This window comes from Quercus robur, chromosome 6, assembly GCF_932294415.1.
Source record: "Quercus robur chromosome 6, dhQueRobu3.1, whole genome shotgun sequence".
Classification (NCBI taxonomy): Eukaryota; Viridiplantae; Streptophyta; class Magnoliopsida; order Fagales; family Fagaceae; genus Quercus; species Quercus robur.
In genome coordinates, this window is record NC_065539.1 from 23,093,916 (window position 1) to 23,166,004 (window position 72,089).

At 35.5% G+C, this 72,089-nt stretch overlaps 1 protein-coding gene across 1 annotated transcript; it reads left to right on the forward strand.

Annotated features, from left to right (window-relative positions):
- The first annotated feature begins 15,555 nt into the window (after positions 1 to 15,555).
- On the forward strand, positions 15,556 to 23,002 carry LOC126733305 (WAT1-related protein At5g64700-like). Its single transcript, XM_050436542.1, has 7 exons — positions 15,556 to 15,795; positions 15,902 to 15,964; positions 16,146 to 16,262; positions 21,087 to 21,339; positions 21,590 to 21,748; positions 22,002 to 22,153; positions 22,599 to 23,002. The coding sequence occupies exons 1-7, from the start codon at positions 15,623 to 15,625 to the stop codon at positions 22,768 to 22,770; spliced, it is 1,089 nt and encodes a 362-aa protein (XP_050292499.1). The 5' UTR covers positions 15,556 to 15,622; the 3' UTR covers positions 22,771 to 23,002.
- The last annotated feature ends 49,087 nt before the right edge of the window (positions 23,003 to 72,089 follow it).

The window sequence follows — 72,089 nt, forward strand, 5'->3', positions numbered from 1 at the left end:
CCCTAGAAGCTCAGAAAATAAAATCCATCCCTTTATGTTCTATCCCACAACCTGATATTCTTATCTGGCCAAAAGAAAATTCAGGTGTTTACTTAGTGAAATCTGGCTACAAAGCTCTATGTGATGAAGATTCGCAGAACTTGGTCCTTCCTCAAGAGGCAGTAGCACAAAAAAGCAGCACAAAAAACCTTCTGGAATGGGATATGGAAGTTGAAAGTACCAAGTAAAATAAAGAACTTCTTTTGGAAATCTGTTTCAAATTCTTTACCTACAAAATCCAACATTGTCAATAGGAAAATTTTGCAATACTCGATGTGTCATATATGCTCATCAGCACCTGAGAACGTGGTTCATGCTCTCTAGGGTTGTGAAAGAATAAAACATATTTGGTCTCAAGATTTTGGTTGGGTGGATTGAATAGCAGCAATTGATATTCCTTTCAAGGACCTAGTTGAAAAAATTCATGAGAAACCTCAGACTTTGGCACTCTTTGCTATCACGGCCTGGGCAATTTGGCACCATAGAAACAAGTCTCGATTGTGGGAATACTCGATGCCACTAGATAGAATTGCTACTTATGCAAAAGACTATATCCAAAATTTGAAGAGCCTGGAATATAGAATGGACATAGAGTAGAGTTAGAAAAAATGGAGTCCTCCACCACTAAATTCTTACAAAACCAACTTTGATGGGGCTATGTTCAATGAGTCGAGTGAAGCGAGGATTGGTGTTGTTATCAGAAACTGTAAGGGAGAAATCATGGCGGCTCTTTCAAAAAAAATTCAAGAACCACAATCTGTTGTGGCCTTAGAGACGCTAGCTACTAGAAGGGTAGCCTTCTTTGCCCGTGAATGTGGTATTCAACAATCTTATTTCGAGGGAGATTATGAGTTTGTGATAAATTCTCTAAGACATGAAGAGTTGCTCCATTCCTGTGTTGGTAATCTTTTAAAAGATAGACTATCTTATGCAAGCTCTCTTCAGAGCTTTTCCTTCTCTCATGTCGGTAGACAAGGCAACTCCGTTGCCAATGCCTTAGCCCAAAGAGTAAGGCTTTTTTTTCCTATTGTAGTCTGGATGAAGTTTGTTTCTCCAGACATAAACTCTTTTATTTTTTCGGATATTTTGTCTTTTGAGTAATAAAGCTTAAACATATTCCTTCTCAAAAAAAAAAAAAAAAAAAAAAAAAAAAAAAAAGAAAAAGAAAAAGAAAAAGAAAAGAGGCTTCAAAAGACATTTTCATAATTTGATGGTTTTGGGGGATTTATGTTATTTTGATGGTTTTGGGTGGTATTTCAATCATATTTCATGTTTTGAAGGTATTTTGGTCATTTTTGTTGGTTAGGGGGTATTTCAAAATTTTTAAGGATATTTGATCATTTTGGATATTTTTGGGGTATTTATGTCATTTTAGATATTTGCTTGGTATTTTAGCTATTTTAGAGGTTTTCAAGATACTATTTTTGTTATTTTAAAAGTTCCACAAAGAGTTTTGTCATTTTGAAGATTTTAGGGGGATATTTTAAAGGTTTTGAGAGTATTTTTGTTGTGTTGGAGAATTAGTTAGGGGCATTTCTATCTTCCCCTACTTCCTTTTTATTTTATTTTATTTTATTTTATAAATTATATAATTTTGATTTTCGTATTTAACCATTTTGGAGTTTTATTTTGATCATTTTGAAGACTTCAAATATTGATATTTTCGTCATTTAAAAGGATTTGAGAAGAGGTGGTTTTGAATTTGTGAGGGGAGAGGGGTTTCTATTCTCTTGAAGGAGACAATGCTTTACACTTCTTTATTGGTGTAAAAAAAATTTGGGATGTTAATGATTTTGGTTTGATTAAGTTTTTCAGCCACCTCAAACACTAAAAAATGAGGAAAATATTTTATAGCAAAAAAAATGGAAAGGTGAATTTCACAATTCTATTTTATTTATTACTTTTCCTTAAGAAGCTGAACAAGTAAAATTAGAGGCAGAGCTTCTTCCCTCTCCTTCCCTACCCCTACCCTTCCCTTTACGACTTTTTTAATTAATTGTTTTTTAAGGTGCAACTAAGGTTGGCTTATACAATTTGAGACTTAAGAAAAAAAAAATTAAATGAGTCTTTTTATATTTAAATAATATTTAGTTTATTAACCATTGATTTAGTCAATGTATTATATTATATATTTTTATATAAAATTCATTATTTTTACTATTTAATATGACTAATACACTTGAGTGATGCTAAAGATACAAAAAACGTTTACTACATAAGTCATACAAACTAACGTGTCACAAAAAAAGAAATTTAATTCAAACATTCATTATATTGTTTAAGTGATAATAATTATATTCACGACATATTTGTTTGCAGGTTCTTTGTAGTACAACTTATAGTAGTTTTAGTAATTTTCATTTGCTTAATGGTGATTTGGTTGGATTTATATTAATATTTTTTTAGGATGTTAAAACTAATACAAATTTGTGGGGTCCAATAATTTGTGGCCTTGGCCCATTTTTACATTGGGGCCCAAGGCCCGAGCCAAGGAAGGTTATAGCCGAGGATAGGTAGCAAAAGTCCAAATAGTCTTGAGACGCAGCCGAGGATGATTCTGTCCTCGACATATCCGAGGTATCCCTAGAAGGAAGGGCAAAAACGGTATAGGAACAGTTTGGGAAAAAATCTAAAAATATCTAGGTCAATAAAGAAGGGTACGCTGGATAGTATAACGACCAAGGACAAAGAGAAAGCTGCCCTTACTGCCATTCAATACTCTGCACCTGACAGAGCCATACTCTTCAGCTTTTACAACCACCCCCAACCATTCTAGGTATGGGCTGATGGGACAAGTATCTGTCTTGGAAAATCAAACCCACACGTGGACGTTGGATAAGAGATACAGGCTAGTATAAAAGGAAAAGTAAGCATCCAGAGGAAGTGGCTGGGAAAAATGGCCAAAAACCAGAGCCTCCCAGCCCGCCTCCAGGAGAACGACTCCTAGGGCGAACACGATTTAATTATGTATGAACACCACGAAAAAGCCATCGTCTGGTGACCAAGGCCTAGCCTTTCAAACCCACGCTCTATAAATGATATTGTTTGGGCCTTTTTACGTGCGAACCCAGTATCGTTTTGGGTTGTTACAAATCGTGTCCTTACAATTGGCGCCGTCTGTGGGGAGGCTTGTGTCCTAGCACAGGTGATGGGTTGAGATAATCACTCACATCATTTCCAACAGCCGGGTGTAGTGTTTTAGCGTAGAGTCCCACTAGGGGCTACGTTTCTTCACTAGGGGCTGCGCTTCGTAGCGTCAGCAGCGCAGATGGTTCTAGGGGTTTGGCCGAGGAGCTAATCCCCCTAAACCAAGGTCCCACGCCATAGTTGGCGCCGTCCTTACAACTACTTATCAAAATCAAGTTTTGGACAGAACCAAGGTATTGCATGGTCCTCGGACTCAAACCTATGGGGAAACTAATTACTTAGAAATCAAGTTTTGGATAGAACCAAGGTATTGCATGGTCCTCGGACTCAAGGGGAAACCAACTACTTAGATATCAAGTTTTGGACAGAACCTAGGTATTGCATGGTCCTCGGACTCAAACCTGTGGGGAAACCAACTGCTTAGATATCAAGTTTTGGACAGAACCAAAGTATTGCATAGTCCTCGGACTCAAACCTATGGGGAAACCAACTACTTAGATATTAAGTTTTGGACAGAACCAAGGTATTGCATGGTCCTCAGACTCAAACCTATGGGGAAACCAACTACTTAAATATCAAGTTTTGGACAGAACCAAGGTATTGCATGGTCCTCGGACTCAAACCTATGGGGAAACTAACTACTTAAATATCAAGTTTTGGACAGAACCAAGGTATTGCATGGTCCTCGGACTCAAACCTATGGGGAAACCAACTACTTAGAGAAGTCAGCTACTTAGGAAGAATTCTAAGTCGCTCAGTTCTCAGACCAAATACCAGCAAAGGTTAAGGCTATGAAAGTTATTGGGAAGATGGCAAAACGCCTTATTACTCAGCAACCTACAGGGACTGTACATTTTTGGGTTATATGTCCTCGGATGATTACTTCCTACATGGCATCGAGCATTCAGCCATCACCTCGTTCAAATTTGGGGTATACAACCCCTTTTTTTAGGTTGGTCTTATTATACACGATACCTCTAATAAGTTCATAATAACATCTTTTTTCTTAGTAAGGGATTTCGGCCCTAAGTATTGTTTTCTCAGGTCGGCGTCATTGTGCCAGACAACTCTAATAAGCTCATCATAACATCTTTTTCTTTTCTTCTTAGTAAGGATTTGTATCATTTGTTCAAATCGGCATTATTATGCCGGATAGTTTCAATAAGCACAGAGCAAGATCTTTTTATTAACTGGGATCTCGGCCCTAAGCATCGTTCACAGTATTTAAAAAAAAAAAAAAAAAGGTCACAGGATAGTACGTCTATCCACGGCATAACCATTTCAAAAAGAAGAGATAGAATATACGAAATAAAGAAGTGACGACCTTTATTAATATAAAGAGGTATTACAGCGTACAACGAAGGACTTAAACAAGCCTATATAGAAAACAAGTTACAAAAACAATAAAAAAAAACAAACAAACAGCCAGAAATCTTTTTGAGCTCTGCTCCCAAGTCTTTCCAAATTCTGCCCCAGTAGCATCCATATTGAGAGGAGGACCTTCCTTGGTGGGAGACGAGAAGAAGAGGAAGAAGGAAAAGCACCAGGATGGATCTGGTGATGGGAAAGAAGAAGAAGGAGAGGCAAAAGGAGGCACCAGTGAAGGAAGAGAGGAAGAAGCAGGGATACTTTGTCCCTGCGTCAGTCCAGACTCCTAACACGTTGGTGCCATGTTAGCTATGCTCATAAGAGAGCGGCTGGTACTGATAATGGGTGACCCCAGCTCAGTCGCGCCAAAAGCTTGACGCGACGAGTCCCTGCTTCGGATTTTGGCTGAAAGGAGGATAAGAAGTATCTTGAGTCTCTGCCATCCCTGTCCTGATCGAGCCATTGTGAGTTTCACAAGAACGTAGCATTTCTGGGAAGGGTATGGTCTCTTCATTCCCGCTCCTATCTTGGACGTATCACAATTCAAGGTGTAAGCGAGCGGATAAGGGAAACTCTGGGGGAGGCTAAGGGTTTTCAGACTTTAAAAGGATTGAAAGGTCTCTGTGTGAGGGAGGTAACCTCTTGCTTTCCTTCTTATATGAAGGGCAAAACGGGAGGTATTTAATCTGTCCAAATTTCCAAGAAAATTTGTAAACGAGAATATGCCCACTTCACTTCCCAACACCGTCAATAACCGTCGAATTTAAATGGTCTCGTAAAGGGAAATCATTAAAGGCGCATTTCGGATAATGAAGTGGCAGGAACGCATCATGAATGAATTCAAAGGAATGTCTCGTAGCCCGGTATGTTTCCTGGATAGATGAATAGACACCCACATTGATGAAGGGCAGATCTAAGCAGATCGCAATAAAGGCGTGGCATTACCAAAACTTTCCTCTCCAACCAAGAGGTCGGACAGCAGGATTTTGAGGGGCTATTGTGGGGTCCAATAATTTGTGGCCTTGGCCCATTTTTACATTGGGGCCCAAGGCCCGAGCCAAGGAAGGTTATAGTCGAGGATAGTTAGCAAAAGTCCAAATAGTCTTGAGACGTAGCCGATGATGATTTTGTCCTCGGCATATCCGAGGTATCCCTGGAAGGAAGGGCAAAAACGGTATAGGAACAGTTTGGGAAAAAATCTAAAAATATCTAGGTCAATAAAGAAGGATACGCTGGATAGTATAACGACCAAGGACAAAAGGAAAGCTGCCCTTACTGACATTCAATACTCTTGTAAGGTTGAATTTATTCAACCATCTAATTGGCTTTATTCCGTGCCAAATTTGCTTGTAATTCAGCATTTAGTAACCCTGTATTTAGGTGGGTTTGTTGTAAAGGTAGTGAGTGAGATAGAGTGAAGATTGCTCAAGAGTGTGCAAGAAAACAGAGTGTCACGGCTGGGACTCGCGGGTGGACTCGCGGCTGCAAGCCGCCAGAAGCTGCACACGTGCCAAGCATGCTGGAAGATGAACAGTTATGCTAGCTGGAGCACTACAGGACAAAACAGGACAACTGGCCATACGGTTAACTCACGACTGGATCTTGCGACTTGGTCAAGCCGCGAGGTCAAGCCGCGAGCCACCCCTGTTTTGCCAAAACCTGACGTTTCACATTCCTCTCTACTCCAGTATAAATACCCCTTTAACCCACGATTGAAAGAGGGCTTCCAGAGAGAATTTTGAGAGAGAAACCCTAAAGAAAAACCAGATTGTTTCATCCACAATCTATACCTTAGAATCTCTTCAAATTCCCTTACTCTCTTCCTCTCCATTGTCAAATCCTTGAGAGGCATTATACCAAACCTGGTTCTCACCATCATCATCTCTGTGAGACAGTCGTTTGGAGTTCTGGGAAGCAGTTAGGAAGGAGCCAATCTTCATTGGTTGATGCTACGGTCTAGTAGCGGAATCCGGGAAGCTAGAAAAGAAAAAGGTTCGGCGCAACCTCGTTGGAGCAAGAAGCTTGGAGGGCTTAGGTGCACTGGGTAGATTAGGCTTGGAGGGTCTATTGCTGTCCTTGTATCCCAACTGTATTTTCTAGTGGATTGATTACCGCTTGAAGGGCGGCGGAGAGGTTTTTCGCCGAGGACTTCGGTTTCCTCTTCGATAACACATCGCGTGTTGTCAGTGTGTTTGCATCTTCCTTCCTCTCTATCTCTGCCTTTACATTATCTGCTGTGGTTTTATTTTGTTATGGCTTAGATAGTTTATAACCAATTTCATAGTATAGCATGTGTTAAGTTTCCGCACACTAGTTGTTTGACATATTGCTTGTGTTGGTTAAGTTAATTTTTTGGGGGTCTAAACGTTCAAAAGTGTTTTTGTACACGTTTTTGAACTTTCAATTGGTATCAGAGCGGGTACACTGCTGTTTGGTTTCATTACCATTGTGTGATCCTTGACTCCCTTTTAAGATGGATAGGTCTCAATCCCTAAATGCACCTCCATATTTTGATGGTAGTAATTATGCTTTTTGGAAGGTCTGTATGAGAGCTTTTCTGTGTTCTATTGATGAATCCGTTTGGGATGCTGTTGAGATTGGTTGGACCAAACCTGAGGTAGCCAAATCCACATGGGATAAGGCAGCACTTGCTGCATCTAATGCTAACAGTAAAGCACTCAATGCTATTTTCTGTGGTGTGTCTCCAGATGAATTTCACAGGATTTCACACATTACCATTGCCAAAGAAGCATGGGAGATTCTGGAAACCACTTATGAAGGCACAAAGAAAGTGAAAGACACCAAGTTACAAATGCTGACCACTCGGTTTGAGGAGCTTAAAATGAGTGAGGATGAGTCTTTTGACTCTTTCTATGGGATGCTAAATGAGGTGGTTGTCAGTAAGTTTAACTTGGGGGAGAAAACGGAGGACTCAAAGATTGTAAGGAAGATCCTTCGATCATTGCCAGAAAGTTTTCGTGCTAAAGTGACAGCCATTGAAGAGAGCAAGGATCTTGACGACATCAAAGTACAGGAGCTGGTTGGTTCTCTGCAGACTTATGAGATGTCGCTGCCCAATCAACGGAAGAGTAAATCCCTTGCTCTAAAGACCATTAATGAGAAGGTGGAAGATCAAGACTCATCGGGAGAAGATGTGGTTGACAAAGATGTAGCCTACCTTGTCAAAAATTTCAGAAAGTTTTTGAAATTCAAAAATAATGGCAAATTTGATGATAAAAGAAAATTCGAAAATTCTGGAAGGGAGAAGAGGGATTTTAAAAAGAAAGATGGAAAAGAATCCCAATCCACACAAGGTGTCACTTGTTTTGAATGTAACGGGCATGGACACTTTAAGAAGGAATGTCCAAATTATTTGAAATCGAAAGGCAAAGTGTATGCCACGACCTTGAGTGACTCAGACTCGTCTGACTCAGAGTCTGAAGAGAGCTGTGATGGAGAGGGGAACTATTCAGCTTTTATGACTATTGCTCATGTTGAGTCGTCGGATGAGTTGAATTTGCTTGTACGAGACCTTGGAGAACATAGTGATGATGAATCACTAGGAATTGTTGAAGAATCAGAAGCTGAAGAAGAAGAAAGCACAGCAAATCTTCAAGAGAATTATAACTCACTCTTGGAGAAGTCGGGTGAATACACAAGGGTGGCCAAGGCTGCTGTGAGAAAAATGAAGAAGGTTGAGGAGGACTACAAAAGTCTCCTAATTCGATATAGGGAGGCCAAATGTGAGATAGAAACACTGAATGGTGAATTGTCCGAAGCTTACACAAAAGTGAGATTTCTTGAGAATGAGGTTGTGCAAGCAAATGCTAAAATAGAGAGGGTCACCACCAAGAAGCTAGATGATGTTATATCATCTCAAAAGAGCTTTTCAGACAAATCCGGACTGGGATATACCGGAGGAAGTAGTTCATCTGGAAATGTCACTAAAGAAGTGAAGTTTGTAAAGGCCAAAGATCCAGTTGTAGATGACCTTACTGGTGTGAAGCTCGAGGTGGAGAAAAAGAAGAATGTGGTGGACCAACGGATGCTGAATCATCGTAATCAGTCTGTGGGCAGGTCTGAATCTCGTGCCAAGTCACGTCCATGACCACAAAGAGGTCCTAGAGGAACGTATGTGTGCCATTATTGCGGACTTCAAGGGCACACTCGACCAAATTGCCAAAAGCTGAGAGCAAAGAACATTACAACTCCTCAAAGGTCAGGAGGACCCAGAAATGATAGAAGAATTTAGGCAGGTGATCAATCTAGAGGTCAAAATGGAGATCCCGGAATGATGAACGTGATGAAGATGATTGGTGCATTCACCAACTGCTTGGAAAGCCTCTCACGAAGGTTTGAAAGCCCTAACTCCCGTACCCAATCCTATAAGGAAATCACCCCAAACGCAAGTGACGTGCGGGTGAATAAGGGTACTCATGCATAAGCATTACAACATGTCCATGCATTAATACTTCCTATGCTTTGTGACTATGTGTGTTTGGGAAGCTTGCTGTTTTTTATGTTGGTTGTTTGCTTGTCTTCTTGTGAATATTTCTTAATTCTGTTTTATCAATCTTTTTGTTTCTTGTGTCAAAAATCCAAAAATCACATAAAAATTAGAAAATCAAAAGGCTTGATTGACTTTGTTGAGTTTTGTCTCAAAACTTGTTTTGCCTTGTACCTTTGTGCTAATGGCTTTGTGCATTTTCGAGCATTGCTTGTTTTCATGCACTCATATCACTGTGGGATAAATCTTGAAATCTATGTGATTGTTGTAAATAGATCTTCAAACTTGTCATGAATGATTAGTGAATGGTTATGTTGATCTTGAGACATGCATAGACTTGTGTCTATATATCTTCCCACTTTTTAATTTTTGTTTTGCTAAAAAGAGCTCACCAAATGTAAATCTCCAAATGAAAAGAGATATTGAGCTGCAAAAGCCTGTCGCACATTCTAGTATTTGACTAGGAAAAAGGGTAAGCGACCTTATATTAAAAGTGATTGTTCATTCAAAAAGGCCAAAGGCCTGTTCTTCAAAGAGAAATGTTATATATCCCTCTCACAATGAGAGATGATTGCCTCAAAAGATCAAAAAGATCAAATGTTATGATTGAAAGTGGAGTCAAATGAAAAGCTCCAAGTTTTGTTATCAAGATGTGTGGGAGGTCATATATACATATTTCTATAATTGAGATGGGTCACATGATCTAGTGCTAATTGTGTATGCCTTGGTTGAATTGATCATTGAAGCTTCACATTAGACAAAGGACTATCTCATTGTTGATATCCACACACAACACACAAGTTTATGTTCAATAAATGCCATATTCATTTGTGTGATTGTACTTGATAAAATATGTTTTCACATGCTCAATCTTTGTTAATTCAAGCACAAAAAGATTTTTGAGTGTTTTAGGTGTTTTTGGAAAGTATTTTGTTTGAAAAATCTGAAAATTTCAAAAATACAGTATTGCCCTGTTTTGGCGGCTCAGTCGCGGGTATGTCAAGTCGCGAGCCTCAGTCGCATCTTCGCTGGTCATTTTTGGCGACTTGTTCGCGAGTGGAAGGTCCAGTCGCGAGGTTCACTCAGAGATTTTCGCGGCTCAGCTTGCGACTCACTCGCGGGTAGATCTTCCAGTCGCGAAAAACACTTAGAAAAATTTTCCAAATTTTTTTCTTGAGTGCTTTGGCGGCTTGAGCTGGCGACTGTGTGGCGACTTAATCAAGTATCGAAAATCGCGTGTTTTGCAGAAACAGGAGCAGTTTTTAAACTTTTTCAGTTTTTCCCTCGAACTTTTGTGACTGTTCATCTTCTCTCTAAACTTTCTCCCTCCCAAACGCTCCGTGCTCCCATTTCCAATCTCCATTGTTGCATTCTTGTAGCTTAAAATCGTCAAGTTACAGGTATGGGTTTTCAGTTTTACACTCTTTTCTACTTGATTTTGTGTTTTTCTCTTTGATTTTTCGCATATGGTTGTGTTTTTTAAAATGGGTTTTTGTTTCGGTTTCTGCTCCTTGTTCTGGCTTTGCTTGTAGATGCTGTTGCTATAGTTTGTGTTGATGATAGTCATATTCTTATTGCTCTTCATCTTTTGCTTAGCTAAGTTTTTTTTTATTTCAATCTGAACTTTGAGCTGTTGAGTTGTTTCTATTGGTTCATTTTAAGGTTGTGAGCTTTACCGTGCTAAATTTGCATGTTTTAGTGTGTTAATCTGTGGGAAGCTTCTGTTAGGCTCAATATACTGTTTGTGTGTCATATCATTTTTCCATTATCTGTCTCAATGTCATTTATCTACCTTTAGGATAGTTTCACCATGTTGCTCATGTGTTTCCTATCCTAGACTTGGTTTATCCATGTGTTTGAACTAAGTAGCTTGTTGTTTAAGTTTTTAAAGTTCATTTGTATGGTTGATATCTCTTTGTTAATTACATGGTACTGACTGGTTATGCACATATATTGCTCTATGTTGTTGTGGCCTTTTCTGATTGTTCACAGATGGCTCCCTCACCTTAGAAGAAGAAATCTACTGCAAAGAAGGCTGACAAAAGATTAAAGATGGATTCTAAACTGTTTAGGTCAGTTCACCACTTTGAGAGATACAAGGATAACTTCTTGAATGCAGGAATCATTCAAGAGAGATTCGTAGATTTGGAGGACTTAAGGTAAACTTTTATTCCCAGCTATTTTGAAGGAAGAGGATGGGAAAAACTTCTGAGTGGATTCCCTGTTGTGTGTGAACCCTTAATTAGGGAATTTTACTCAAATGCTGTGATAAAGGATAATGAATTGAGTTGCTGGGTGAGGGGTAAAGAATTTGTCTTGGATGCTCATGTCATAGATGATGCATTAGGGCTTGAAGGATTAGATGATGAAGAATTTATCAATTACAAGGATAGGAGTGTTTCTATTGAAACAGTTCAACAAAAGATAGGTGGGCAGAGAGAAGGGAAATGTTTGAATACCACTGCCTTTTCAGTGGACATGAGGTGCCTTACAATAATTATGATGTTTAATCTCTATCCCATTAAGAAATTGACTACAATCAATTGTGCTAGAGCAGTCTTTCTGATGGATCTCAAAGAAAAGAACTTCATAGACATAAGTTCCCACATTTATGACATCATTGTGGATGAGACTAGAACAACCTCTAGGCCTAAATTGATCTTTCCCAGTTTGCTAATGAGGATTTTTAGAAGTAAGGGTGTTCCAATCCCTCAAGACATCAGTCCCATGTCCACACCCTCTGCAATCAACAAGCTTACCTGCAAAAGGATAAGTGTTAGGCTTCCAGGAGAAGAAGATGAAGGTGATGAAGGAGAGGCTGTCCCAATGGAGACTGAAGCAGAGGCAGCAGGGCTTGCATCAACCTCAACACCTAGGAGGAGTGGCAAAAGACACAGAGCTTCAACTTCTGCAGACACACCTCCAGATGCTTTCCAGATCATTCTGGAAAGGCTTGATGGGATCAGGGCAGTCCAAACTGAGCACTCTGACAGGATGAGAGCCATGCAAGACCAGATTGATGTCTTGGCTGCCAAACTTGACAGCTTCACAACTCAGCATGACCAGTGACCCTTTGGCCATTCCTGTCAAAAAGGGGGAGAAGTTCATTGATGATTGAGAAGCAGAAAAGCAGCTCTTAAGGGGGAGTAATTAGTTGAGGGGGAGTAATGTGTTTATATATGTTTATGATTTGGGTATTTTAGTGTTTCTATGGTTTTGATACACTGTGTTTTGGTGTATAGCTGTTCCTAACTCTTATCTTATACTCTTGGTTTAAACTTTAATATATGTTGATGATGTTTATTCAGGAAGTTACTGTTTTGTACCCATATGCTTTTGTAAGCTTTTAGGGTTAATGTTTTATGCATAGTTTGTAGGCTTTATGGTATGTACCTTGCTTAAGTGCAGCCTTTATGCTATGTTGAAATCAGTACTTTAATCTAAATGTTTTGCATTTTGGTTTTTGTACTGTCACTCTTGTGCCCTTGTAGGATTGTTCCTAGATGCATATGCCTTGTGTGCTATGCATTGGTTGAGTGTTGAGCATACAAGTGTCTTGCCTTGTGCTTGTTAACTTGTATGTCTTTGTGTTCATTCCAAGTGAGAATGAGCACTGTGATCACTACCTTGTGGTGTTCACTTGGTTGATCAAGCCATGGTTTGTATCTTACTCCATCTTTGCTTGATCACATTCTGCCTGTTTCATATGCATTTATAATTTTCTGCTTACAATGATCATAGTGTATTGTTGTGTTTCAGGAGTATTATGTTCATATGATTCAAGTGCTTCACAGCTTCTAGAGTTAGGTGTGAGTGAGTTTTTGTTCAACTGTTCCCAACTCACATGTTAAGTCTAGAGTCTGTTTTAGGGTTTTGTCACGGAATAGCCAAAGGGGGAGATTGTAAGGTTGAATTTATTCAACCATCTAATTGGCTTTATTCCGTGCCAAATTTGCTTGTAATTCAGCATTTAGTAACCATGTATTTAGGTGGGTTTGTTGTAAGGGTAGTGAGTGAGATAGAGTGAAGATTGCTCAAGAGTGTGCAAGAAAATAGAGTGTCGCGGCTGGGACTCGCGGGTGGACTCGCGGCTGCAAGCCGTCAGAAGCTGCACACGTGCCAAGCATGCTGGAAGATGAACAGTCATGCTAGCTGGAGCACTACAGGACAAAACAGGACAACTGGCCATACGGTTAACTCGCGACTGGATCTCGCGACTTGGTCAAGCCGCGAGGTCAAGCCGCGAGCCACCCCTGTTTTGCCAAAACCTGACGTTTCACATTCCTCTCTACTCCAGTATAAATACCCCTTTAACCCACGATTGAAAGAGGGCTTCCAGAGAGAATTTTGAGAGAGAAACCCTAAAGAAAAACCAGATTGTTTCATCCACAATCTATACCTTAGAATCTCTTCAAATTCCCTTACTCTCTTCCTCTCTATTGTCAAATCCTTGAGAGGCATTATACCAAACCTGGTTCTCACCATCATCATCTCTGTGAGACAGTCGTTTGGAGTTCTGGGAAGCAGTTAGGAAGGAGCCAATCTTCATTGGTTGATGCTACGGTCTAGTAGCGGAATCCGGGAAGCTAGAAAAGAAAAAGGTTCGGCGCAACCTCGTTGGAGCAAGAAGCTTGGAGGGCTTAGGTGCACTGGGTAGATTAGGCTTGGAGGGTCTATTGCTGTCCTTGTATCCCAACTGTATTTTCTAGTGGATTGATTACCGCTTGGAGGGCGGCGGAGAGGTTTTTTGCCGAGGACTTCGGTTTCCTCTTCGATAACACATCGCGTGTTGTCAGTGTGTTTGCATCTTCCTTCCTCTCTATCTCTGCCTTTACATTATCTGCTGTGGTTTTATTTTGTTATGGCTTAGATAGTTTATAACCAATTTCATAGTATAGCATGTGTTAAGTTTCCGCACACTAGTTGTTTGACATATTGCTTGTGTTGGTTAAGTTAATTTTTTGGGGGTCTAAACGTTCAAAAGTGTTTTTATACACGTTTTTGAACTTTCAACTCTGCACCTGACAGAGCCATACTCTTCAGCTTTTACAACCACCCCCAACCACTCTAGGTATGGGCTGATGGGACAAGTATCCGTCCTGGAAAATCAAACCCACACGTGGACGTTGGATAATGGATACAGGCTAGTATAAAAGGAAAAGTAAGCATCAAGAGGAAGTGGCTGGGAAAAATGGCCAAAAACCAGAGCCTCCTAGCCCGCCTCCAGGAGAACGACTCCTAGGGCGAACACGATTTAATTATGTATGAACACCACGAAAAAGCCACCGTCTGATGACCAAGGCTTAGCCTTTCAAACCCACGCTCTATAAATGATATTGTTTGGGCCTTTTTACGTGCGAACCCAGTATCGTTTTGGGTCGTTACAAATCATGTCCTTACAAAATTTATTACAAAAAATTTACAAACTGATATGAAAAATTAATGCGATCTTGTGGCAATCTAACAAGATAATAAATAAGTATTTGAATTATTTTTTGTGGTCAATGACAAACAATTTGTAAAATTCATGTAATAAAATTTATAATATTTTTAGCATCACTCAAATTTTTTTTTTTTTTTTTTTTTTTGACATTCTTACAAGTGGAGGAAAAATAATACAACTCACATTTAAAAAAAAATTCACTTATTGCTCCCATTTTGGGGGCTTTTCTCTAGTAGGGCCCAAGGTGCAACCATGCAGTGTAATGGAATACTATCTTTGACGCAAAAGGAAAGTAAAAGCACCAAACAAGCATATTCCAGAAATTGGCTGTTTTTTACTATTTCTTTTCTTCTATTCCCTCCCCCTCTTTTTTGTTGAGAAAAAATGACTGTTTTTTTTTAATTTTTCTTTACTTATACTTTCATTGACCTCCTAATTATCGGAAAGTGAGGGTTTAAGAAGCTAGCTAATCAAATACCATCTCGATATTTTCTCAAAAAAAAAAAAAAAAATTACCATCTCGATATTATGATTTGAATCTTGAGAAAAATCTTTAAAAGATGTGTCAAAGAATGAGTTAATTTAATTTAGAAATGGTATGCTTAATTAAAAGATTTCCTCATAAAAAAAAATTCTCTTGTTTTAACAGCTATATCGTATACAATTTTTGGTTTGATATATAGGAGGTAGCTAGGTACGTACTCATTTACATGATGCCCCATTTGTCTTTTGTATACTTGTCTGGAAATTTGGACAAAATGGACAACAGTGGGAAAGAATATCAATGTAGAGGATCCAAAGCCTTACAAGAGAAAATACCCATGTTGATCTTAAGGGACAACTAACTTTTGGAACTTCTGCATGAGTGGTGAATAGTTACACCACTAACACCTTTTGGTGGCCCCTTAGTATTAAAGCAACTTGGTATCTTCACCACACAATACACACGTCATAATATAGGAGACATGTTCTTTTCATTGAGCGTTCCCTTGAATATTGTCCACTAATAATGTTGATTTTAAATTATTTATATATATAAGCCATTTAGCTAGTTTTTACCTTACTACTACTTGAACAAGTGTGACTCTAGCTAGGTTTTAGGGTTCACTTCGCCAAAAATGAAGGAAAAAAAGCCTTTTTTGATTGTGATTCTTATACAAGCAATATATTGTGGCATGTTCTTGCTGTCCAAGGCTGCATTAGATGGTGGTATGAACAATTTCGTGTTTGTTTTTTATAGACAAGCTGCAGCAACTATTTTCTTAGCTCCTCTCGCCGTATTCTTTGAACGGTATTAATAACAACAATAATATTACCCTTTTTTTTGCTTTTCTCCCTAAGTTTATTTGGTGATGAAAATGGTGAATGAATCTTGGTTATTTTATATTGGGCTCTAGGAAAAAGGCGCTGCCCCTATCATTGGTGACCTTCTGCAAGATCTTTCTTCTTTCTCTATTTGGGTATGTCCTATTTAATTTAATTTATTTCATTTTGCTTCAAAATTTTGCTTTTCATTATTTTGCAGTCACCTACTAAGAATGAAAACCATTATTACATAACCACATATTGGTGGATAACCATGACTAAAACCTTAAAGAAAAGCTTTCATGCGTGGTCTTGTTCTATTTTTTCCAATTTCAGGATCGTTTTAAGCCTGGATATCTATGGCATAGCTATTGTTTATACATCAGCAACATTGGCTGCAGCAATTACAAACTGCCTTCCAGTCATAACTTTTTTCTTGGCAGTATTACTCAGGTAGCGTTCTATTGTAACTTATTTTATAATTCATGTTTCTTTTTCTCCAAAACTATAATATGGCAACTTGTAGTTTAGTGGTATCATCTACTGCTTCTCATGAAAACAATCAAAATTTGATTCTTCTCACCTTCGTTCTTGTAACCATTAAATTATAAAACAAAAAATATATATAACACGGTATGTGGGCTGACAAATCTCATAAACGTACAAATATATTACAAGTTTGGAGTATAAGCTAGCTCTGAAGTCTGTGTAGTAGTTCTAAATGTATGGAAGTTTTGTTCTGTTTTTGTTTTTGTTCTAAGGGTACTTTGTGGGAAGGCACAAGATGATACGGCTACAAACCGTATTAGCTAGAGGGAAAAGATTTCTTCATGGAAATGGAAAGTGTTGGATTTGGATGGACAGTTTTAAAAATATAATAAAATAATTCAACGATTCATAATAAAGTAAGAAACTCACGATCATATGAATTTTAAAAATAAACACATGATGTGCATAATAATAAAATTACTTATAGCTATTACTGATATGTGGCTTGGTTGGTGTACAAATATCTTACTCTTCTTAAAGGCGTATTTTCTCACTAACATGTGAGAATATTCAACATACATCTAAACGATGCAGCGGTTTCACTAGCTTATCTCTCCAATGATACAAGTACAACAGTCAAACACATCTTCCCACAACATAACAATGCCCACTCTATAAAGCAAAAGCTCCACCAAAGAAACATATATTTTCTCACAACATAACAATGCCCACTCTACATGTATCTCAATAATTCTAATCTATATATTCTTCACGGTTGGCATGGTTCCTTTATCTAGAGTTAAAATATTTGTGAGTTACATGAAAACTTAATCACAAAATAATGGACAACAATTTACAAGATATTTCGTAACAATTATTTGTCTTAATGGGCTATATTATATTTCATAATAAATTTTATAGTCATTATGAAAATAGCCAAGAGCCTTGTGGATTAATTGACATAGTGTTTTAGGGTTCAAATCTCCGCTCATGAATCTTATTTAGTAAAACAGTAACCTCTACTCTAGAGTCAATAGTGATCTTAAATTTGAATTATTAAGAATTATTACTCACGCATAAAGGTCTAGATATTGACATTAACTTTTTTAAGCTGGCATGCTTCAACCCTAAGTTTAATCTTGGTTTCATGAATGCTCCAAAGCATAATCTCAAATTCTTATACAGCTCCATTGCGACACTCGTATAGGTAAAGTTTTCGTGGGTGGTTTTGTTATTCTAACATTCCACTCGTACAAGTTACAAACTAGTTTTGCATTGATTGGTTGAGTTAGATATGCCTTGAAAGTGTCCGTAAAAATCTCATGGTGACAATTGGTTGAGTTGTCTCTTGATGTTTGATGGAATTTTCTTGTGTCTTCTCAATTCTTAGAGAAATGACATAATAATCTAACCAACTTGTATATATCTCATTTATATGTCAATTTATAAAGTATATATGTGGATAGTACAATCAAGGCTCCAAACATAATGAATTTCCCAAATGAAAAAGGGGAATAGATAGGTATAATTTATCGTCTAATTAGATTTGTAGAGTGTTATGAAGCTCGATTAGTAGCCAAAGGTTATATAGTAAAGACTAAAGAGTTGACTATGAAGAAATATTTGCATCTATATCAAGAATGAGTTTTGTTTGGGCTCTCATCCTTATCGCATCTTCTAAAAAATGGTCTCTTTATCAAATAGATGTAAAAAATTGCATTTTTTAATGGTAATACTTAGGAGGAAGTTTACATGCATCGTCCCCTAGGATACTCTCATAAGCTCAATCAAGTTTGTAAACTTTGCCTTGCCTTTTGCAGTCTTAAACAAGCACCACATGCTTGGTTTGAGAAGTTCTGACAAACTTTGAATCGTGTTTGTTATTTAGAGAGATTCCTTGTTTAATTTTTCAAATTCCTCTCCTTATTTATGTTGATGATATGATTATCATCAGAAAAGATATTTAGGGTATTCAACCCTTGAAACATCTTTATACTTAATTTACAATGAAAAGTTTGAGATTTCTCTGATATTTCCTGGGTATTAAAGTTTCTAGTTCACCTAAAAGGCTACGAATTTTTGTAATCCAGGTATAACAATGACATCATTAGCCATGCACGTTTAGATCGCGGTAAAATGTCAAGCTCTGGCTAACAACTGGTGTTCCATTGTTGAATCCTACTTTTATTATTAAATTAGAGCCAATAAAAATTTATTATCTAGAATTTGTCGTGAAAATATTGTGAATATAACACTTCATTTTAACTAAACTTAAGAAATTCAAGACATAATAGAAAAATGTTTCTTTATGTATAATGCTTGACATATGAATGAGATATATACAAAAAAAGAAAACAAAAAGAAGAAATAAAAGACAAAAAAGAATGATATCCGAAGTAGAAGTATTATTACTTCATTGTTCTCTTACAAAAATGGGTACAGTTGTATGGACACGGCTTGTATCCAGTATATATATATGTGTATTAGATATGTTGAGATACAGATATGTGTCCAAAATTAAACATATATTTACATCCTAATTTGTTCAATGTAACTTATGCATTGTACATAAGCTCCTCCCTAATTATATAAATCAAAATTGTCTTATAATATAAGACAAAATAAAAGACAAGAAGAAATCTCTAAAACAATACTAACTATTTACCTAATTCTTCCTCCTGTCTTTCTACTAACTTTTAGAGCATGCATTTAATAGGTGAGGAAGCTACATTTCTCTTAGAGCAAGACCTAAGTACAGTACTAGAGGTTGTTCCTTAGATTCACCATTTAAGATTCTGCCATATGAATTTTTTCTCATGAGATGGAAATGTATTTTTTAGTTAAGTAGTCACATGACTAAATCTTAAGAGACGAACCTAAGATACTGCACTTAAAGTACTGTACCTAAATTTTATCATTTCTCTTAACCCCACTTGGATTAATTGCTCATTGTGGCACACAAGAAAAACATCATGTGTGGGTCCCTTGAATTTTTGGAATATCTAGTGAGATGAATACCCCCACATAATTGAACTTTGGAATTGCAACCCAAATTAGGCAGTCTCTGTCCAAACTAGCAAAATTCTAAAACGTTAAGGGCACCTCCACAAAATTGCAAGAGCGACAAAATTTATATTTATAGCAAAGATCTTCTATTTACAGGCGTATCATATCTAATAAGACATAGATAGAAAGTTCGTATATGCCACAACAGAGAAGCAAGGCCATATGTTATTCTATGATTTTATTTTGTGATGTGTATCTTCTATTTTTTTTTTAAAAAAAAAAAAAAATGAATTTGATGCATATCTTCTTGGATTATAATGGAGCTTATTTTTTACATTGCAACCAAAATTAGGTGTGATGTCTCGACCAACCCCATTTTTGTCTATATTCCTCCTTGTATTATATCAATTAATAAGATGAATGCTTGGAGCGCAAATGGGCGAGAAAACCACCCTATACAAATACAATATGACATAAATCAACTTGTCACAAATCTCTGTCCACTTCCGCTGATCATAGTCGAACATGGCTTTTGCATTTCAATTTTGTTTTTGGATGAACACATTTAACGAACAGAAGAGGCCGGCTGCTTGATGCATGTAGAAGGAACTTTAGATGGTAAAAACAGCAAAAATAAAGCCAGATTTAGTGTATAATGCTAACAACCTTGTTGCTTAATTGACATTTCTTTAGTATTTCTAAGGAAGATGTCCTATATTCAAATCCCTCTATTAACAATTGAATTATCATAAAAATGAAAAACACGCTGAAATGGTTGTCATTTTTGAAATGATAATTAAAACAAAGGTTAATATACTCTTTAACAATTTAAGCCCCGCCATCCTCCTTGGTAGGGTACCAATATATTCTTTCACTTGCCAACTGTCAAATGGCAAAATTTACACCCTAATTTTTATGCATGTGATGCGCTAAGTTATCCACTTATCTTAACTAACACCATTAATACACACACAGAAACTCCAAAATACTTTAGAGGAATATATATATATATATATATATATATTTGTGAACTAGTTAAGAGGATTTTTTTTTTTTTTTTTTGAGAGAAAAAAAGAAAGTGATTAAGTAAGAGAGTTTCAACCTATGGCGTTCGCTCTTGATAATAGCTCTATCATCAGACCAAAACACCAATCGGTTTTTGGTGTATATGGAGATTAAATCTCAAATCTCTTATTCAACCATCAAAAACTTTACTAGTTGAGCTAACTGGAATTCACAGTTTAGAGGAATTAAACACACGAGTATACAAAAAATATCTCCCAACCTTTATAATTTCCCACAATTAAAGTTCAAAGAAACCAAGATCTCTTGACGTAAGATACTTAGATACTCAAAGATCACTTGAAAAATTGTCATTCACAATTCTACAACACACATTGCTCAATTACAAAAGATTACATTGTTTTCTGTTACACAACGCATACTCTCTATTTTTCCAATACAATTTGCTATTGACACCCCCAATTTATACTAAGTAAGACAACATAGTATATTGGAGGATGCTTTTCATATTAGTAACAATGAGAATCTTATTTCTTATCCACAATAAGAATTTAAATCTGATTCATTAGCTATTTTATTAGTCAAGTTAGTTACTCCAAGTCCAAGGCAAGCTTATGTTGTTTGCTTAGTATGTAGTAGAAGTCCACTTTAAATACACAGAAGAATCATTTAATGCAGAGCTTATGTTCTTTGATTAGTATATAGGAGTCCATTTCAAATATATAGATAATTCATTTAATGTGGAAAGCTATGATATAGGATGGAGGTGTTGGAGTTGAGGACAATTGCGGGGGTTGCAAAGCTTGCAGGTATACTATTCTGCATAGCCGGTGCAGCGACCCTTGCTTTTTACAAGGGACCCCATTTGAAATTCTTGGGCCAACATCACCTCTTCGGTCACCCTAAACTTGAAGATCACCTTGTTCATCTTCCGTCGAACAAAGCGTGGATAAAGGGCTGCTTCCTCTTCCTTATTTCCAGCACCTTTTGGGGTCTATGGCTTGTTTTGCAGGTATGTAAATTCTTTGCTTCTTGTTTGAGGTGTAAATTTGCCTAGTTAGAATTTTATCGTGAAGCAAGAGCAATGTTTTTCATGTAACCGATTCACATGATCTCGATGGGTAATATATGTCATACATGAAAGATGTTTAAGTTGTGGAAGACTCCTAGCATTGACAGTGTGTGATTGCGTAGATATATAAATTTCTATACACACACACACCCCCCAAGTAGTAGACTTATTCTTTTTTTCTGGGATGCAGGCACCAGTTATGAAGAGCTACCCTCCAAAGCTTCTCTTCACTACTCTTCAGTGTTTTTTGAGCTCCATTCAGTCATTTGCCATTGCCATTGCTTTTGAAAGAGACCCTTATCAATGGAAGCTGGGTTGGAATGTCAGACTCCTAGCCGTAGCTTACTGTGTAAATCTCCACTACTACTTTTTTCAATCATTTCCCTATTTTGAGACCAAAGAGATTAAGGAAAACGAAACGGATGCGCGGAATAATAACATAGTTATTCTGCGATTTCAAACAACCATTAGCTCTATAAAACTTTCTATATATACTTTCATATCAGATAAATTAACTGAATTAATTGTAATTAATTTCAAATCATTTCACTAATTTATACATAATAAAGCTAACAAAACTAGTTGAATTTATTTTCTGGCAGGGAATTGTGGTGACTGGCTTGACATACTACTTGCAAGCATGGGTTATTGAGAAGAAAGGACCAGTTTTCCTTGCCATGTCTACACCATTGGCTCTGATCATGACAATGTTCTCTTCCGCAATTCTCTTAGGCGAGATCATTAGCTTGGGAAGGTAATCAATTCTTTACATAAACCAAATCCTTGTCACAAAAATTGATGTCTAAGTGGGCAAATTAAGATCAGGTGCAATGTCCTGCTGTGTGCAATTGCTTTCAATTGCTGAGATTGAGAGTTAAAAAAGCAAATTTCATTTTTGAGTTTTGAATAAAAATGGTTAGAAATAGTGGTTGATAACTTGATATCTCTTCAACAATATAATAAATAGATATTTTAATTATTTTTTAAAATCTATATTAATTTTTTATATATTTCAATAGTAAAATTTATAAAATCTCCAACATATTACTTAAAAAAATATATATATATATATATATATATATAATATCTCCAACATTTAATACTTATTTAATAATTTCTATTAACAGTGAATGACACTATTCATTTTATTATTACTTTCAGTTTCCATAGTTATATACGTTATCTTCTTGTTTTTGTAGCCTTCTAGGTGGCCTCTTGTTGGTTGGAGGGCTATACAGTGTTTTGTGGGGGAAAAGTAGAGAACAGAAAGTAAATGGTGGGAGTAGTTTAACAGTTGAAGAAGGAGACAAAGAAAGTTCAGAACTAAAGGAAGAAGTGGCCTCTAAAAATCCACCACCTCTATTTGTGTAACTTATTGCCCAAGTCTTATAGTTTAGTTTAGTTTATGTTTTTTTAGGGGGTTCTTGGCAACGCAAAGTTGGTCAAGTTCCCATAGGTTTTTATCAAGATTGTTTCTATGTTTGTAAAATTGTAACGTTTTTTCGTCTTCTTTCTTTTTTTATTTTTTGAGCTATATGTGTTTGTAATGCTGAATTAAAGCCTAAAGAATAAATATAATATGTACTTATGGTTTTTAGGAAAATTATATAATGCTTTAGGAGTATCATAGATATATATTATTCTTTCTCGCATGAATAGTTAGTTTCATCATATATGATAACTTTAATAGTCTGTTTGGATTGAGGAGAAGTGAGGGGAATAGAGTAGAGTAAATTGGGTCTAAAATTAGTCTATTTTCAACCAACTCTATTATACTCTCCTCTACTCCCCCTCCTTCTCCCTCAATCCAAACGGGTCCTCAGATGTCATTATCATGTATTTCAATTAGTTCCTTTCTATATTATATACTCTGTTGATGCTCGTTTTGGAAGCCCAATAGCAAGAAGAAGCCCATCAATATGGGCAGAGTACAGTTAGTGGATTAATAGAAAAAAACCATTAAGCCCGAATGACATAAACAATGGATTATAGGCCCATAAAGTAAATAAATGAGCATTGAGGAAAGCAAATGGGCCTAAAGTAGCCTAGAGAGAGAAGTAGTAAACCCATGGGTATTATGAGATGTAGAAAAGTGAGAATGAGCCACAGTAAGCCCAAGGTAATGAAGCAAGAAAAGGGATTAGTGGAAAACCCATGAGCCCCAAGGATGAAGAACAAGATAATTGGGTTAGGGAAGCCCAAAAGAGTTAGTAAAAGCCCATGGGAATACAGAGTTAGAAAATGGGCTAAGGATGCCCAAGGAAAGTAAATGAGCCAAGGATGCTCAAGAAGAAAGAAATGGGACAAAGAAGCCCACGAGCAATGTAATGGGTTAAGAAAGCTCAAAGTAGCATGAATATAAATCCAATGACCACATTGATTCATTAAGAGAAGAATAGGCAGCAGGCTCAAAGAGACCCAACAAGCACAGGTCAAACAACACCACAGCAAGAATGACAAAGTGGTATGGTAGGAATGACAACAAGACTATAGAAGGAGCAAAGAATGGGCTAAAAGGGAAAAACCCAAGATCAAGAAAGGCCCAGCCCTTGAAAGGAGCAAGCCAATAAAGAATGAAAGATCAGAAAACAGTTCACTCCATAAGAGGTCAAGGATAAGCGGTAAAATGCACAAATGAGCCTTCAGACCATGGCAAACGCATGAGCAGCAGACAAGCTTTCAACGTACACAGGAAGTGGAGCACACGTAAGGCCCAAACACTACCAACATATACCCAGCCAATACAGGAGTGGTGGGTCATAGGCCAGAGGTAAGGGAGGGTATGGTCTGGTGGTGGGGAGAAGAGAAAGCATATCTTGGAGTTCTTGCTCATATTCTTTTGGGGGTAATGTCCTGCTGGGATGACATACCACCCAAAAGAAGGAAAGATAAGTTGGAACCATAGGTGCATACCATGAGGGATAGTAAGAGAGAATGTTACAGTGAGCAAGCAAACAAAATAGCCTTCTTTGTTTGGTAATGGGGAGTGGCACAGCTAGCACAGATAAGTGGTGGTAGTTGGACAACTGACAAACCAGTGGGTGGTCGAGAGGAACACCCTAAACCAAACAAAAGTGGTTAAAGGCTAAAATGGTGAAAAACAATCACCGCAGACAGTATATAAAGGGTCCTTGTTGCGGACAGTAACAAAACCATAACCATAACAACCTCTAGAGGAGAATCATTGCACTACCATCACCATAATACCACATGAGCAAGCATTGAGAAAAAGAAAGAAAGGAGTGGGAAAGAATCAAAGTAACAAAAAAAAAAGAGAAAAGAGAAAGAAAAGAAATAAGGAGTGTAGAATGGCAGGCATGCACCAATAGATCAATCCCTTCTCTCCCTATAAAAGCCTACCCTTCGTTGAAGATAAAGAACTCGTTTGGGCACAAGCCATTTAGGCCCGTTCCCTCAAAGTGGATAATTTATACGGCAAGATTATCCTGTGAGGTTATCCACGTTAAGGAAGTTGTTAGGACATATGTGATTCAATGTTAGGAACATATGTCACTATTTTATGTAATTGATTAATCTTTTGACAAAACGCACTTTACTTGTAATTTGGTAGATCTAGGATGTGTTTAATACTTCAAGGAATAAGGTTTCAAGTTCAAGTGTTAAACTCATGCAAGTCTATCCAAGAATCAAGTAAGAAAGTTCTGGATTTTAAAACTCGACAGCTAGCATCTATCGAGGTTTAAAAGCTGTTGAAGCTCGTGGCTCTACAGCTAACTCGATAGATGGTTATCTATCGAGGTTTATGAAACTTAGTTTTGCAAAGCTGTTTTTCATCCAATCCGTGAGTATGTGTTTAGGCTTTCTTTTCTCACAACCCTAAACATATACAAGGATTATTTTGAGGGCTGTCAAAGGTTATACAAGTTGCACAAGTGTGAAGCAAAGTTTTGTTCATGCAAATTATGACCGAAGACAAAATTTTCCCTAGTTCATCTTTCTCTTGAAGAAGTTTCCATGTTTGTACACCGTAGGGTTTTGTGACTAAGGAGCTTCTTGATATTCATTGTGTGATGAACTGAAGAACTTTGCAACCAACATCTTTCTTAAGTTGGTGATTAAGTCGCGTACTGGGATTTGCACATCTATTAGTTAGTCACGTACTGGGAGTCGTGTATTGAAAGGAGAGATTGTCACTACAGAACAAGTCCAATTGGGTATTGGGTAAGGGTTCAACTGTAGGTTGGTATAAGGTACTAGGATTCCTTTATTTGTAACCGCTTGTTTTGATAATAGTGGATTCTCAGGAGTACTGACCTTAAAATCATCCGATGGGGTTTTTGCTATGTAGGTTTTCCCCATTCATAAACAAATCACTGTGTTAATTTAATTTCCGCTTCATTTAGTTTAATTGGTGATTTGTTTGTGCTACTACGCATTTTACATGTTAAATTGATTAATTAATAAACTTGGCTAATTAAACAATTAATTCATCACAAGGGCTCCATACTTTCTTGGCCTATCAGAATTGGTTCTCTCCTTGGCCTTAGCCTCGTAACACAATTGAACACGGCAAAATGATCTTTTACTTCTTTGATTTTATCACTTATTGCTATTGTTTCTTCTCTTGTCTTTGCAATTTCACCTATAACATGCCCTTTTTACCTGTTTTTAATTAAGAATCTCTTACTTATTTTGCCTAACAGTAATGTGCTTCCGTTATCATTATTTTATTACATTTATTTGCCATAATTCTTTTGTGGCAACTTTGCTTGCCATGGACATGTGACTAAAGTTTCGGCAAATGGGACATAGTTTGTGCACAAGTCGGACCAAGGTGAGTTGCAATTGGACCAGTCCCAATTCTCCGATCCAAAACACTCGAGCCCAGTGCAGTAAGAGGCAGTCCAGCCCAAAATCACAAAAGGCCCACCACACACTCCAACAACTCTCTCTAATACCACCAAAACTTCTAACATTTTCCAATACAAATACAACTTTCAAAGTAATCAAAACACAACTTATATGATAATAAGACAAACTTTTACAATACTTAACAAACAGTTAATAAATTTTTTTTCCAAGACAACACTCATATGAATAGGACAATCTCTTAGGCTTCTAAAGCTACAAAGACATTGGTTGTTGGCATGACATTGGTTGTAAACACAATATTAACTATCACGATCACCTAATATATCCATGACATTGATCCTTACAACATTGACTCTTAACACTTTCCTTTTTCATTTTCATTTTTAAGAGCAGGTAAGATGGGAGAATATAAACTCAAGTTCTCCCCACGTACAACACTTAGTAATATTATTGAACTACCAAACTCTTACAAAATTTACTTTTAACATTGACCTAATATTACTTAATCACATATATAATGGAAATGGCTGAACAAACAATGATAATATGCGATCCTTACTCTTAACCCCAAACCTATCTCTATGACGATAAAAGAACATAGCCATCCTAGCAAGGTTCATTGCAATCCCTATAAAGGTTGTAGCACCCATGTTTCAATCCCTATAAAAGGGATATTTTGCAACTTGATCTTTATTCATCTTCACCCATGCTATAGCACTCAAATATTTTATGTTCTTATATGCATCTTCATTTGAAACTCCAATCTCATGCATACATTGGATTGATTTTATAAAAATCAAGGGTTTATAAAAAATGTGCAACTCCTATAAAGTTACACTAAGTGTAACTTAAACTCATTCTTCTCTCTCTTTACACACACACACACCAAATTTTTTCATAAAAATATTAAAGTAGTAGCTCAATTAATCAAGAGTTCTAATTACAATATGATTTTCAGCCAAGTGTCCTAATTGCAGTACTCTAATTTGATGCCAAGTGTCTTTTGATTTTAAATGTACTTTAATTTTGTGCTAAGTGTTATCCAATCTCTAAATTCTTGTCATATGCCTTTAATACTGTAATTCAAGAATCTAAACCTCTTTTTCTTTTCTTTTTTTCTTGGAGAAACTTTTAGGAGTCTAAACCTAAAAAACACAAAATGAGTCAATTAGAATTTGTTAGACTTCTATGTAACACTTTGAATGTGTAATACAAATATCAAATTTACAATTCTTATAAGTCCATCAAGGGACTACTTCAAAGTTCAAACCCATTCTATTTAAATTCAATTTGAAACCACTTTCGTTAAAAGTAATTTAGATTTTAATATAATCTAAATATGCATCTAATCATGTTTAATTTTAAATGCATAATACATACACAAGCTAGTGCTTCTAATAACTAACAACAAACAACAATAACAATAAGAACAATAGCTATACCACATATTCACTTCTTAGTGATTGAATATAGTCGTAGTCCCAAATGGGACGTTAGTAATTTGCTATTCTCCTCCTAATTGCTGTATTGGAATTTCTAGCTATAGCTGGAAATTTAACTAAAGAGAGAAGATGAATCGAAGAGTGAAGGGGTAAAGGAGAATCGTAGTGATTGGCCTTAAGATGAAGCTATATACTAAGTTTCTTGGTTGATTGCTTTCTCAGGTGAACAAAGTTTTTCTCCAAACTAGATTGGAGAGGAACTCTTCAAACTTATCATATATCTATTTTTTTGTTATGAATTTTGAAAATCTAACCGTTGAATTTTATGATCTTTATATTCTTAACATACATATCAAATTTTGTTCAAATCGGATATTATTTACAATTCAATCAATAAACTTATTTTTTATACACAATTTTAGATCTCAAAATTTTGAAATTTTATCATTTGTTTGATGACAAAGCAATTGATCTTTGATATTCTTGAAATTTTGCAAGCATGAAGGATATAATAAGAACATGCAATTCAATGGTTAGATTTTCAAAATTCACACTCAATATAAATATATATGGAGAGTTTGCAAAGCTTCTCTCCAAACTAGTTTGGAGAGAAACTTTGTTCTTCTCGGACATGCAAGTCTATGTATTTATATAGTTCTTTAAGCCTATCAGCTTTTACTTATTTTCTTTCTTTGTTTAAATTTTTGTTCTCAAAGAATAAACAAAAAGACAAAGGGTGGTTTGTTAATTGTTATATATCATGCATACAGAAGTACAAGATATTAAAGCACGCAGTTTCATTTCCGGGGTTATAAAAAACAGGGTCTGTTTTTGTGGTGGAGAGAAGCCAAAGCATTTCACGTCTTTGTTTCTATTAATGGAAGCTCCAGGGAATGGCTAACTAGTATGGAAAGATACTGATCTTTGTTTCTATTAATGAATTCTCCTGAATGCATAGTTGTGAAATTTCTTGCATGCTCTATGACATTTTCACCTTCTATTGATAGACATGATGCTTCATACAAATATATCATTCCTTCAATATCCTTACAAAGGTGTTCTTTAAATTCCCCGAACTCATCAATGAAACTCCTAAAAACCTCTGCGTTCAAGAATGTATATCTCGTTTAAGATGGAGTCATTAAAGTCAAAGTATACTTAAATATACAACTACTAGATTTTTGTTCTTTTAATGTGAACAAAGAAGAGGGCTTCTGTTAAGTTCTAAGACTTTAGGAACTAAATGTATTAGAACTTCAATTTGTAATGTGTTGGCAAACCATGATCAAAACTTAGAGTCTAGATTTAGGCTGCTTAAAGTGTGTTTATTTGTAAAGTTGGAATCAAGTGACTATAGGATTTATTGGACTAAATCTGCAAGGCTCGATCGATCGAACCTCATGCAAATTATTTTTTCTGCAGAATTTCCAACTCAACCCAAGCCCAGATTGACATGTAGGGTTTTATGTTTTACTTCAAGTATAAAAGGAAAACCCTAGCCACATCTTAGAAGTCTTTGATGTACTGTGTGTTGAATCTTTTATGAAATTTAGAGGTGTTTACCTTCATACACACTTAAGGTTATCAAGATCAAGATTCATATCAAGAACTTGGTGATTACTTTAGTTGTTGCATAAAGAATTTAAAGAAGATTTGAAACCTTTGAGTGGAGTCTCAAACTCACAAGTGAAAGTACTTGTGGTTGCAGTGGATTAAGAAAAGAAGTAATCTGTGGACTCGAAATTGTCACGTGGTTGTGGTAGTAAATTGTCTACACGAGGTAACAATAGGATGTCAGTGGTCTAAGTTCTATTGTAAAAATTTCAATTCTTTCATAATGGATCTATTTTACCTTGAGGATAGCTAGGTTAAATCCAGTGGCGACGCCACGTTTAGGTCAGGGTGTTCCCAGGAACACCCTGACCTGAAAAAAAAAAAAAAAATTAGGAACACCCTGACCTGAAAAAAAAAAAAATTTATATATAATAATTAAAATTTTTTTTATTTGTTTATCCTTTAAAAAAAATTAGGAACACCCTAAACCAAAATTAGGAACACCCTGCTTTCAAAAAAAAAGAGGAACACCCTCAAATAAAAATAAAAAAAATTATTTGTTCTACTTTCAAGCCAAAAAAATAAAAATAAAAAAGCCCAAAAAATTTGTAAAAGAGCAAGCCTACCAAGGGAAAAAAAGCCTAACATCAATCCTAAACAACAGATTACAAACCCAATCTAAAGAAAAAAAACAAGGTAACGCAAACCCAACATGGTAGAAAACCCATGGATTCTCAAAAAAAAAAAAAAAAAAAAAAAAAAAACCAAAACTCAATATACGCTATTACAACCTAACCTAAAGAAACCAGAGCAACATATTCATCAAATAAAGCAAAACTAGAACAAAGCACATCAATGACAACAACCAACAGACGGCGCCTCCGCCTCAAGCAACGCTGCAACAGAGCACATCGTGACTGTCTTCGTCTCAGTTTAAAACATCGAAGAAAAAAAAAACAAAAAAATATGGTGGCAACAAGAAAAACTGAGAAAAGAAAAACAAGAAGAACAGGATGAGAGACTGAGAAAGAGAAACTGCACTGCTGTGATGGTGTCCAACCGTTTGAAACTTTGAAAAGAATATTGACTAGTGTGAGAGACCATTGAAATAAATTGGATAGGTGAGAAACGGTGGTTCACGTGGGTGGGTTTGGGAAATGGGAAAGTGAATTTCAAGAAGGTTCTATGATGTTAATTACTCAAAATGTTGGCTTTATTTACAAAAATGCTATTAATGATTTTATTATTTTATTTATAAAAATAACCATATGCAGACTTACTTTTTCTAAGAGTTGAAAAATAAAAAACTAATATATTGAATTTTTATTTTTTTATATATATATGAATAATATGTATTTATTTATTTATTTGCGGTGACTTCGAAATGATACACCGAAATAGTCTGGTATCAATCTGGTACTGAAATATTTTATTCCAATTAACAAACTGAAACGGGTTTTGAAACGGTATTTATAGCATCGCCTCAAGGTATTTCATCTTTTTCTCTCTTTAGTCTCTTACATATACAGGTTAATGGATTAATGGGTATGTGTTTCTCTCTTAGACTCTTTGTCTCTCTCTCTTTATCTGAAGACTGAAAGTAAATGAGAGTCTCTCTCTTTGAGATTTTATCTGATTGTTTAGCTTTATCTTATCACTTTATTAATATTTGCCCCTATTTTTTACTTTATCCGTTGGTGTTGGTGCTGGTGAGATACAATTAATTGTCTTTTAGTGTATTGTGATTTGTGATTGTGAATTTTTTTATTGACTTTTGTGATTGGGGGTCATGGAGCTTGTCTGAGTGTTGGGGGGGGGGGGGGGGGGTGGATGGGGACATGGGACCGAGGTGGGATATTTGAATTGGGGGAAGTAAATCCACATGGGATGTGCTAGTCCAACTAATAAACAATAATTTAATTAACCAATAATTAATTGGGGGAAGCAACTAATAAATAATAATTAATAATTTATTAACCAACACATTATAAAAGACAAACAAATTAAATTATGTTAGGCTACACAACAATTAATAATTTTATAATTAATGAAACAACAATATAACAAATTATAGTTTATAAAAGACAAACAAATTAATGAAACAACTAAACAACAATAATTAATAATTTTATTAATATTTCAAATGAACTTATAGTTTATTGTTTATTCTTTTACTAGAATTATAGACAAATATTTGATAAGAAAACAACGTAAAAAACAATTGTAAACTTTATATATTTGCGTGTTTTTTTTTATTGTTGTTGTTGTTGTTAATAAATTGAGTAATTTATACTTGTTGAGGAACACCCTGAAAAAAATTTCTAGAGTCGCCACTGGTTAAATCCTCCCCAAGTTTTTTTCTTGATTTGGTTTTCCTGGGTTATCATATCGTGTGTTCTTTATATATCCGCATTATTTACATGATATGATTTGTTTGTGTTAACCTAGATCTGAATATTTATCTAAGTAATCACTTGGCTAAATAACTAGGTTAAACAACTTGTGTTTTAAGGGATCTAAAAACATACAAGTGGTATCAAAACAGGTTAGCTCTTATATTTAGATCCTTTGATCTAAGAGTTGATCCTTGACCTCTGTTGTCATGGACTTTTTGAAGTTCTTATTGCTAAAATTCCAACTAGTCTACTTTTGGTTTGTGTCTCTTGTTGCATGCGTTAAGTCTTTCCTTAAGTATCTTGATATAATTACATGTGATGATAATTATGTGTGTTATACTGTTTTAGCCACCTTAAAGGCACGTGATTCTCGTCTTTGGTATTTGGATAGTGGTTGTTCCAGGCATATGATAGGAAATAAAGCTTTATTCAAGACACTTTTTGAAAGAAAGATTGGGACAATTACATTTGGAGATGGAAGCAAATCTGTGATAAGAGGCATTGGAACCATGGACATTCCAGGATTGTTGGTTTTTGAAGATGTCTGGTATGTTGATAGGCTGAAGGCTAACTTAATCAGCATCGGTCAAATTTGTGACAATGGACTGAATGTTCTCTTTACCAAGTATGAATGTGAGACACTTGATGGAGGAGGTGACTGCATGTGTATTGGTGTTAAGACAGCTAACAACTGTTACTGTATAACACCAAGTATGAGCAACAAGTGTTTCAGTGCAAAGATCAATCAAGTAGACTTATGGCATCAACGGTTAGGACACGTAAGTCACAAGCAATTAGAGAAGATTTTCAAGTGTGATGCAATTGTTGGTTTGCCCAAGTTTGAAAATATAGAGAAGTACATATGTGGACCATGTCAGATGGGTAAACAAGTGAAGTCCAAGCATCCGTCAGCAACTGAAGTTCAAACTTCAAGACCTCTAGAGTTGTTGCACATTGATCTCATGGATCCTGCCAGAGTTCAGAGTTTAGGTGGAAAGAAGCATATTCTAGTTGTTGTGAATGATTTCACTAGATATACTTGGGTTGTGCTTTTGAGAGATAAGGTTGAGGCTCTTGAAAAGATGATACACTTGTGCAAGAAATTGCAAGTTGAAAAAGGTACTGTGATAGCCAAAATTAGAAGTGATTATGGAAGAGAATTTGAAAACACAAAACCAACCACTTTCTACAATGATCAAGATACACATCAAGAGTTCTCATCACCCAAGACACCACAACAGAATGGAATAGTGGAATGGAAGAATAGGGTTGTTCAAGAGATGGCTCGTGTCATGCTACATAACAAGAAGATGCCCAAGTTCTTCTAGGGAGAAGTAGTTAACACTACTTGTCATACACTCAACCGAATGTATTTCAGACCTAATTCCAAGAAAACTCCTTATAAACTCTGGAGAGGAAAGAAGCTCGTTGTCAAATACTTCAGGATATTTGGCAGTGACTGTTATATTCTGCAAAATAGGGAGAACCTAGAAAAGTTTAATGCAAAGAGTGATAAGGGATACTTTCTGAGATACTCCTCTACTAATAGAGCATATAGAGTGTACAATTTGAGAACTAAAATAGTGATGGAGTCTTCAAATGTGGTGATCAATGATGAATTGTGTTCAGAATCTCATTCAAAAGACACTTCTCCAATTCAAGAAAAGACTATGGAGGTTAATGATTCTCTTCCTGAAGATTATGTTGGGAAGCATAGTGATGAAGATCTACAATTGTTGAATGATGAAACACCAATTTGAACGAAAAAAAGCGGATGAAGCACTTCAAGATGCTGATTTGGTTAATTATATGCATGAAGAACTTCACCAATTTGTTCAGAATGATGTGTGGGAATTAGTTCCTAGACCAAAGGGAGTAAATATGATTGGAACTAAGTGGATTTTTAAGAACAGGTTAGATGAACATGGTACCGTTATTAGAAACAAATCAAGACTTGTTGCTCAAGGATACACACAAGTGGAAGGGATTGATTTTGATGAGACCTTTGCACCAATAGCAAGACTGGAATCTATTAGGATACTCTTGGCCATAGCCAGTCATTTGAATTTCAAGTTGTATCAAATGGATGTCAAGAATGCATTTTTGAATGGGATGTTGCAAGAAGAGGTGTATGTTGAACAATCAAAGGGTTATGTTGATCCTCACAGACCGGATGATGTCTACAAATTGAAGAAAGCACTCTACAGATTGAAACAAGCTCCCAGGGCATGGTATGATAGGTTAAATGCATATCTCACTAAGCATGGATTCAAAAGAGGATTTACAGATACTACTCTCTTCATATGAAAGGATAAAAATTATTTTGTAGTAGCTCAAATTTATGTTGATGATATTTTTTTTGGTGCTACTAATGATTCTCTTGCTCAATCTTTTGCAGATGAAATGAAGAAGATGTTTGAAATGAGTATGGTTGTTGAATTGATTTATTTCTTGGGATTGCAGGTGAAGCAAACGGATTCTGGAATTTATATCAACTAAGCAAAGTATGCTAGAAATTTAGTCAAGAGATTTGGACTTGAAAAGGCTGCACATGTTAGAACACCAATGGCTGCTAATGCAAAGTTAACCAATGATCTTTCGGGTGAGTCTATTGATGTTACATTTTATAGAAACATGATTGGTTGTCTTTTGTATTTAACTACAAGTCATCCTAATATTGCTTTCAGTGTTGGTGTATGTTCTAGGTTTCAATCTTATCCTAAGATTTCACATTTGAATGTTGTTAAAAGAATCATAAAATATGTTAGTAGAACTTGTGATTATGGATTGTTTTATAGCAAAGAGTCAAATTTGTCTCTTGCTGGATTCTTAGATTCAAATTGGGCCGGCAATGCCGATGATAGAAAAAGTACCATTGGTGGGTGGTTTTATGTAGGGGCCAATCTTGTTGCATGGATGAGTAAAAAGCAAAATTCTGTCTCTTTGTCTACTGTAGAAGCAAAATATATTGCTGCTAGAAATTATTGTTCACAGTTTCTTTGGATGAAAAAGCTTTTGAGTGATTATGGGATATCACAAGACACCATGGTTGTCTATTGTGATAATTCTAGTGCTATCGATATCTCTAAGAACCCTGTTCAACACTCTAAGACTAAGCACATAGATATTAGATATCACTTTATTACGGATCTAGTTGAAAGAAAGATTTTAGCTCTTGAATATATCCCTACTGAACGTCAGAATGCTGAGATCTTTACCAAACCTCTTAATAGAAGTAAGTTTGAGACACTTCGTCAAGTAATTGGTGTGATTCTGTGTCTCTAGTCATCTTTAGCTTTCATGGTCTTTGTGCTTCATCTCAATATTCTTTGTGACCATTCTTCTTTTGTTGTTTTGGTTTCCTTTTGTTTTTAGGATTTATATTGTATAACATTTATGCATTTCATGATAGGTTGTTTTTGTTATTCTTTAAAAAAAAAAAAAAAAAAAAAAAAAAAAAAAGAAGTGTTTTGTATTATTTCTCTTGGACTTGTAATCTAGGCTGACCATATTATCTTTACATACCAAGCTTGTGTACCTTGTTTAGCTTGGATGGGCTTATTTTACTGCACTTTGCTAATTTTAGCTATGTATTTGTTGTGTGGGAGTTGTTTATAGTTTTTGATCACTTGATCTTGATTCTGAAGTCACATGCTTTTGATTGTTTGGACTTGAACTTAATGAGAAAGGCACAAAAAGAACATAAGGTGTAGCCTCGGAATAAAGCTAAAATTGGTGTGTATATTATTGGACTATAATAAATTCACAATGAAATAAAATTGGTGTATACATTATCTAGCTAATCAAATATTTTCACATTGAAATAAAATTGGTGTATACATTATGAGACAAAACAAGAAACTTCCATGATTGCAAGCTTGTTTTCTAGGAGATGTGAGAGTTATATGATGTAACTCTTTAGGTGAGAGTCTCTTTCAAACTTATGTGATGAATTTTGTAGATATTGTGATTGATTACTATCTACATATCACCTCAAATGTATCTCAAGCTATTGCTAGTTGCACACACTACACAAGTTAGTTTTTGCTAAACTTAGTACATGATATTGTGTGTGATCTTGTTGTGGCCATCCAAGATTCAATGTTCCTTGATTTTAATGCAAAATATGTTCAATGTTTGAGTTTTGAGGACAAATTGTTTGAAAAACTTGTTTTTGGAAGATCTCGGTTGAATTCAAGTGTTTTTGAAAAACTCTTAATCTCATACTCATGCATTTTATTCATAAAACATTGTGCTTTGAGGAGTTTCTACATTAAATTACTCTGTTTTTCAAAAATTTGAGTTTTCCAGATTTTCAACCGATCGAAACTGTTGCTCGACCGATCGAAAATGCGATAAAATTTTAGGTTTGAATATGCCTAGCTTGATCTGTGCTCGATTGATGTTGGATCGATCGAAACTATTTTTCGATCGATTCAATCTAATTTTTGACAGATTGAAATTCGAATGGTGAGTTTTTTAAAAAAGGTTTTCTCTTCACGTGCTCTTCACTTTTTTCAAACTTTTTCAAAACCTTTATCACTATTCTCTCCTCGACCGATCCAATCTAAATTTTTTGTCGTTTTCTACCTCAAATCTTCAAGGTTTTTTGTCTTCAAGTGCTTGTAAGTCTCTTTTACCCTTTATTTTTCAATTTATTCACATTTTTCATGCATTTTCCTTGAAATTTTCGAACTCATGATTTTTGGGGTTTTATAATTTTGGGTTGTTTTTATTCACATTTTATCATTGGGTTTTTGTCTTTAGATGGTATAAACATGATCCTCATGCATTAATTTGATCAATTTTGTGAATTTGGAAAAATTTTGAAATTCAAGGGCTTGAAACTTTGTGAAATTGGGGATTTTGTTCAATTGGGCTTAAATTGGTAAAATTGACTTGTGTAATTGATTGATTAATTCATTATATGATGTTTCCTAACTAGTATGATGATTAATTGCTCAATTTGGTTTAATTTTTGAAATTGGGTTTTTCAAAATTTGGGGTTTTTGACCTAAAACTCTATGTTCAAGTCAATTGTTGGTTTATAAAGAAGAATTGAATGAATTTCAATGCATTAGAGCATGCATCATATGTGCATTCATTACATGCATCATATAGATTGTTATTTATTGAGATTTTTGTGTTCTAACCCTCTCTAATGCAGTCTGCCCTTGGTTTTTTGTTTCTTTTCTTTGTTTTCTGTTTGTGTCTTTTCTTTCCAACCCTTAGCATCATGGTTAGAAAGACTGGAGCAAAGAAAAGCACCACCCCCTCTTCCCCGACTTTCGAGAGTGATAGGTTTAGATTTGAAAAAAACCAAGAAACCTATGAAAAGCTTAACATATTTAGGTCTATCTGGGTTAAGTGTAAGGTCATACTAGATGAGTTAGATCCGGAGATACATAGTAATTTTGAGCATAGGGGTTGGTTACCATTATTAGAGATTGAGCACCCTCCTCCTGCTGCCTTGATTAGAGAGTTCTACTCGAACCTCTCTGTCTACTTTGATGATTCCAACACTTAATATGTGATGAGTTGGTTGAGGGGTGAAGAATATGTCATTACTCCTTCCGTAGTGGCCACTGCTTTTGGTGTACCTTTGGTATAGTAGCCTGTGTACCCATACACTAAGACCCCTCCTCTTGATGACATTATGTCTTACATCACTGGTACTTCCATTAGTTGGGGTACTGATCCTCATGTCACCTTTCATGAGCTTACTGAGCTCAACTATTTGTTTTTCTAAATTTCGTGTCATTCCATTTGGCCTATCTCTCACTAGCACACCATTCCTATTGAGAGATGTGCATTTTTGTATGCCCTTGTAACTGATACTCTTATAAGTTTTCCTACTCTTTCATTCAATCTCTAGTTGAGGTTCATAGGAGTAGTTTTAAATCACATGGTCTTTTCTTCTCGGTTTTTATTCATAGGATTCTGTTACATTTAGGATTAGAGGATTTTCTCACGTTTGAGCCCATACATATTATAACTCCTATAGGTGCCAACTTTCTTTGGCAAAGAGCAAATCAGAAGAAAGCTAGCTCTAAACTCCCTAAAGTCGAGTCTTTTACAGGTGCATCTAGGCCTCCTACATCAGGTGACCCCACTGCCAAGGAGTATGTTGATCCTACTGCCGCTGTTGATCCTCCACCTTCTTCTTCAAGCGATGCTTCTCTACGAAGTATGCTAGACACTGTCATGACCGTTCAGGCGATGCATTGACAGATTTTGGTGGATGTGCTTGCGAAGCTTCAGGCTTTGCTTGCTGATTTGGCAAGTACTCGACGGTCTCATCCACCACCTCCTTTTGATGATGAGCCTAAATTGCCCTTTGACAATTTGTCACAAAAAGGGGGAGTACATATTGTGCATGGAGATAGGGGGAGTTTTTGTTTTGGGGTATATAGATTGTATCTAGGAGCTTCTTTGATGTATTTCTTTTTATTTGGCTCATGATGTATTTATTTTTTATGGGTTGTATATGTTAGGGGGAGACACTATGTTTTATGTTTCTTTTATTGTTTCTTGTTTCACATGTGATACATTGGTTATTGATTTATATTATGAGATTATTTATGGTATATGTTTTTTATTTTCTGTTTTGTGAAATCAAGAATTTTCTTTTGGTTTACTTGTATTTTCCACATATGCGTTTATGTGTTTGTTGAGTGTTTCAGGAATTTACAGGTTAATTCAGTTGTGCTACTATCTACACTAGCAACTGATAGATAGTAGTTAGGTTGAATTGTTTTTGGGCATTTTAATTTTAATGGGCTGTTTGTAACTTTGAGCATTTCAGTTTTGTGATGTGTTTTGTCACGGATTGCCAAAAGGGGAGTTTGTTAGATTTTAAGACTTTAGGAACTAAATGTATTAGAACTTTAATTTGTGATGTGTTGGCAAACCATGATCAAAACTTAGAGTCTAGATTTAGGCCGCTTAAAGTGTGTTTATTTGTAAAGTTGGAAGTGATTGCAAGATTTATTGGACTAAATCTGCAAGGGTCGATTGATCGAAAATTAGACTCGATCGATCGAACCTCGTGCAAATTATTTTTTCTGCAGAATTTCCAACTCAGCCCAAGCGCGGTTTGACATGTAGGGTTTTATGTTTTACTTCAAGTATAAAAGGCAAAACCCTAGCTATGTTTTAGAAGTCTTTGATGTGCTGTGTGTTGAATCTCTTGTGAAATCTAGAGGTGTTTACCTTCATACACACTTAGAGTTATTAAGATCAAGATTAATGTCAAGAACTTGGTGATCGCTTCAGTTGCTGCATAAAGAATTTAAAGAAGATCTGAAACCTTTGAGTGGAGTCTCAAAATCACAAGTGGGAGTACTTGTGGTTGTAGTGGATCAAGAAAAAAAGTAGTTCGCAGACTCGGAGCTGTCACGTGGTCGTGGTAGTAAGTTTTCTACACGAGGTAGCAATAAGATGTTAGTGGTCTAAGTTCTATTATAAAAACTTCAATTCTTCATAGTGGATCTGTTTTACCTTAAGGATATCTAGGTTAAATTCTCCTCAGGTTTTTTACCAGTTTGGTTTCGTGGATTATCATATCATGTGTTCTTTATATTTCCGCATTATTTACATGATATGGTTTGCTTGTGTTAACCTAGATCTGAATAATTTATCTAAGTAATCGCTTGGCTAAATAACTAGGTTAAACAACTTGTGTTTTAAGGGTCTAAAAACGTATAGCTTCCTTTGGTTACCTTGAGAAACTTTACATCCGTGTTGTCTAAGGAGCCTAAATTTGTGAGCAGCAGCAGACAAAACCTCTTTATTCCATGTATCATTGTTTGAAATATTGTCGGATATGCTCTTCAAAAATTTATTTATCACATCCTCAAAATGGTATGATAAACCAAGTTTTTGCAAGATATATATCAATCAACTCGAGCTGATTTACAGGATCCACCACTTTCTCTAGCATCATTCTCACTTCTTCCTTCAGCTCATTGGCTCTTCTAGTGTATGATTTTCCCTGCATAACAATCATTCGGACAGAATTACACTTTTCTTTGGTTGAAAGAATATTACTACATATATAGATTGTAAGAATATACTATAAATAGCCTTCAATGGGTTCATTATTAAAACATATAGTTGAAAAAGATGTAGCTATCAACGCTTTTTGTGTTCTGTCATTTTACTTTTTCTCTCTATGCCTTTTTAATATTTTTTTTTCGGTGTACTTTCACAAGATTATCATAACTATGTTTCATATTTTCTAACATGGTATAGGTGATCTTTTATTTTCTCTAATATGGTATCAAAGTCGGGCTTATATAATTATCTCTGTTGACTCATATTTTTAATCACTAGATACATGTTCCTTCTCTCACCACCGCTGCTAGTCACAATGATTAATGTTCATCATGATCTGTTCCTTGTAGTGGACAACATCAAAGTTCTGTCTTTTACCATTATTGTTAATGTTACCTACTCTGTACGCTTTTATTCCTTGTCGTAGATAATGTCCTAAAAACCACACGGATTTTGCTCGGATCTTATATGTTGACAATGATCCTTTTTTTGTTTTTGTTTTGAGAATCAATGTTGACAATGATCTTTGTGATTTAAAATTAATTCAACGGACACATACATCTTTCTTCTGCATCTAGTTTTCGATTTTCCTTTTGATCAAGCGTCTTCAACCATCTTGGCCACAAACTACACTGATCCGTAGTCTTGTCTTTCGGATTCCTTCCTACTTATTGATATTTATCATCTTCAAGCCACATTACTCAAGCCGCGTCTTTGATCAATAGCCTTATGGGCTTTCTTTATGTCACGTGTCTCTATTATTTCCAAGCAAAGTTTCTCGTATCACTCCTCTGACCTGTTGTGGCCTCCAGATGTATCATCTTCACTGTGCTTAACACTCAAGCCTCAATTATTACCCTCATTTGGCCTTTGTTCCAGCTTGTCATCTGTGCTAAAATTAATTTGGTCCTACGTGGCTAGAGAAAATCATGAAACTTTGGCTAATATAAATTCCTGGCACCACATTCAGGACATTGATTACTAGAGAAAAATGTGGGATTGAGGCAATCAATCTGCAATTCAAATTCAAATAATAATTGAATTTTTTTATAGTTCCCATTATAAATATGGATTTCATTGTAATGCATGATTATCAAGTAAAATGACTGAGAAAATGTAGGCATTTAGGCAGTGGCGACGCCACGTTTAGGTCAGGGTGTTCCTGGGAACACCCTGACCTGAAAAAAAAAAAAATTTATATATAATAATTAAATTTTTTTTTATTTGTTTATCCTTTAAAAAAAATTAGGAACACCCTAAACCAAAATTAGGAACACCCTGCTTTCAAAAAAAAAGAGGAACACCCTCAAATAAAAATAAAAAAATTATTTGTTCTACTTTCAAGCCAAAAAAATAAAAATAAAAAAGCCCAAAAAATTTGTAAAAGAGCAAGCCTACCAAGGGAAAAAAAGCCTAACATCAATCCTAAACAACAGATTACAAACCCAATCTAAAGAAAAAAAACAAGGTAACGCAAACCCAACATGGTAGAAAACCCATGGATTCTCAAAAAAAAAAAAAAAAAAAAAAAAAACCAAAACTCAATATACGCTATTACAACCTAACCTAAAGAAACCAGAGCAACATATTCATCAAATAAAGCAAAACTAGAACAAAGCACATCAATGACAACAACCAACAGACGGCGCCTCCGCCTCAAGCAACGCTGCAACAGAGCACATCGTGACTGTCTTCGTCTCAGTTTAAAACATCGAAGAAAAAAAAAACAAAAAAATATGGTGGCAGCAAGAAAAACTGAGAAAAGAAAAACAAGAAGAACTGGATGAGAGACTGAGAAAGAGAAACTGCACTGCTGTGATGGTGTCCAACCGTTTGAAACTTTGAAAAGAATATTGACTAGTGTGAGAGACCATTGAAATAAATTGGATAGGTGAGAAACGGTGGTTCACGTGGGTGGGTTTGGGAAATGGGAAAGTGAATTTCAAGAAGGTTCTATGATGTTAATTACTCAAAATGTTGGCTTTATTTACAAAAATGCTATTAATGATTTTATTATTTTATTTATAAAAATAACCATATGCAGACTTACTTTTTCTAAGAGTTGAAAAATAAAAAACTAATATATTGAATTTTTATTTTTTTATATATATATGAATAATATGTATTTATTTATTTATTTGCGGTGACTTCGAAATGATACACCGTAATAGTCTGGTATCAATCTGGTACTGAAATATTTTATTCCAATTAACAAACTGAAACGGGTTTCGAAACGGTATTTATAGCATCGCCTCAAGGTATTTCATCTTTTTCTCTCTTTAGTCTCTTACATATACAGGTTAATGGATTAATGGGTATGTGTTTCTCTCTTAGACTCTTTGTCTCTCTCTCTTTATCTGAAGACTGAAAGTAAATGAGAGTCTCTCTCTTTGAGATTTTATCTGATTGTTTAGCTTTATCTTATCACTTTATTAATATTTGCCCCTATTTTTTACTTTATCCGTTGGTGTTGGTGCTGGTGAGATACAATTAATTGTCTTTTAGTGTATTGTGATTTGTGATTGTGAATTTTTTTATTGACTTTTGTGATTGGGGGTCATGGAGCTTGTCTGAGTGTGGGGGGGGGGGGGGGGGTGGATGGGGACATGGGACCGAGGTGGGATATTTGAATTGGGGGAAGTAAATCCACATGGGATGTGCTAGTCCAACTAATAAACAATAATTTAATTAACCAATAATTAATTGGGGGAAGCAACTAATAAATAATAATTAATAATTTATTAACCAACACATTATAAAAGACAAACAAATTAAATTATGTTAGGCTACACAACAATTAATAATTTTATAATTAATGAAACAACAATATAACAAATTATAGTTTATAAAAGACAAACAAATTAATGAAACAACTAAACAACAATAATTAATAATTTTATTAATATTTCAAATGAACTTATAGTTTATTGTTTATTCTTTTACTAGAATTATAGACAAATATTTGATAAGAAAACAACGTAAAAAACAATTGTAAACTTTATATATTTGCGTGTTTTTTTTTATTGTTGTTGTTGTTGTTAATAAATTGAGTAATTTATACTTGTTGAGGAATACCCTGAAAAAAATTTCTAGAGTCGCCACTGCATTTAGGATCTTGTCCTGTGGATATAAGCCACAAGACCAAATCACCAAAATACGTAAGATCTCATGTTTTGTCTTTTCTCCCCTCTTTTCTTTTCTCACTTTATCACAAATTTCTACAAGTTCCATTAAAGATTAATTTCCTAGGACTACATGATTGTGGTCAGTATTATTATTCCCTCTCATTTTGCAGACAAATTAATCATTAAGCTCTCATACACATTTTAGAACTGTATTGAAACTTTAAGGGTCCGTTTGGTAGAGGAGTTTGAATAATATTGTTTGTATTTTTTTGAAATACATGTGAGTGAAAATGTGTGTAGAAATACATATAATATTGTTTAAAAACTGAAAATTTGTGTTTAAGATGCTTTACTAAACATGCCCTAGATGTTGGACGAAGAAACTAGAGTAAAAATAACATTCTCCGTTTGTTTTAATGTTAAAGTTTTTTTTTTTTTTAATAGAAAATAAGTTATTTTTCAAAAGAGGCTTTTTGAAAAATTATCTTTTTTTCGTGTATTTGATAGTAACCTTAAATATGAGTCAAAAAACATTATCTAGAGAGTGTTTTTTTCAACAAATTTTGCTAAAAATAATCTCTTAAAAATTAGTCATATTTTTAATAGGATTTTCATTGACTAAATATAGTTTTTCTTTAACTTTATATATATATATATATATATATATATATTACTAAACATTAGAAAACTATTTTCAGTTATTCACAAAAGATTTTCAAATGAAACTATATAAGGTTTTTATTTTTATTTTTTTTAATTAATAGCTTAAGCTATGTAAGATTATTGGTTGATTGGCTGGGCATGAAAATTGTAAGCATATATATACCCTTAAGCGCTATCATTTTCCCCCCTTTTTTAACTTTTGTTTCCAAAGAAGTAAAAATGATAGGGTTTGGTATGATGCAAAGAATAGTACAATATATTTAAGCCTTTCTTTTTTTTAAGCCAAAAAATAAAAAAAAATAAAAAAAAATAAAAAAAAAAAAGCCTCTCTTTTTGACATGGTGAAGCCAAGCAATTGATTGGACACCAGACCAAATCATCGATGGGAATGGGCTGGGAGGACTTTGTCGCACTGAAGACAAAAGTCCTCCTGAGTAAGTTTTTCATCCCAAAAATATTTTTCTGAGTATGCTTTGTAATCATCCTGTGTATAATTGTGACGGAAATAGAACAGGTTTGTTTCTTTCGTTTTGTTTAGTTTTGTTTATTGGTTTTTTTTTTTTTTTTTTGGTGACGGCAACATAACACTTTTTTTTTTTTTTTTTTTTTTTTTTTTTAAATATGTTATGTTTCTGTCACAATCATACAGAACACGTTTTGTCATCTTACTCAGAAAAAATAGACACAACTTATGAGCATGGAGCTTCAATAATTAATGGAATTCCCATGGTTTTAAAAACAAACTGGGGGCAAAACCCTTTTTGCCTTCGGTTCCGGTTCAACCCATTTTCTGACTGGTTTTGAAATTTTTTACCGAACTGAATTGGTATGCAATTCCCAATTGAACCAGTCAGACTGGCTGGTCTAGTCCGTTTTTAAAACCATGGGAATGCCATTACCAAATGATACAAGAGCCCTGCATGTCATTAAAAATAAAAAAAAAAGTGTTCTGTTTACGTCACAATCATACCAAGCACGTTTTGTCAGCTTACTCAGAGAAAAAATAGACACAACCTAGGAGCATGGAGCTTCAATAATTAATGGAATACCATTACCACATGATACTGGACCCCTGCATGTCATGGAAACAGAAGGTTTTTGCTAATCAAATGATCATACCTGTGTCATAAGTAGGGGTGGCAAAGTAAGCTCAAATTCATTTGTTCACCCAAATCTATCTACTTTAATTGAAACCAAACTCATCCAATTAAACCCAATAATTATTGGATTTTAACTAAAAACCCATTAAACCCCATTTAACCCAAAAACAAAATACCTAATTTCAACTCAGACCTCAGAGACATTTCAGTGTTTCACGAGGGTTTCATTTTCCCTCATTTTCTTGGCCTCCAATCACGTTTTAGTCAGAGACCCAGTGATCTTTTTTCTTTCTTTCTTTCTTTCTATTCACCACCTTACACTGTTTGGTCTCTGAGAAAGTTTAATCTCCATCAAATCCAGGAAAACAAGAAATAAGAAACCAAACCAAACCATAAATCAACCCAAGAAATAATCCCATAAACACAGTAATCAATCCATCTCCAGCAAACCCATAAATTTCACATGATCAAATTCCTATTCCTTAATTTCCTCTTCAACCTCAATCTTAGATGTGCAAAATCAAATGGCATATCGCAATCAATTTGCTCCCCAAAACCGCAATCAACGTCGTCGACCGCCCAGGTTTCTCCCCCGTCGCCGAACCCAAGAAGATCGTCGAGAAACGGTTCGCTTTTCCAGACCTCGTCAGCTCCGGAGTCACCATCGACGATTTGGGTCACCACGCTGGCTCCGAAGTACTTTCTATTTTGTTTTTGTTTTTGTTTTTGGGTTTTTACTATTAATACTTGTTTGGCTACTGAGAAAAGTGAGGAAAGGAATTGAAGTTGGAACCTTAGATCTTATGCTTAACTTGGCTAATAATTAGTTTGTTGTGTTTTTGAGTTTTGAGGGTTTTGTGTTATGTGGTTTCAAATATCAAATGATGGATGGGAATTTTAGATTCAGAATAAAAATAAAAAAATAAAAAAATAAAAAATAAAAGGATCTTTTTGGTTGAAAAGGAAGCTTGAGGTCTAATTGGTGATATTCAATATGATTGTCTTGCATTTTCAGTTGTTTGGTTTTTGGGAAAATGGGCTACTCAATTGTGCCAAATTATGTGAGAAGATTAGTGAGTTTTAGAATCGCAAAGTTTTTGTTCTTATCTTAATCTGATAATTACTATTAATTCAAACAAATCAGTGATTTAATACTCTACTGGGTTTCTTTAATCATCATCCTTAATTTCCTTAATTTATAAATTCAGAATTTTATTTTTAATTTTCTGACATGGCTTTTTAAAAAAAATTAAAATGTTGATGTGTCATTTAAAAATTGCAAATTAAAATATTTTGGTCATTTTTAAAGATTTTAGAGTAATTTGGTCATTTTCACTATAGGGGCATTTTAGTAATTTTGATAATTGAGTAATTGGGTGAGTTGGGGTTTACCCATTATAATTGAGTTGGGTTGGGTTTAGGTTAGAAGAAAATTAGTTATATGAGTTTTAATGGGTGAATGAGTTTTATATACCTAATCCAATTATACCTACCCCAAATCCACCCATTTGACAGCCTTAGTAATAAGCAACTCAAACATCTTTCTAAGGAAATAAAATATATTTTGTTAGGAATAATAGATTGGGTCATACTATACTACAAGTCGTTTGCCGTCTCCTCTCATCTAATAATCTGCTCGGGTTGCCAACTAAAATCTCACCAGTTTGTTTTCCAGCCAGCAGGGCCTTTAGGATTAGATAGTGATAAGCACTCACAAGTCCATGTAAAGTCAACAACTCATCACTTCCTAATGCATCAAGATAGCATCATTGTTGGCAAACCATGTGAAATTGTGAGTCTTGTTGTGTATTGTAGCTGTAATTCGAGATAAAGACAAGACCAAAAAAAACAGCTCAAATCAAAATTCTGCCAGCTTGATAGCAACCTCAATCAATTAAACTTAACAGCAACCTCAATCAGTTGAGCTCAACATCAACCTCTATCTATCGAGCTGTGAGAACCTGGTTTTTAATTAGGACCATAAGTCAGCAAAATTCTAGGATTTTGCGCCCAAAATGACATTATAAGTTGACATAATGGGAGAATTTTAGAGGAGAGAGAGCTTCACTTGCACGCCTGGGGTTTTTTAACCAATTTTTTTTCTCAAAATCATCATACTAGAGTTACTAAAGGAGATCTAAAGATCGATTGATGAAAAAGCTGAAGCTATAGCCTATGACCAACTTGCTATTGTGAAAAAAATCAAGTTAGAACTTGAAGTCAAACAACCATAGTGGAAGAGTTCAATTAGGATGAAGCTGCACAATAGCAACTTCTACTGGAGGTAGCAAACTAAAGAAAAGGTAAATTTTATTTGTAAACTTCGATTTCATTAGTGGATTCTTTTGCTAAGGGTAAGCCTTAAATCCACATGGTTTTTGTAATCATATTGGCATATTGTGTCTTATTTATTTTTCCACATGGTTTTTTTTTTTTTTTTTTGCAATAATCTTATTTATTTTCCCTTTGTAATCATATTGCAATTTTGTATTAGATCATTAAACTTCTGTTTATTATAATAGATTGCTCATTTGAGGAATGTTTCCCTTGGGGTGGTTTGTCCCTTTGACGGTTTTCCTTGGGTTTTCCACTTAGTCACCATATTGATGTCTCTCATTGTAATTGATCTTATGCGGACATATGCTTAGTAAGCTTTAATTTTGTACACATAATTAATTAACTCATAATCTGTAATTTGACATAATATATATATATATATATATATATGTAATTGATCTTATGCGGACATATGCTTAGTAAGCTTTAATTTTGTACACATAATTAATTAACTCATAATCTGTAATTTGACATAATATATATATGAGGAGTACTACATCCACAATATTTTCATAACAAATCTTAATTATGTGGCAATATGTTACTGGTTCTCATCTGAGTCCACCACTTATATCACTTGTTTACCTACCACTAAGAGCATGTATGGTTGGTTGTAAACTTGTATTAGACATTATAATATAATAGTTATTCTTATAATTTAACTATTTGGTAGTTTGATTATGTTTTTATTATAGAGAATAATCATTCTTTGTGAATAGCTATCCTTTAAAATAAGAAATAACTATTCATCTCTAAAATGGTTGTAATAAACTATTCATTAATAGATATAATAATTTTTAAAATTAATACATTTCCAAATATACAAACTTTTTATATGCACATAACAATTATATAAATAAAAAATCATTAAAAAATAACCTCTTACTCAAATTTTTTTTTTTTAAAAAAAAAATATATATATATATATATATATATATATTCTCATTTAGATAATATAATTGTATAAGTAAGAATTTTTCTAAATATAGTCTTAAGTTTTATTTTAATATTATAGCTTACAATCAAACCTATAAATATATTTAGTCATTCCATTACAACATTGTTAGGTTCTAAATACTTAGAATTTTATGTATTTAGAACTCTAATGTGTATTGTTGGCAAACCATGATCAAAACAATATGTTTAGTCATGTTTAGACTTGCTCAAAGTTGATTCATTTATATAAAATTGGAATAAGTTGTTGCAGGATTCATTTAAGCTTCTCAGCCTGGTTCAATCGATCGAAACTTAGGCTCGATCAATCGAAAATCGGGTCAGAGGCGTTTTCTGCATAATTCCAACTCAACCCTCGTTTTGTTTTAAAACGTTTAGGGTTTTCTAATTTGCCCTAAGTATAAAAGGCAAACCCTAGCCACGTTTTAGTGTCGCTCATATTGCTGTTTGTGTAAATCTCTTGTGAGATCTGTGAGGAGCTTTCCTTTACACAAGTTTAGGATTATCAAGAAGGAGATTCGTTCAAGAGCTTGATGATCATTCAGTAGCTGCCATAAGAACTTAAAGAAACACAAGCGAGGGTGCTTGTACTTGCTAACGAATCCAAGAAAGAAGGAGTTCGTGGATTTGGAGCTTGCACGTGGTCGTGTCAGTAAGTTCTACTGGTGGGTAGCAATAAGAAGTCGAGCGTGGGGGTTTGTAAGTCTTACAGTATGAACTTCGATTCTTTCAAGATAGTGGATTCAAGTTTACCTTGAGGATAACTAGGTTAAATCCTCCCTAGGTTTTTACCGGTTTGGTTTCCTGGGTGATCATATCTTTGTATTATTTATCTTTCCGTTGCTATGTATAATATGATTGTTTGATTGTGATAACCTAGATTTGGAATTTGGACTAAGTAACAACTTGGCTAATTACCTAGGTTAATCCAATTGTGTTTTTAAGGGGTCTAAAAAACTATCAAGTGGTATCAGAGCAGGTTGCTCTCTTGTTGTTGATCTTTTGATCACTGAGCTGATCCTTGACCCCTGTTGTCATGAAACACGGACACTCTCTTGTTATTCCTCCTCATTTTGATGGGAATAATTATGCTTATTGGAAAGTAAGGATGAAAGTATTCCTGAAATCGATTGATGAAAGAGTTTGGAACTCCGTTGAATACGGATGGGAGAAGCCCACTACTCTTGTTAGTGAGTGGCAAACTTCTCAAAAGGAAGCAGCCACGTTTAATAGCAAGGCTATGAATGCTATCTTTAACGCTGTTTCTATGGAGGAATTTAAGAGAATCTCTAATGTTGAGGTTGCTCATACTGCTTAGAATATCCTCCAGACTGTGCATGAAGGCACAAAGGCTATCAAAATCAACAAATTGCAACAGTTAACTTCTAAATTTGAAGGCATTAGGATGTTTGATGATGAATCTTTTGATGAATTTTATGCTAAACTTAATGATATTGTTAATTTTGCATATAACTTGGGTGAAATCTATGATCAACCTAAAATTGTTAGGAAGATTCTTAGATCTTTAACTGAAAACTTTAGACCCAAGGTGACTGTCATCACTGAGAGCAAGGATGTGGACTCCATCCCTATTGATGAACTTGTACGATCACTTCAATCCTATGAGTTGGACCTACCCAAAACTAGCAAATCCAAATCCATGACTCTTAAGTCAGTTAATGATGTTGAGGTTGGTGGATTTGATGATGAGCTCTCTGCTACAGAGATTTCTTATCTTGCCAAGAACTTTAGAAACTTTCTCAGGAATAGTAACAGAGGGCAAGAGATACGAACATTGCTGAACCTAGAAACTTTAGGAAGAATGATCCCACTAAGGTTAACAATAATGATAAACCTAGAGAAAAAGTAGGAAAATCTTCAAATAATTCTATGGGTCTTCAGTGTTTTGAATGTCAAGGATATGGTCACATGAAATCTGAATGTCCTACCTATTTGAAGTCTAAGGGTAAGGCTATGGCTATAACTCTTAGTAATGGTGAAGTTTTTGATGATGAGTCTATTTGTGACGAGGATGGAAACTTTATTGCTTTCACTACTACTGCTGTAGTTAATGAGAGCATATCTGCTGAAGAGAACCTTCTGATGGGGAACTCTCTGAGGATGCAGATCTTCAAGAGGCCTACAATAAACTTTGCAAAGTTGCTGCAAAGGATGCTACGAATGTTGAACATGGCCTGAAGAAAATTGAATCTCTTGAGCTTGATAAGAAGAATTTTCTTGTAAAACTGTTTGATGCTAATGAACTTTTGAACAATGTGAAAACTGAGAATATGATATTGCTTGATAAAGTTAAATCATTGGAACTTAATTTATTTGTTGCTAGATCTGCTAGTTCTAAACTTGATCAAATGCTGAGTGTTCAAAAGTCTCATTCTGACAAATCTGGATTAGGTTTTGTTGAAAGCATCTCTGTGTCTGCTCCCCATTCCACAAACTTTGTCCCTTCATCTTCTTCTGAACCTTCTGTGAGTGAGATTGTGAGTGAAACTGTCAAACCCCCTGTGAGTGAGGTTTTCAAACCCATAGAAGTTTCACTATCTAGGAAGATTAGGGTTGATCTAAAAGAGTCTAAACCTAAGCAACCTACCCTTTCTAAGGACAAGTCACATGATAAACCTGCATGGGTTTGTCATTTTTATGGAAAGTCTGGACACATTCGTCCAAACTGTTATAAGCTACAAGCTACTAAGAGAGCAAACAAACCAAAAGTACATGTGCCTCAAGCACAAGATCCTATGGTACTTATTGGTGAATTGGTAAAGGCTTTAAACCTTTATTCTAATCCTAGAGTTGGTAACCATTCCCATGTGAATAAGAACTTCAATGCTCTTGGTGCATCTAAAAGGTCTTGGATGCAAAAGACTCGAACTAATTGAGTCTTTCTAGCGTGGTCCTTGTGCTTCATTGCTCTACCATTTGTGACCATTATTCTTTGGTTTTGTGTTTTTTTTTGTTTCTAGGATTTGCATTGCATAACTTTCATGCATTTCATTCTAGGTGTTTTTTTTTAATAATAATTATTAAAAAAAAAAAGGAAGAAAAAGGAAGCAAATTGTGTTTTGCACTATTTTTTCTTGGTTTTTGAGAACAAGGTTGGTCAATTTATTTTCACATAACATGTCTTTTGTACCTTGTTTAGCCTTGATGAGCTCACTTATTGCACTTTACTAGTTAAAGCTTTGTAGTGCATGTTGTGTGGGAAAGATATTTATGGTTTTAATCATTTTGTCTTAATCTTGAAGTCACTTGTCTTTGACTGACGGACTTAAACCTTTAAAGAAAGACATAAATAACCATTTCACCACTGTTCACTAGCCAATCATGAACACCTTAGTGCATATCGTAAGATTTTGTACTTGAGAAAGTGTAGCACATGCACAAAAAGAACATAAGGTATAGCCTCGGTTTAAATGTTAAAATTGGTGTGTACATTATTGGACTTAATGTTAAATCAATCAAATAAAATTGGTGTGTACATTATCCCGGCTATTTTAATAAGTTTCTGAACAATTAAAATTGGTGTGTATATTATGAGGCAAAAATCAAGAAACTTACATAATTGCAAGCTTATGATCTAGGAGATGTGGGAGTTATATGATGTAACTCTTTAGGTGATAGTCTCTTTCAAATTCTTTGTATTGAATTTTGTAGACTTTGTGTTTAATTGCTATACACATATCACCTCACATGTAACTCAAGTTATTGCTAGTTGCACACACTACACAAGTTACTCATTGCTAAACATTGTATATGTTATTGAGTGTATCTTTGGTCTGACCAACCAAGTTTGCAAATACTTTGAGTTTTGTGCAAAACTATTTGATGCTTGAAAATTTATAGAGAATTAAGAAATTTTAACTTTTGGAAAATTGGGCTTAAACCCTTGTTTTTGAAAATCATATCATCACATACTCATGTATTTTGTTCATCAATTTCAATGTTCTGAGATGTTTTTACAATTTTTTTCAAAAACAGTGTTTTTCCTTAAAATTTTTGTAAGCCTCTATCTGTTTCGATTGATCCAATCTGTTTTTCGATCAATTGAAACTGTTTTGAAATTGTTTTAAAATTTTTTAACGAGCCTCTGTCTATTTCGATCAATCGAAAGTGTTTTTCGATCAATCGAAACTCATGAATCAGGTTTTTAAAAAATAAGTTTTGACTTGTTCAAGCCACTTTTTCAAAACTTTTCAAAACTTTTTTCTCTCTCTCCGACTTGGCAAGGCTCCACAACGATTCTTTTGTCGTTTTCCTCCAAATTTCTTGCAAGGATTCTCTCTCCCTAAGTCAGTATGTCTTTTTTACCCTTCCTTTTGCATTGTTTTTCATGTTTCATGCATTTTTTCATGGTTTTGGGGTACAATTTTCGAACTATGCATAATTTTGGATTTTTGATGAATCAAACATTTTGTGAAATTGATCAATGGGTTTTGTTGCCACAATGATATATTCTTGATCTATGATGGTTTATTTGATCAATTTGGGGTTTTGTGATAATTTGAAAATTCTAGGGCTTGTATTGAACCCGAATTGGGGATTTTGTTCAAATTGGTTTCAATTGATGAAATTGGCTTGTTGAAGTGATGTAATTGATCATTATTTTATGTAATCTCTCTTGTGTAATGATCAATTCGTCAATTTATTACAAATTGATCAAGTGATTATTCAAATTTTGGGGTTTTTGTTAGAAACTCTATGTTCAAGCCAATTTTGTGATTTTGAACTTGATTTGAACTTAATTGCATTGCATTAGGACATGCATCATGAAATTTAATTTGTTCACGCATCATATAGATTTTTGTTCTATATTTTTGTTATGCTAACTTGTAGTTTGCCCTTGGTTTTTTTTTTTTTTTTTTTTTTTTGCTTTGTGTCTTGGTCCTTATCCTAGCACCATACCTAGGAAAAGTAGAGCACATTGGACCCCCTCCACTTCCTCTAAGTCTCCCTCTAGGAGTGAGGTGTTTAGGAATAACAAAAGCAGAGAGGCCTTTGAGAAACTGAACTGTAAAAGTAAGATTTGGGCTGAGCGTTATGTGGTTTTAGATGAGGTTGATCTGGCCATTAGGGCAAACCTTGAGTCTAAAGGTCGGTTGTTCTTGTTAGAAATAGATCATCCACCTCCGACTGCCCTAATTAAAGAGTTCTTCTCGAATCTCTCTTGCCATATCTATGATTCCAACACCCTTGTTCGGAGTTGGATACAAGGTGTAGAGTTCACCATTACCCCTCGGATAGTGGCTGAAGCTCTTAGGGTTCCGGTCATTAGGGAGCCTGTCTATCCCTATGCTAAGTCTCCACCCTTAGATGTCGTCATGTCATACATCACTGGGTCTTCTATCCAGTGGGGTTCTGATCCTCGGATCACGTCTGCTGAGCTTACTGAGACTGCCTATCTTTTCTTTAGGATAGCGTGTCATTCTTTGTGGCCTATTTCTCATCTCCACACCATCCTTCTAGAGCGACGTGTGTTTTTGTACACTTTTGTTTCTAGTGCGTCTATCAGCTTCCCACATCTGTTCCTTCGTTCATTGAACGAGGTTCATAGGAGTTTTGCCATAGGGCATGCGCTTATCCATCCTAGTTTCATTCATAGGATTTTGTTGTTTCTTGGTCTAGATGGTTTCCCTTCTGGTGAGCCCGTTCATGTTGTAGCTCCCTTTAGGTGCCACCTTTCTTAGGTAGAGGGCTGCTCACTTGAGAGTTGATCCTACGCGTCCTAGAGGTGCGTCATCTGGTATTGTTCCCCCTCCTCCCTCTTCTACAAGTGCTGATGCTGCTGAGGCGTCTAGTGCTGGTGCTGCTGATGCTGATGTTCCTCACTAACTACTTCAGATGATTCGAACATTCGACTTACGTTGGTTCATGTCTTGACCGTTTAGGCGGCTCATGGATAGATTTTGGTGGACGTGCTCGATGAGATCCGTGCTTTGTGTGCAAAGTTGGCATAGTTTCGACAATCGTCACTGCCACCTCCTTTTGATGATGGATTTGATTGCCCTTTGGCATTCCGTCACAAAAAGGGGAAGTACATATTTGAGCACTTGTAGAGTTTTGTCTTCAGGGGGAGAAAATTTTTTGTTGGTTGGAGCTTGTGGAGTTTAGATTGTATCTAGGTGCTTCACATTGTATTTTACCTTTTTTAGCTCTTGCCATATTTTTGTTGGGTTATTTATGTTAGGGAGAGATACTTTTATTGCTTTATATGTTTCTTGTTTTCAACTGCTTATTGATTTATATTTATGAGTTTTTCATTGATATATGTCTTTATTGTGTGTTGTTTGAAATCAAGAATTTTTTTTGTTTACTTGTATTTTCCACACATACGGTTATGCATTTTGTTTAGTGTTTCAGTAAATATACAGATTGATTCAATTGAGCTGCTGTCTGCACTTGCAACTGATGGATAGTAGTTAGGATTGAATTTGTTTTTATGAGCATTACTTTTGTAAAGGGCTTTTTCTTTGTAAACTTTGAGCTTCTAGTTGTGTTTTGTCACGGATTGCCAAAGGGGGAGTTTGTTAGATTCTAAAGACTTAAGATTTTATGTATTTAGAACTCTAATGTGTATTGTTGGCAAATCATGATCAAAACAATATGTTTAGTCGTGTTTAGACTTGCTCAAAGTTGATTCATTTATGTAAAGTTGGAATAAGCTGTTGCAGGATTCATTTAAGCTTCTCGGCCTGGTTCAATCGATCAAAGCTTAGACTCAATCAATCGAAAATTGGGTCAGAGGCGTTTTCTACATAATTCCAACTCAGCCCTAGTTTTGTTTTAAAACGTTTAGGGTTTTCTAATTTGCCCTAGATATAAAAGGCAAACTCTAGCCACGTTTTAGTGTCGCTCATATTGCTGTTTGTGTAAATCTCTTGTGAGATTTATAAGGAGCTTTCCTTTACACGAGCTTAGGATTATCAAGAAGGAGATTCGTTCAAGTGCTTGATGATCATTTAGTAGCTGCCATAAGAATTTAAAGAAACATAAGCGGGGGTGCTTGTACTTGCTGGAGAATCCAAGAAAGAAGGAGTCCGTGGATTCGAAGCTTGCACATAATCGTGTCAGTAAGTTCTACTGGTGGGTAGCAATAAGAAGTCGAGCGGGGGGCTTGTAAGTCTTATTGTATGAATTTCGATTCTTTCAAGATAGTGGATTCAGGTTTACCTTGAGGATAGATAGGTTAAATCCTCCCCAGGTTTTTACCAGTTTGGTTTCCTGGGTGATCGTATCTTTGTGTTATTTATCTTTCTGCTGCTATGCATGATATGATTGTTTGATTGTGATAACCTAGATTTGGAATTTGGACTAAGTAACAACTTGGCTAATTACCTAGGTTAATCCAATTGTGTTTTTAAGGGGTCTAAACAACTGTCAAACACATTTTATTCAGAATAATAAAGATTAACATTCATATCGTAATCATCATTCTTTGTATCAAACATGCCCTAATAGTTTGCTGCATAGTATTTGTTGCGACATTCTTGTGTCCCTACTCCTAGCATTATTCTGTAAGTCTTATCATCAATAATGCTATAATGGAACTATTACCATGTGTCTTGATTATTTTTCCTATTTTTCCATTGAATATGTGTCTTGATTATTTATTTTTTATATTAAACTCTCTAACATTATGTGGACAATTAATACTAGATCAAGATCCTCTAGAATTCCTAACCACGTGTGATAGGCCAAAAAACGAATTGATCCCTTGTGATGAATTAATTGATTAATTAGCCAAGTTTATTTATTAATCAAATTAACATACAAATATGTGGTAGCACAAACAAATCACCAACTAAGTTTAATCCTTACGAATGGGGAAAACTACTGAAACAAAACCCCACCGAGTGATTTTGAGGTCACCATTCCCGAGAAACCACTATTATCAAAACAAGCAGTTACAAGTAAAGAAATCCCAATACATTATACCAACCTACAGTTGAACCCTTACCCCAATACCCAATTGGACTTGTTCTGGAATGATAATCTCTCTTTTTGATACACGGCTCCCAGTACGTGATTAACTAATCTGATGCGCAGATCCCAATACACGGCTTACTCCTTTGCATAAATCCAAGTACGTGACTCATTTCACAGCAACCCTTTGATTGTTGTAGTTGATTTGCAGCAGCTTCACATGGAAACACTAATAAGATCTTCAATGTTAGTGCAAGAGACTTCGCTTGGTTACAGAACTCAAAGGCGTACAAGAAACGCAGCAAGAACTCTTTTTTCTATAGGAGGAGGCTAGGGTTTCAAAAAGAAAACCTTATGAAGCTCTCTAGGGTTAAGGTTTTTCTTTTTCCATCTCCTTTAAATAGGAGCTTAATGGGCTCTCCTATTCCAAATAGGTTTACACAAATCTTGGGCTTTCCTAGTCCAATAAGGATTATACAAACCCACAAACCTTAGGTTTTCCTAGTCCTATAAGGATTATACAAAACCCATAAACAAATAGCATTTTAGAATAAAAACGTTACTGACTATAATTTGAATTCCATAAGCTCGATAGATTGAGACATCTGTCGAGTTTTAATGAATCTTGACAGATCGAGCTTCTGTCAAGGAGGTATCGAGACCTGCAGATTGCACTTTTCTTGAGTAGTTCTTGAGTAATCTTCATGTCTTCAATTTAACCATTTGTAATGATCATCTTGAACCTACTTAGATTTACCCAAATACAAGTAAAGTGTGTTTTGTCAAAGGATATGCCAATTACATAAAAATATGTCCCTAACAACGTGAAACTCATTTAATCTTAACATTTCATTTTAGGCTGTGTTTGGTTGAATGTAAAATATTTTCCGAGTGTAAAATATTTTTGGGAAAGGAAAATATTTTCAAATGTTTGGCTGCATTATGAAAATTGTTCTAGAAAATGTTTTCATGTGTTTGGTTGCATTCTGAAAATGTTATTTTCTTACTGGTTTCTCACATTTTCTCACCCATTTTCTCAACTACCAAACAAATTTTACAATAGAAAATTTCAATATATAAACTTAAAACAAACAAAAATCAAAACAAAACCAAACAAAAATCAGAACAAAACATTTCCACAATTCAAAAACTCAGTCAAACGGAGAGAAGGAGGAAGAGAGAGTGATCGACAAGTGAGGGAAAGGGAGAGGTAGATTGAGAAAGAGAGAGATCAGGCGTGGGTGGGTCATGGGTGCAATCTTGCCGATGCGGGGGTGCGATCTCGGTGGTGCCTTAAGCGGCGCGAGATTGGGTGGGTGTGGGTTTGCCGAAATGGGGATTGGGTTATGTTTCTCTGGGTAGCTTGGATGTGGATCGGAGCTCATGGTGGTGTGCGATCTCGCTGGCGCTGGGGTACGACGAGCCAGTGCTGGGGAGCGACGAGCCGATGCTGGTGTGCGATCTCTCTTCCTTGCTGTTTCTCTCTCTCTTCTGTTTTTCTGGGGCGGAATTGATTTGAAGGTAAAATACAAACGGAAATGGTTTGACAGGGTCAAAGGGCATATTTTACGGTCAACGGAAAATGAGTTTCCGTTTGACCTAATTTTCCTTGTGCACCCAAACACCCTCAAGGGTGTAAAATGTTTTCCTGATTTCCTTTACCATCGAAACAAACACAGCCTTAAAATGAATGGTTAAAATTGTTCCATGTCATTAATTCACTAACAAAAACTTAAAATAATGACACCATGTCATTGACACATCATATTTTGAGACTTTTAATTTAATTTATATTAATTTTCAAAACTAAAAAAAATTAAGACCTTATAGTCTTAAACCCAATGCAAGTCTCGATTCTTACTGTCATACAACACCGACAGCACAAAGTTTGCCTCTGGCAACAAAGAACTTGTTAAGTTCCGAAGTAATATGAAGGAGTAAGGGTAAAAGAGACATAGTGCGATGGAAATTCTCCGGAATGAGAGGATCGGAAAGAATATATTAATTACTCTCTTTGCTTTCACTTGCTTGCTCCTACTTTTGAAATTGCTTAACTTTGCCAACTATTCTATATGAAATTTTGTCTCTCTGTCTCTTTTCAATTTTAAATCACTTCTAACCATTTTTAATAAATAATATGATACGGACATTTTGGAAGTTTAATAGAAATGTGTGATTGTTGTTTTCCTGTATCCATGCACCATTTTAATTTTTTCTTCTTAGAAACTGACTTGTTTTGAGTTTGGAAAAGGGGGTACCTGCGGAACCCAAGCTCGATGGAGGCTGTTAAAGAGCTCTAAAACTTTAAAAATCAAGTTCAATGGAGACTGATGGAGCTGCCAACTTCTCTATCACCTCTGGCGTTGTGATCTCGCCGAAGACAAACTCGGTTAGTGTCGGCACAGCAGTGAGATATGAATTTCAATTTATTAATTTTAAATAGAATATATGGAGTTATTATTTTAAAGTTTATTAGTTAAATAATGAGATGGCACAATCTTAACCATTTTTTTAAAAACAAAAAGTCAAGATTCAAAGACCTCTATCTACAGAGTAGTTTGTTGCTGGCACAATATTGATTCTCACGATCACCTCATCCTTAACATTGATTCTTAACATTGACGTTGTGGTACCACATTGTACATTCATAATGGAAATGGCTGAACAGGCAATGATAATACCCAATCCTTAGTCTCATGGTTTGTAACCCCAAACCTATGTCCATGATGATAAAAGAGCATTGCCACCTTGGCAAGGTTCAGTGCAATCCCAAAATATATAAGTATCAAAGAAGGGAGATTTTGCAACTCAATCTTTATTTATTTTCTTCCATGTTATGTTGGACTTTGTGAAACCTGGTTGTGTTTAATCCATATTATGACTAGACCCAAAATAATATTTTTATTATTTTTAATGGGAGATTTTATGAAGCTTAGTCCATGGAGTGGAGGCTTCTGAAGTTTAGCCCATTGTGAATCCCATGCGCAAGATAGAAAAACTGTTGTTTTGGAGATTAGGGTTTGATGTTGTTTTTTAGAGAAAAATTTGTATTGCTGCACTTGTATTTTTCCCTGAGAAGAGTAAAATCTCTGCAACTCCATGGACGTAGGCAAATTGCCAAACCACGTAAATACTGTCTTATGTGATTGTTTTCTTTAACGCATATTTTTCTCTATTTTTGCATCTCACAGATCTGAGAATTTCGTAAATATTCCTCTTCAACTGGTATCAGAGCCTAGAGTTAGGTTTGAAAGGGAACAATGACAGAGGAAACAAGAAAGGCGTTTGGAATAGAAAAATTCGATGGCATAGACTTTGGATTCTGGATGATACAGATTGAGGACTACCTCTATGGGAAGAAGTTGCATCTGGTGCTTTTGGGGGAGAAACCTACAACTATGAAAGATGATGAATGGACTCTTCTTAATTATGTCAAGGTCTATTGCACATAATGTTGTGAAGGAGAAGACCACAGTAGATCTAATGAAGGCTTTATTTGGTATGTATGAAAAGCCGTCAGTAAATAATAAGGTGCATCTAATGAAGAAATTATTCAATTTGAAGATAGCAGAGAATGCATTAGTAGCACAACATCTGAATGAATTTAACACCATCACAAATCAACTATCTTTCGTAGAAATTGATTTTGATGATGAGATCCGTGCACTGATTGTTTTGGCTTCTTTGCCAAACATTTGGGAGGTTATGAAAATGGCAATAAGCAATTCTACTGGAAAAGAAAAACTGAAGTATAATGACATTCAAGATTTAGTTCTAGCTGAGGAGATTCGCAGAAAAGATGCAGGTGAAACCTCAGGATCTGGTTTTGCCCTAAACCTTGAGACAAGGGGCAGAAGAAATGATAAAAATTCAAATCGAGACAGATCAAAATCTAGAAATTACAATCGGAGTAGAAGTAAATTTAGATTTGGATGACAAATACAATGTTGGAATTGTGGCAAAGCTAGTCACTTTAAGAGGCATTGCAAAAGTCTTAAGAAGAAGAATGAGGATAATTCTGCTAATGCTATAACAGAAGAGGTATAGGATGCACTACTTCTTGTAGTAAATAGTCCACTTGATGATTGGGTTTTGGACTCAGAAGTTTCGTTTCATTCCACTCCACACCAATAAATCATACAAAATTATGTTGAAAGTGATTTTGATAAGGTGTATTTAGATGATGGAGAAGCCTTGGATGTTGTGGGTATGGGAGACGTTTGGATTTTACTGCCCAATGGGTCTGTCTGGTTATTGCAGAAGGTATAACACATTCTTGACCTGAAGAGGAATCTGATTTCCGTAGGACAACTTGATGATGAAGGACATGCAATACTATTTGTTGGTGGTACCTAAAAGGTAAAAAAAGGGAGCCATGGTATTGTCTCGTGGAAAGAAAACTAGTACTCTATATATGACCTCAAATCTAAGAGACACAATTGCAGTTGTTGAAGCAGGTACTAATGCAAGCCTATGGCATCGCAAACTTGGTCATATGAGTGAGAAAGGGATGAAGATGCTATTGTCAAAAGGGAAACTACTAGAATTGAAGTTTATTGATTTTGACATATGTGAAAGCTATATCTTAGGAAAGCAGAAAAATTGTGAGTTTTTTGAAAACTGGCAAGACATGAAGGCTGGAAAATTACACACTGATTTGTGGGGCCTTCTTCGGTTGCATCCTTTGGAGATTCAACATATTACATCACTTTCATTGATGACTCAAGTAGAAAAGTATGAGTTTATTTTTTGAAAAATAAATAAACTTGATGTATTTGAAACTTTTAAGAAGTGGAAGGCCATGGTTGGGATAAAAACATATTTGAAAGTAAATGTTTGAGGTTAGACAATGGAGGAGAGTACATAGATGGAGTGTTTAATGAGTATTGTGCTGCAAATGGAATTAGGATGGAGAAGACTATTCCTAGGACACCGTAGCAGAATGGTGTGGCTACGCGCATGAATAGAACTCTCAATGAGCATGCTAGGAGTATAAAAGGTTGCATGCTGGATTACCAAAAACTTTCTAGGCTGGTGCTGTTAATACTGTAGATTACCTAATAAACCAAGGATCATCTGTTCCCATGGAGTTCAGAATTCCTGAAGAGGTTTGGAGCAGTAAAGAGATAAAGTTTTCCCATTTAAATTTTTTTGATTGTGTTTCTTATATTCATATTGATTCTGATGCTTGTAGTAAACTTGATGCAAAGTCTAAAATATGTTTTTTTTATTGGCTATGGTGATGAGAAATTTGGCTACTGGTTTTGGGATGAACAAAACCAAAAAATCATTGGAAGCATAAATTTGATATTTAATGAACATGTTATGTACAAGGACAGATCAACTGTAATGCCAGATGTTACAAACATAGATCAAAAGAAATCTAAATTTGTCAACTTAGATGAATTGACTAAGAATACTGTCTAGAGAAGGGGTGAAGAAGATAAGGAGAATGTAAATTCACAAGTAGATCAGAATACACTTGTGGCTAAAGTCCTAGATCTTCCAGGATCACTAGATCTCCATAGTGTTATTCACCCGCTTCAAATTATCTCCTGTTAACTGATGGTGGTGAGCTAGAGTGTTATGATGAAGCCTTGCAAGATGAAACTTCAAGCAAGTGGGAGTTACCCACAAAAGATGAGATGGATTCTTTGTTAGGGAATTAGGCATGGGAACTGATTGAATTTCCATAAGGAAAGAAAGCTTTGCTCAATAATTGAATATACAAAATAAAGAATGAGCATGATGGTAGCAAGCGCTACAAGGCCAGATTTGTTGTCGAAGGGTTCAGTGGAAAAAAGGCATGGACTACTCAGAAATATTTTCTCTAGTTGTGAAAATGTCAACAATTAGACTAGTACTAGGAATGGTGGCTGTAGATAATCTACATTTTAAGCAATAGATGTGAAGACGGCATTTCTTCTTAATGACTTGGAGGAAGACATTTACATGAGTCAACCAGAAGGGTTTATTGTTTAGGGACAAGAGAGTTTAGTCTGCAAACTGAAAAGAGCTTGTACGGCCTAAAACAAGCTCCAAGACAGTGTTACAAGAATTTTGACAGTTTTATGTATAGAACTGAGTTCAAGAGATGTGAAGCTGATCATTGTTGCTATGTTAAATTCTTTGAAAACTCTTATAGCATTTTACTATTGTATGTGGATAATATGCTCATTGTGGGGTCTAGCACTAAACAAATTAATAATCTAAAGAAGCAGTTGTCAAAACAATTTGCAATAAAGGATTTGGGAGCTAGAAAACAAATTCTTGGTATGAGAATCACTAGAGACAAGGTCAAAGGTACATTGAAGCTTTCACAGACAGAGTATGTGAAAAGGGTTCTCAGCAGGTTCAGCATGAATGAAGCTAAACCAGTGAGCATATCCTTGGGTAGTCATTTTAGACTAACTAAAAAACATTCACCAAAGACAAAAGAAGAAAGGGACCATATGAGCAAGTTACCCTATGCCTCGGCTATTGGCAACCTGATGTATGCAATGGTGTGTACAAGGCCAAACATTGCACATGCAGTGGGAGTTGTGAGTCAATACATGAATAGGCTTAAAAGAGAAGCATTGGGAGGTAGTCAAGTGGATTCTAAGGAATCTAAGAGGTTCATCAGATACATGTCTTTGCTTCATAGGTGCAATTTTGAAAGTACAGGGTAATGAAGATGCTGATTTAGCAAGTGATATTGATACCCTTTGGTAGTCATTTCAGACTAACTAAAGAACAGTCACCGAAGACAAAAGAAAAAAGGGACCATATGAGCAAGGTACCCTATGCCTCAACTATTGGAAGCTTGATGTATGCTATGGTGTGTACATGGCCAGACATTGCACATGCAGTGAGAGTTGTGAGTAGATACATGAGTAAGCCAGGAAAGTAGCATTGGGAGGTGTTGATACCGTATTTTGTCTACCATCGATTTGCGTGTCGAATCTCGAAAAATCCAAAAATATCATTTTCTCTCCATGAGTTCACAAGAGCATCTAGAACAACATGGCACAACCCGTTCAGGCACCGGAGCACTCGAAGTGCCTTTTTTAGCTAAAATGACCAAAATGCCCCTAATTAGCCCTAGGTTTGACCAAAGGCCAAACGAGGTCCAAAATATCAAAAAACAATGTTTTTCATAGCTTTACATCAAATTTGAGCTTCTCAGAGATTTTTAACAACTTTGGCCAAGTTTGACCCAAAGTTGATCTCGGGTGGGCTCAAAAACCCTAATTTTGATCTGGTTGTCAAAACGGGTTGAAACCAATGTCATTATGAAGATTATCAAATTTTCATTCCAATGACTATTCATGGGACAAAATTGGAGTTAGAACGGTCGAGATATCACGAAAACCGGGGTGGCGCACCAATTGATGCACCGCAAACTTTCGAGAGCCATAACTTTTCATCTGACCATTGGATTTTTGAGTTCCACACCTTTTTAGAAACTGAAAATCAAGGTGTCAAGATCAACCCGATCAGAGGGCTTTTGAGGCTGGCGACCCTTGAAGGGCCACCGGCAATCCTACAAGGGCCTTCACCTCGAAAAATGCATCAAGGCTATAAATAGCCCTAGGCACCCCTCAGACCAGGGGAGACCACTTTGTCAGTTTTTAGACCCCTTAAACAATTGATTAAACCTAGGTAATTAGCCAAGTTGTTACTTAGTCCAATTAAACAAGTCTAGGTTATCACAATAATAAAGATCAAATCATGCAAAGCAGTGGAAAATAAATAACACAAGATATGATCACCCAGGAAACCAAACCGGTAAAAACCTGGGAAGGATTTGACCTAGCTATCCTCAAGGTAAACCTGAATCCACTATCTTGAAAGAATCGAAGTTCATACAAAAGGACTTACAAGCACCCCCGCTTGACTTCCTAATGCTACCAACCAGTAGAACTTACTGACACGAACACGTGCAAGCTCCGAATCCACGAACTCCTTCTTTCTTTGGATTCCCACCAGCTACAAGCACACCTGCTTGTGTAATCTTTAAACTTTAATGGCAGCAACTGAATTAATCATCAAGGTGTAGAAAATATCTCCTCCTTGAAAACCCTAAGTTTGTGTAAAGGAAAGCTCCTCTTGATCTCACAAGAGATTTACATAAACCGCAATATGAGCAACACTAAAATGTGGCTAGGGTTTGCCTTTTATACTTAGGACAAATAAGAAACCCTGAAAACGTTTTAAAACAAATAGAGTTGAGTTGGACGAATCTGCAGAAAAGCAATCTGCCCGAGTTTCGATCGGTCGAGCCTAAGCTTCGATCGATCGAGCCAGGCCGAAAGCCACAGTGCTTCCTGCTTGAAACTCGATTCCAACTTTACATTGACATACAACTTTGAGCTAGCTTTAAACACTTCTTAAACACATTGTTTTGATCATGGTTTGCCAACAATACAAATTAGAGTTCTAAATACATAAAATCCTAAACTTTAGAACCTAACAAACTCCCCCTTTGGCAATCCGTGACAAAACACAACTTAGAAGCTCAAAGTTTACAAAATGAAAAGCCCTTTACAAAATAATGCTCATAAACCAAATTCAATCCTAACTACTATCCATCAGTTGCAAGTGTAGACAGCAGCTCAATTGAATCAACTTGTATATTTCCTGAAACACTAAACAAAATGCATAACTGCATGTGTGACAGAAAAACAAAAACAGTAAATCAACAAATATGCAATCTAACTCTCCCCCTACGGTAGATACATCAAAAACAATGTTAACTCAATGTTAACTCCCCCTAAACAGAACATTCTTGTATTTTCCACACATTTCATCTAAATCTCTCCCCCTTTTTGTCACGCATTGACGAAGACAACTCAAACAAAGAGTTGACAGAAAACATACGCAACGGAGTAAGAGAAAATAGAGAAAGAAGGGAACACAAAACAATTCAACTCTATAGGAAATAGAGACAACTCCCCCTATGAACAACAAAGGTTAAAAACAAGCTTCTCCCCCTATAAAAATAGGAAAAACAAAACAAGTTTTGGGAAAAACAGTTTTGAGAAAAAATAAAGGGGTTGAGGATAAATAAAAAGACACAAACCAAGTTTGAAAAAAACTAAGTTGAGGATACACATGAAGAAAAAATATTCTCTCTTTCAATAAAATGCAAACATGGCACTATGTGACCCATAAATAATTGCATGAGTAGAGAAAATATTTGCACATTGATTATCCATCATATCTCGTAAGAAAAATATTTTCTACAATTCACACATAAAAATAGCATATACTAGAAGGTACATAGCTCAAAAATTAATCAATCAATTTTTTTGATCAAGTTGAATACTCAATGTAACAATGAGAGATATGACTGCAAAATTGTAAGATGGATACAAAAAAAATGCAATGCATGTGAATCCTAAACATAAATGATGCATGGAAAAATCAACTTTTTGAAAAACAAAACAATTTAATGTAGAAATTAGAGATATGACTGCAAAATTGTAAGATGGATACAAAAACAATGCAATGCATGTGAATCCTAAACATAAATGATGCATGGAAAAATCAACTTTTTGAAAAAAAAAACAATTTAATGTAGAAACTCCTCAAAGCACAATATTTCATGAATGAAATGCATGAGTATGAGATTAAAAGTTTTTTAAAAACAAATTTTTCAACCAATTTGACTCCAAAACTCAAATATTAAAGACATTTTGCATCAAAATCTAGGAACTTTTAATCTTGGTTGGCCAAAACAAAATCACATACAATATAATGTACCAAGTTTAACAAAGAGTAACTTGTGTAGTGTGTGTAACTAGCAAAAGCTTGAGATACATATGAGGTGATATGTGAATAGCAATCAATCACAAAGTCTACAAAATTCATCACATAGAATTTAAAAGAGACAATCACCTAAAGAGTTACATCATATAACTCCCACATCTCCTAGATCATAAGCTTGCAATTATGTAAGTTTCTTGTATTTATACCTCATAATATACATACCAATTTTAAGTCATGTGAGTTTGGCATCAAGCCTAATAGTACACACCAATTTTAAGTATCTAGCAATTAAAACCGAGGCTTCACCTTATGTTTTTTTTTGTGCATGTGCTACACTTTCTCAAGCACAAAATCTTATGATATGCACTAAGGTGTTCATGATTGACTAGTGAATAGTGGTGAGATGGTTATTTATGTCTTTCTCTAAAAGTTCAAGTCCAACATTTAAAAACATGTGACTTTAAGATTAAGACGTAGTAATCAAAAACCATCAACATCTATCTCACACAACATGCACTACAAAGCTTCAACTAGTAAAGTGCAATAAATAAACTCATCAAAGCTAAACAAGGTACATAAACTTGTTATGTAAAGATAATATGGCCAATTCTTGATTATAAATCCAAGATGTGAAATACAAAACACAAAAATCTTTTTGGTTTAAAACAAATTTTATGACAAAAAAAAACACACATTATGCTAAATGAACAATGCAAATGCAATGCATGACAGTGCTTAACTAAGCTATAGAGGGTACACAAACAAGAAATATCAATTTCTTAATTAACCCTTGAGTACATGTACAAACTAGTACATACTCACATAAAATCAAAAATAGCTTTCAAGTTTCTCCACAATGTCAAGCATGTTCTAAATCAAGAGAGATATCATAATTCATGTAATCCTAAAAACAAATAAAACAAGACACAAAATAAAATATTTTTGTCTTTTTGAAATTTTTCAATGTTTTTGGATTTTTTTTTAATAAAAACCAATCTAAAAAAAAAAAAAAAAAACAAAACAACCAAAAACAAAAACAAAACATGTCCATAAACAATTGAAAGAATTAAATCAGGGACAAGTTAACAATACTCACCTTGGAGAATCATTTCTCACCCATATAGCACGAGTCTTCGGCTTTGTAGGTGAAAATCCATGTGAAGCAGAGTGTATATGAGGGATTACACCAATCTTCTGAGAAAGACTAAAATCCTACAAATTCCTTTCACAAGCCAACAAGCTTAAATTTTTCAAAATAATATGAAATAATTTATATGGACTTATGGCAGGAGAAATATCATCACATATCCTAGATTGAAACACAGAATGCTTAAATTTCAATTTATGACAATTAGGATGAATGTGACCATGGACACCACAAAAGTGGCAGATAGGAACAAATTTAGAAACATCAGTATTCCTAGTGGGGTTTCCGGTCACAGGCTTTGGTTCCTGCCTCAACAAAGAACAATTTGGTCTAATATGACCAACAACACCACAAAGGTGACAGGTAGGCACAAAAACATATTTATTATGCTCTCTAACAGTAAGTTTAGACATAGGTTTAGAAATTTCAGCGTCTACATCAGAACTTTTACCTTTGTCTAACCTAGCAAAACAAGCGTTTTATTTATTATTCCTCTTAAAAGGAGGGATATAAACTTTTTCAGTTTTACGCTTAAGAGAAACAAAAATACTTCTGTTATCAACAACAGGCTTAGTTCTAGTCAAATTTTCAATTTTAGCTTTAGATTCAACTAACTCTTGTTCCAAGCTTTTCATCTTCTCATCTTGAGAGGAAATTTGATTTCTCAAAAATTCATTCTTTTTATTAGATTCATCTAATCTAACAATCAATTCCTCTTTTTCAAGATTAGCCAATTTTAACTCTTCCTTGAATTTCTTAGTAATTTTCATAGATTTCAATAATTCCTTACGCAGAGTTTCACAGGCATCAATAAAATCAACAGAAGCATGAGCAGAAACATGATCCGAAAGATACTTCAAATTATCCATGACAACAGGGGTCAAGGATCAGCTCTGTGATCAAAGGATCAACAACAGAAGAGCTACCCGCTCTGATACCACTTGTCAGTTTTTAGACCCCTTAAACAATTGATTAAACCTAGGTAATTAGCCAAGTTGTTACTTAGTCCAATTAAACAAGTCTAGGTTATCACAATAATAAAGATCAAATCATGCAAAGCAGCGGAAAATAAATAACACAAGATATGATCACCTAGGAAACCAAACCGATAAAAACCTGGGGAGAATTTGACCTAGCTATCCTCAAGGTAAACCTGAATCCACTATCTTGAAAGAATCGAAGTTCATACAAAAGGACTTACAAGCACCCCTCCTTGACTTCCTAATGCTACCAACCAGTAGAACTTATTGACACGACCACATGCAAGCTCCGAATCCACGGACTCCTTCTTTCTTTGGATTCCCACCAGCTACAAGCACACCTGCTTGTGTAATCTTTAAGCTTTAATGGCAACAACTGAATTGATCATCAAGGTGTAGAAAATATCTCCTCCTTGAAAACCCTAAGTTTGTGTACAGGAAAGCTCCTCTAGATCTCACAAGAGATTTACACAAACCGTAATATGAGCAACACTAAAACGTGGCTAGGGTTTGCTTTTTATACTTAGGACAAATAAGAAACCCTAAAAACGTTTTAAAACAAATAGGGTTGAGTTGGACGAATCTGTAGAAAAGCAATCTGCCCGAGCTTCGATCGGTCGAGCCTAAGCTTCGATCGATCAAGCCAGGCTGAAAGCCATAGTGCTTCCTGCTTTAAACTCAATTCCAACTTTACATTGACATACAACTTTGAGATAGCTTTAAACACTTCTTAAACACATTGTTTTGATCATGGTTTGCCAACAATACAAATTAGAGTTCTAAATACATAAAATCCTAAACTTTAGAACCTAACACACTTTTTTTTTTTTTTTTTGAGTTTTTCTCTCTACCCAGCTTCTCTACACATTTTTTTTTCTCTTCCAAACAGCAAAAAACACATAAAAGCTTCTTGACTCTTCCCTCTTCACCAAAAAACACAAGGTATTGTTCTTATACCCAATCTTCTTCTTGGTTCTACATCTTGGATGTGGGATTTAGGGGTGTGGATGTAGCTTTCTAGCTACTAACCACACCCCTAACCTTCTAAATCTTTTTCTAGCATTTATCTTGCTCTCTTTTGCTTGAATAACTGATTTATTGCTTTCCTTGCATGTTGCTTGCTTTATTTGCTTTTTATGCCTTATGCCATGTTTTATGCTTAGATTTACATCCTTACATGCTTATATGATTAGATCTATATGCTTAGGGTTTTATGCCATGTTTTCCTATATTTTGTGCCTCTTTTTGTTCTATGTTGATGTTAGGGTTACATGCTCACATGCTTGTATGATGTTATTGGGCTATGCCTTGCTTGGATCTATGTGTCTATGTGTTTATTTCCATGCTATATGGTTAGATTTGAGTCTTCATATGCTTATATGCTTGGATTCATGTTCTTCCATGTCTATGTGCAAAGTTTCTACATGTTTACATGTATGTTCCTATGCCTAGTCTAGATCTATGTTTCCACATGCTTGTGTTCTTGGATCTATGCTCTTTACATGCTTTATGCCATCTTCCAGGTGCTTATGTGCTCCATGCCATGTTTGTGTGCCTAGACCTAGGCCATGTATGTCATGCCATGTGCTATTGTAGCCCCTTTTGTCACTTTATCTTTCTTTCTTATATTTTGGCCTAATAGTTAGGACTTGATCTAGACCCTATGGTCTTTGTCATCATCCACATACCTCAACCCATTTCAAAGGGTTTAGATCATCCTATTTGCATGTCTATGCTTGCTTGCTTCTATGCTTTATGCTTGTATTAGCCTCTCTAGTTCTAGGCTTTGCCACACTTGATGCCCTTAGCGGGTTTGTGGTTGTGTGGTTACATTTGACACCTATGAGGCCTTGTTTGGGTGTAACCACTTGGGAGGCATCACCATGATGCCGGTTGCTTCGTGCATACCTTCCCCCTTTTCCACTCCTTGCGATAATATGCTTGCCATGCTTGTTTGTGCCCTCATTGGCTTTATTTGCATCTTCACATGCTTGCTTACATGTCCATGCATGAGTTTTGCTTGCTAGTGCATCATGCTTCAACATAATGAAGTTATGGACATTCAATCCAAATCTACATTTGTCCCTCGCGGACACCATCTTTTGTTTCTTTTCTTGTTTGTTTACCTTTTTGCTTGTTTGCTTGTTTGCCTTCTCGCTTGTTTGCTTGCATCCATGTCTCTATGCTTGCCATGTATATCATGCTTATCTATTTTATGTCTCCTTCATATGCACTTTGCATCTTTTCCTTCCATTACTTGTCTGCTGGTTTCTTGTCTTTTCCTTTGCATGTACACACATGGAGCGAGGACGCATGGAGCTAGGGCACGGTTTCCCAAACGTAAGCAAAAAAGGCGCAGACGCAAGCATGCAGATAAGCCAAGCGGTTGTGTTCAGTAGGTTTAGAAGTTTAGCCTTCCACTTTGGTTATGTACTCTTTTAAACCCCCTTCCTTCCTCCTCCTTTTCTCCCCTGGATGGTTTGTATTAGGTATATCATGCTTAATTTGTACCATTCGTCCTCATCTCTAGAGTATGGTGACCCTTATTTATTTTCCTGCACTTATATTTTAGGCCATGCTTTAGGGATGTAGGCAGTTACTTTCCTACTCTGTCTACTTGCATTGTGCATGATGTATGTATATATATACTTGCTCGCCCCCCCCCCCCCCCCAACTCCGGTATGATTGTCACAGTTTGTGTCACCTAAAGTAGGCGATGCCTAATTTCTGCTACGAAAGTAAGGTGACTTGTCACCAGATTTTCAACGTAGAAATCTGGCACTTTGCTCAAATGCCATAGGAAAACGTAGATTGGGACCACACCCATTCAAAAGCCAACTTCAAAGCCCCCTATGCATGCAAAGCCCCAAAAGCCAATGCCAAAATCATGTTTTTACTGCCAATTTTCAAAAATTAAAGTTGTGGGGCGCCTAACACGTTCCCCACACGTAACCAAACTTCTGGACCTAAGAATCAAGATGTTTTTTGCCATCCACATTAGATTAGGAAAATGCCATTTTTCTTAACCAAGGATCGGTAATAAAATCAACTAGAAACAGGTGACCAATCACACCATAGAAAAACCCAATGATTGGTGGCGACTCCATTTACCTTTGGTAATCCCTTGAAATTTGGCCCAAATTCCTGCCCTAAAACCAAAGGTAGACCTATCTTCCTCTACCGAGAGAGAGAGAGCACCCGAAGCTTCACGTGAACACACACCACCATATACATCGAAAGGGGCCCTCCAACAGGGCCCCGTGAGTGCAGGAGCTATTGCCACAGAGAGTGGTCGAACGAGGGCTGGTGACAGCAGTGGCAGTTTATCCGCTTTCGCCCCGATCGAGGCTGGGTGTCGACAGGAGGCAGTCAAGTGGATTCTAAGGTATTTGAGAGGTTCATCAAATACATGTTTTTGCTTCACATGTGCAGGTTTGAAAGTGTAAGGTTATGTATATACTGATTTAGCAAGTGATATTAATAGTAGAAAGTGTACTACTATGTTTGTATTTACTCTAGGTGGTACAGCTATATCTTGGGTTTTAAATCTACAAAAGATCCTTGCTTTTCATTCCAAGTCGAAGCATATACAGATGAGATACCATTTTATTTGTTACCTTGTTAAAGATAAACTGGTAATACTTGAAAAGATTTGTAGATCTAAGGATTTGGCAGATATGTTAACTAAGGTTGTCACTGTTGAGAAGCTGAAGCTATGTGCAGCTTCGGTTGGTCTTCTAGTTTGAGGATAGGAGGATGAATTGCAGTGATGAGAGATTGTCTTTGGAAGATTGTTGTTGATGTTAGTAATTAAACTAGCCTCCAAGTGGGAGATTTGTTGGGCTTTGTGGAGATTTAATATTGTTACAGTTTTTAATGGGAGATTTTTTGAGGCTTAGTCCATGGAGCGGAGCAGGAAAAATTTATGGCCCGTTTTGTAGCCCATTGTGAATTTTGTGTGCAGGATAGAAAAATTATTGTTTTGGAGATTAGGGTTTGATGCTATTTTTTAGAAAGAAAAATGTACTGCTGTATCATGTATTTTTCCCTAAGAATAGTGAAATCCCTACAACTCCATGGACGTAGGCAAATTACCAAACCACGTAAATATTGTCATGTGTGATTATTTTCTTTGGCCCATATTTTCTCTATTTTTGCATCTCATAGATCTAGGTATTTCATGAATATTCCTCTTCATGATACACCACTCAAATATTGTATGTACTCATATGCATCTTTATGTGAAGTTCCAGTTTCATGCATGTGACATTTGATTGATTTGGAAACATCCCCCATTTCTAACTCATCCTAAATTAATGGAAGAAAAAGAAGATCATTAGTATATCATACAGTTACAGAAATTTACATTATAATCATCTTTAGTAAAAATTGCATACCAGAGAGATGTTCCTA

Coding starts and splice junctions, on each gene's coding strand:
- LOC126733305 (XM_050436542.1), top strand. CDS start 15,623: ATGAAGGAAAAAAAGCCTTTTTTGATTGTGATTCTTATACAAGCAATA. Junction 15,796..15,901: donor CTCGCCGTATTCTTTGAACG/GTATTAATAACA, acceptor ATTGGGCTCTAG/GAAAAAGGCGCTGCCCCTAT. Junction 16,263..21,086: donor TTCTTGGCAGTATTACTCAG/GTAGCGTTCTAT, acceptor GCTATGATATAG/GATGGAGGTGTTGGAGTTGA.